The sequence below is a fragment of the Vicia villosa genome, linkage group LG1 (genome assembly GCF_029867415.1).
Source record: "Vicia villosa cultivar HV-30 ecotype Madison, WI linkage group LG1, Vvil1.0, whole genome shotgun sequence".
NCBI lineage: Eukaryota > Viridiplantae > Streptophyta > Magnoliopsida > Fabales > Fabaceae > Vicia > Vicia villosa.
In genome coordinates this window covers 16,306,215-16,378,303 of record NC_081180.1, presented here as the reverse complement: position 1 = coordinate 16,378,303, position 72,089 = coordinate 16,306,215, and the positions used below count along the sequence as shown (strand labels likewise).

The 72,089-nt window shown below is 36.7% G+C and overlaps 2 protein-coding genes and 1 pseudogene across 4 annotated transcripts; 2 read left to right on the top strand and 1 right to left on the bottom strand.

The window, feature by feature from the left end:
• Positions 1–51,627: 51,627 nt before the first annotated feature.
• On the top strand, positions 51,628–56,032 carry LOC131629697 (alpha/beta hydrolase domain-containing protein WAV2). 3 transcript variants are annotated; one of them, XM_058900480.1, is made up of 8 exons: positions 51,628–52,053; positions 52,978–53,013; positions 53,128–53,206; positions 53,339–53,393; positions 53,485–53,601; positions 54,669–54,833; positions 55,053–55,296; positions 55,683–56,032. In XM_058900480.1, the coding sequence occupies exons 1-8, from the start codon at positions 51,816–51,818 to the stop codon at positions 55,700–55,702; spliced, it is 954 nt and encodes a 317-aa protein (XP_058756463.1). In that variant the 5' UTR covers positions 51,628–51,815; the 3' UTR covers positions 55,703–56,032. The 3 variants fall into 3 exon arrangements, with proteins under 3 accessions (XP_058756463.1, XP_058756478.1, XP_058756470.1); XM_058900495.1 differs by having other exon boundaries at positions 55,661–56,032; XM_058900487.1 differs by having other exon boundaries at positions 51,629–52,053; positions 55,587–56,032.
• Positions 56,033–56,502: 470 nt separating this feature from the next.
• On the bottom strand, positions 56,503–60,274 carry LOC131629690 (protein PLASTID MOVEMENT IMPAIRED 1-RELATED 1-like). Its single transcript, XM_058900474.1, has 3 exons — positions 60,121–60,274; positions 57,915–59,977; positions 56,503–57,811 (listed from the first exon to the last, which is right to left on the bottom strand). The coding sequence occupies exons 2-3, from the start codon at positions 59,972–59,974 to the stop codon at positions 56,641–56,643; spliced, it is 3,231 nt and encodes a 1,076-aa protein (XP_058756457.1). The 5' UTR covers positions 59,975–59,977; positions 60,121–60,274; the 3' UTR covers positions 56,503–56,640.
• Positions 60,275–62,761: 2,487 nt separating this feature from the next.
• On the top strand, positions 62,762–65,522 carry LOC131653623 (uncharacterized; annotated as a pseudogene).
• Positions 65,523–72,089: the final 6,567 nt, after the last annotated feature.

Below are 72,089 nucleotides of genomic sequence, written 5' to 3'. Positions count from 1 at the left end.
ATACTAGCTAAACACCGCATAGCATGTTCGTACCATTACTCAATCTACTATCAAATACCAATTCGCAAAACCAATAAAAATGATTTTTAAATTATAATCCCCTAATATACACCATAAAATAGGGAATTAATTCATCTACCAGGTCCTCGAAATGGCGTACAAAAAGGATTAACGGTTTAGAAGTTACGGATTTTTAAAATAAATATTTTTCCAAAAAGCTTCAGTGGTAACCGGTTACCTAAATGATGTAACCGGTTACATCACTGACAGTAACTTTTATTTTTCAATTTCGCCCAGTGGTAACCGGTTACCTAAATGATGTAACCGGTTACATCATCGCGAAATGCAGTTCTTTGCCTATTTGAGACCATGTAATCGGTTACCTCCCTCATGTAACCGGTTACATTACTGATATAGCAGAAAAATCACTTTTCTGCAGCACTATTTTCATCCCAAGTGTGAACCCAATCATTTCAAAACGTCCAAAATCTCATCACAGCACGAAAATGCACATTTATACATACTTCTAACAGGTATTAACATCAGTAATCAACATCAAACATCATTCACAACAACTCAATTGCATGACACATCATAAATTGAACCTAAAGTTCTACAAACCCCAAAACCCCAAACACCGACATGTAATCCAATTCAGAATCCTAACATACGAATTCAATCGAACCATTCATAATACCCATAATAGAGGTTAATGAGAAGAACCCCCCCTTACCTCGATGTCGAATTCTTGGATGCTCTTGCTCTTCGCACTTGCTCTTCTCCCAATTTCACGTTCAATCTTCTCTTCTCCTTTTTGGTTTTCTTTTCACAATATTTTCCTCTTTTCTATTTTGTGAAAATATAACCTTATTTTAGAAAAAGGCTTTGCAACTGACACACCCCCCAATTGCTACTTGCGACACTGGCCCATTAGCCTCATTAATCCATATTTCTCAAATAATTCAATTAATTCTAATATTTAATTAAAAAAATTAATTAAATTAAATAAAGAAGTTTATGGGGTGTTACAACCCTCCCCCACTAGAAAAGTTTTCGTCCTCGAAAACATACCTTAGGCAAAGAGTTCCGGGTAGGAGTCCTTCATCTGGCTCTCCAATTCCCATGTAACATTTCCACCGGCTGGTCCTCCCCAAGCTACTCTGACCAACGATATCTCCTTGCCACGCAATTGTTTTACCTTCCGATCCTTAATCCTCATAGGCAAAGCTTCAACTGTCAGATTATCCTTTACCTGTACATCATCCACTTGGATCACATGAGACGGATCAGCAATGTATTTCCTCAACTGCGACACATGGAATACATCATGCAGATTCGCAAGCGTCGGTGGCAACGCAATGCGATACGCCACCTCTCCTACTCTTTCTGAAATCTGAAACGGGCCAATAAAACGCGGAGTCAACTTCCTTGACTTTAGAGCTCGTCCGATACCAGTCATAGGAGTAACTCTCATAAACACGTGATCCCCTTCTTGAAACTCAAGTGTTCTTCGTCTCTTGTCATGATAACTCTTCTGACGACTTTGAGAGGCCTTCATCTTCTCCTGAATCATCTTAATCTTTTTCGTCGTTTCTTGAACAATCTCTGGTCCAATTACCGCACTTTCGCCAGATTCATACTGAAATTCTGGACTCAGACACGCGATGTCTTACAGGATGTCACGACATCACTATCTGAATGTTTTTAAACAAATGAACAAAGGGTAAACAGAAAACAACACAGGAAAATTGTTAACCCAGTTCGGTGCAAACACACCTACATCTGGGGGCTACCAAGCCAGGGAGGAAGTCCACTATAAGTAATATCAATTCAAGGTAATACAACTCAATATTACGCCTCTCACTTAATATCTACCCAATGCAACTTCAATCTAAACAACTTAGACCAGAGATCCTACTCACTCCCCCTCAATCACAACAGTGATGAAAAACTAACCAATTAAAAACATAAGAAGACACTCTTCAAAAACACAACTTGATCTTGCTTAAAAGCTTTGATCAAGTACAATAGTACTCTTGCTTAAAAGCTTCGAGTACTTCTACAACTCAAAACAAAAACGCCTAGACCAAGACAATCATCATGATGATTGTTTGGCTTACAAGAAAACTACAACGAGAACCTTAAACACACAGAACTCTAACAGTTTCTTTTCACAAAAACCCTGACGGCAACAGCAGCACCTGTACGGATTAAATAGCCTTCAGACAATACAGCAACTGGGCCTTGGATCCACAAAATAGTTTTTGCCCTAATTAAAACAAATCTCCATTACACAAGGAACTCGTAATAGTAATCATCCAAGACGTCCTTGAAACAGATCAGAATCCATTATTACCAAATATAGCGCATAAGGTCTTATCAGATCATACAATCATAAGTAGTAATAGAAAATAACGAACAGCTGCGAATGTCATGACATCGGCCCTGACATCAGGTAAAGGCCTGCATAAAGAAGGACTTCTCAACAACATAAAGCATGTCAGGACACTGTTTTTGACATGATAGAACCACAATTAGTTTTACCAAAAATTACAGCCAATCAACAACATCTACAAACTCCCCCTTTGGCGAATTTTTGGCTAAAACAATAATAGATGCAAACAGATATCAGAGCATACAGCAGCCAACAACAGAAAAATAAATTCTGTAAAAAAAACAGCAGCAACTTGATTAATCACCAAAACCAACTACTTAATCAATTGTTACAGAAACCACTTGTCAGTGTCAGGGAGAACCAGAGAACACCCAAATAAAGGGAACCAAACAGAACATTGTCCAAGAAAGAGAAAGAAACCAAAAGATCATCAGAACAATCAAGACAAACAATACAACCATTACAAACAACCCAGATCCTACATCATCAAAACAACAAACATACATTACTCCCCCTTTTTAGCCACAAAAGGAGCCAAACATCAGATGAAGATTTAATCTTCAGCAGTATCATCATCATCCTCCTCACTCATCTCTTCATCACTGGAGCTACTAGACTTATATTCATCCTCACTATCAGCATCCATCTTCTCACCATCACCACCAGCAGCATGATCATCATCACTATCAGCAGACTGCTCAAGACTTTGTATAAGCTGCTCAAGCTTCATCTTCCTATTTTCCAGCTCTTTGCAGGTCTCCTTCAGCTCAGCTATAAGAGAGGCTTTGGTCACAGACTTGCTAGTTTGAGATGTCCCAGCAGATGTTGAGGCATCAGTCCTTTGAAGCAGCTTGTAGTGAAAAGTCAAAGCACTTTCCCTTTTGCAGACAGAATCTTTAGCTTTCAAGATGCTAGGGTATTGCTTCAGGATGATTCCACATATTATGGATGGAAAGGCAATAGGAAGCTTAGTGGCAGAGGTACCTGCATGTCTCATAGTCTGGTCAAAAATATAGGTCCCATAGTCAAACACAGTCTTGGTCCCTATAGCATAAATGAATCTACCTAAGCCAACAGCAATGGTAGAGGTGTGATTTGTGGGCACCCAGTTGGCAGAGCCAATTTTATGCAGCAGAGCATACTTAACAGTCAAGAGACTAGCAGACAGTTTGCTTTTGATGGGCCACTTTTTAACCTTACCCCCAGTGATGGTGTTGCAGACCTCATTATCAGTTACTTCAAGCTCAGGTTGAGCTTCAGCATTTCTACCTAGATAGTGATTGATAACAGCAGGGGAGAACTCTATGCATTTTCTTCTAACATAAACTTTATGAAAATCATCTGTTCTACCATCAGCACAGTCTTGAGATAAATTGACAATAAACTCTTTCACAAGCATTTCATAACATTTAGAGAATTGAGAAACAGTCTTAATCAAACCTGCAGTTTTGATGAGCTGCATTACCTCTTGATTCTCTAGAGCATCATTTGCTAACTCTCTTTCAAGGGCCAGCCTTCTTTGATACACAAATTTCCACTGGATTGCATTAGAGGCATAGTGCAGATATATGTTATCCAAGGGAACATCACGAACCTTTGTAGCAGATTTAGTAACATCAATCTTCTTCTTGGAGGGGATGTCAGGGACATCACTTGGGACATCAGCTTCAGAGTCACAAATGCTTCTTTCCTTCCTCTTCTTCACACCAACTTTGCTTCCAGATTTTGAGGGTCCAGTAGGAACTTTCTTCATCTTGTCTTTAGTAACAGTCTTCAGAGGAGTAACCTGTGGCTTGAGAGAATGTTGCTTACAGACTTGTTTTCCCTTACGAGCCTTGACCCTGTTGGAGATGCTGGAGATGAGGTCATCATCAGCAATATCAATAGGATCATCAAGTTCATCTAGATCCACCACATCATACACATTAGGGTTTTCATCTTTCTTAGCAGGAACAGCAGGAACCTCTTCATCTTTCTCAGGAGCAAGAGTCTCATCATCTTTGGAGTCAGATGCTTCAACATTGATAGCTTCAGATGTTTCAACATCTTTGGCAACAGGGGTCTCATTAACATATGTCTCAACATCTTTAGCAACAGGGATCTCATCATTTTTCTCAGCAGATGTCTCATCATTATCAACAGCTGTCTCAACATCTTTAGCAACAGGGGTCTCATCATCTTGCACATCTTGATCAACATCGGAAGCAGGCATTTGGGCTAGAGGAACAGAAATTCCTTCAACTTTGTGTCCTTCATTCAAGATTCTGGTGACCATATTTGCAATCGCATTATGAACATAGGAAGAGCCCTCTCTACCCTGGACAGAAAAAGTTTCTGGAACAGATCCTCCGGTTGATTTTCTTGCATGCATCTTTCTTGGTTGACTGCGAACAGAATCGGAGGCAGGAACAGAGTTCAAAGGCACAACATCCAGCACGACATCTTGATCGCTCACAACATTTGGTGCCCTAGAACCTGATGCTGTTTCAGAGATAGGAGAAGATTTCTTTGAGGAAGAATTCTGAGACATGGTGAGAGAAAGTGAGAGGCTGGGTAAAGAGTGATGAATGCAGAGACACAAGGAGATAGCGTGAGTGTGGAAGAGAGGTTTTGGAGGAATGAAAACCGTTTGGGTAACTTGCAAAAGGGGGGGTGTCATACCCCAAAATTTGCCCATGCTATTTTTCATACACAAAACCAAATCAAAAGACAAAGCTCCAAAACACAGTCTCCCACATTACCTCTATGACAAGTACCAAAGCCTATCTCAAAGTTCTGGTCATTCAAAAGCTCAGAAAGTCAACAGTCGACTGGTTGTCCTAAAAAGTCAACTGTGGTCAAAATAAAGTCAAAACTCCTGATTTTTTGTCAAGATCCTCATATTGAGGTATCATTCACCATTTGATCAAAAATTGATCATGGTTCATTAAGAAAAGATCCGAAAAGTCAAAAGTCAAAAGTTACTATTTTGGGCATGAACTGAAAAAGTCAACCAAACTTTGAAAATTCACCAGATATTCATACTTCATCAGAAAAATTCCCACCAAAGCTCATTTTGAAGGGAATTCATTCCTCTATCCAATGGCCCAAGAATCAGAGCTCATAGGTCAATGGTTTAAGAGATATGGCTTCATACATTATAGGTCCTTTTCAAAAGTCAACAAAAAGACATTTTTTTTCAAAAGGTCATAAAATGAGAATGAAAAATGATTTTGACATGGAACCAAAGACATTGGTTAGAGGACTCCCTAAGGATTCTAAAAAGTCCTAGAACACTTCCATACCCCAAAAATTGAGGGAGATAGGCCTTGCTAAAGTTGGGCTATTTTGGAGGGAAAATGTGAAGAAGTTTGAATATTTTTGCAAATGGACTCAACTCTTTTTGGCCCAAACTTCCTATACAAGTCTTCTAGAAGCTCCAATCTCTATGCCACGAATTTTTGATTATTATTTGATTTTTTAGTGAATTTTATTCATTAAAAACTAATAAAAATCAAAGATTAAAAGAAATTATGGAGAGATTTGATTTAATTTTAATTTCCAATCATATTCAATCATTAATTGGGCAATATATTTGAATCAAATTCTTGGAAACAAGATTAGTGAAATTGGATGGAGATTGAACATATTTAGAAAGATTTACAAATCAATTTTTCTTAAAATTTCAATTTTGGATTCAAGAAGATTTAGCAAGATTTTTTGTTGACCTAATTGCTCTACTATATAGTCATAATATGTCCAAGGCGTGAGGGAGGTTTTTTGGAGAAGGATTTGCAGCAAAAGAATCGAAGAAAAACTCAAGAAATTCAAGGAAATTTGAAACTCGGTTTTGGAGATTGGGGGAGATTAAAAGCATTCTGAAGATTGCAACTCGACCATTGGCCCTCCTTGAAGCGTTCCAGACCTTCACCATCGCCCATCGTGCTCAGAATCGCCATCACTACCATTCACGGTTTGCATAAAATTTTTTGATTCAATTATGCTCATATGCTTGTTATAAATCATGTTTGAGTATATATTCTTGACCGTGATGATGTTTGTGAACTTTCAATACCGTTTAATTGCTGTTTAGTTGCATGTTTGAGATTCCACCATGACTAGGGTTTAGAAGCTCTGAATTGGGGGTTCCCATGCTAGGCCGAATTGTACCGAGATAATGGTATCACCGTGTTCAGGAAACTGAAACAAGTTAATCCATGGATTTTGTTTTGATTTTTGTTGCTTGCATAGTGTTTTTTGGTTCTGCAGGGCTAAGAGAACGCTCAAAACCGTGGCCATAGAATGTGCTCTTTTCATGTTTTCGTGAGGAAGGAGACGAAGGAACCATCGCGCGGTTCTTTCAGATTTTTGAAATATATTATTGTTTATCTTAGTCTTGTTTCCATCGCTTAACAACATCAACGCGCAGCTCTAATGGTTAAAACTTGCGGACATTCAGCGTGAGGGCCTGGGTTCGAACCCTACCCTCCACGCTATTATTTTCATTATTCGTCATAGTTTGCCTTGCAGGTGATCCAATGTGCGCGCACTCATCACGACTATGGTGCGTCACGCTTTACCAATCGTCAGATCTTACCATCATCAGATCCAACGCGCATCAGGATGGTAGTCCACCATGGGAGCCCCTGTGCGCATCACACATGATCATTCAGTTATGTTCTTTTTTCAATTTTTTAATTTTCTTTTATGTATATTCTACTAAAACCTTAAACTTATATTTATTTTTTTCTATTTTTTTTACAATATTTATTCTATGTTATTTATATTACTTATAGTAATTATATTCATTATATTATTTATTTCTCACACTATTTAATTTATTTAAAATAATTAATATATTTTATTAGATCAGTTTATTTAGGTATTTTTAATAATTCATATTTTTTATTTTAATTCATAAAATCATAAAAAATATTTTTGCCTGATTAAAATTATTTTCTTTCTTTCGATTTAATTAATTAGGTTGGAAGACCAATAATTAATTAAATTGAAGTTATTTATTCTATTAATCATGGTTAATTTGTACCCTAATCAAGGTTTACGAAGATCAGTCCCTACACTGAGTATTTCTCTTGTCTGTGCCTTTGTCTTTCAGGGTTACTCTTAAAGCACCTTCCGACTACGCGCCTTCAAAATAGAAAGTTAAGTATTAATTTATTTCAAAGTCTATTTTGTTTCCTTTGATTTGAGGGTTTGCCCTTATATTTCTTGAACTATGCATACGTTCACCCTCTTCTTTTGCCTTTGCCATTTTTCAGGGTTGACCCCGAGGTTTCCTCCGACCGCCAACCCTATCAGATCAAGTACAAAGCTAAGTGCTTTTTATTTATTTATTTAAATTCTTTATCTTTTTGCTTTTTTAAGGTTAACTGTGTTTGCCTTCGAACCGATAACGCACTCATTCCTCTGTTTCTTCTTTCTTTTCCAATTTTCAGGGTTTGTCAACTGCCAAAGCTACGAGTATTGGTAACCCTAAACCCTATTTACAAATTATTACTTGTGTTAAACCTTTTGCCTTTTATTTTTATATCCCGCTGGTTTCAATTCCCCTCTCCTCCGCTGGTTACAATTTCCCTTCCCCATTATTACTGTTGTATTATTGTGTGGTTAGTAATTATAGGGAGTGCAACTTATTAATTGAATTAGCATCACGTAATTTTATAAGATAACATAACTGAACATAATCACGTGATTGGTGCACACACGCACGCTTTTGGGTAACCCTCTCTGTTGCCTTGTTGCCTGTTGCCTTGTTGCCTGTTGCCTTTGTGTTTTGCAGAATAAGCCACGTCCCTCGAATTCGAGGATACCTCAGCCATGTTGCCTCGATAAAAAGGTCACGACCCTAATGATGCTGCCTTCGATACACAAATGACCTAGACCCTCGGATGTTGCCTACGAAAAGGCTGAGGTATCTTCTGGCTGCCTACGAAAATGGCTTATTCTGATCCTTGCCTTAGACTACCTGCCCTTCTATGGCATGGGATAGTCTTATGGCAAAGGATGCTTCGATGACCCTTCAACCTCCAAACGAAAGGCTTCCCGCCCTCTTATGGCAAGGATAGACCCTTTCATTCTGAAAGGCAAAAAGAGACCTATTATCTGAGTTTAAGGTAATTGCCCCTAACTGCCTTGCAATGCTCAAACCTTTTTATTATATTCTTTCTCATAATTTTTCAAAAGGGCAACGCTTATTCACAAGCTAAAGTCCCTATCTCTTTCATCTACATTTTCTAAACAAACGAGCAAGCAAAGCAATTAAGAGCCCATGGAAAACCATGGATGCAAAGGGTGCCTTACACCTTCCCTTTGCATAAATTACCCCCCGAACTCAGATTTCTTTAAAAGGTTTTTTTTCTGTTTCTTTTAGCCTTTCCGATTTAGTTTGGATAAAATAAAAGTCGGTGGCGACTCTTGCTTACCGCGACATTTCGATCGATAAAAAGTCAGTTCACCGTATTACAGAACTGGCGACTCTGCTGGGGATTTTTCGATAAAAGAGGGGTTACCTTAAAAGTTTAGGATTCACTTAAATGTTTTCTATTGTTTGCTTTGTTTGTTTTATCTTTCAGGGGCGTTTTGGGAAAATTGAAGGACGAATCCTATTCCCGGATTCAAGAACACTTAAGATTAGGAGTGGCATAGTCATGGCGACCTCTTTCACATATGTGGGAGATGAGTCAATATGAAGTTCACGCTTGAGTTAGGACTCCATAGCATATGCACACCTTTCTCAAATGAGGGGGGTCTATGTATGTGTCTGTGGGTGCGCCGGAGCTCAAGGACCTTTAGTTACCCTTAACCCATCCTGGCCTTTAGGAACGTAGTGGGGGGACTACCCTTGACAAATGTTAAGGACTAGTCGCTACCCGATACTACAATTCAGATAGGTTCTTTCTCAAAGTATCATTGCATGGTGCGAATGCATCATGTCCGAGGGTGCTTTAGAAGGGCTGACAATTCTGGATAACTTGTAGAACCCGTTGCTGAAATCTCCTTATCCATAGTAATACCCTTGGGAAGGACACCTGATCAGACTCCATGCAAGCCTTAAGCCAAAAATTGTGTGACTTGTTTGTGTTTACTACTAACCTTCGTTTCCTCGCAGGTTTTGTTGAAAGGACTTGTTTGTCCTTACCATCTCACACTAAGTCTAACGAACTGCATTCGCATAACATCATGACATCATGACATCATAAGCATAACATGATTAACTAACCCTTTCAAGGATCTTAGGAATTTAGGGCGCACAACTTCAGGTGCCCTTATCAAAGACTGAATTCCTATCAAGGGGCAAGAGGATTTATTTTCCTCTGGCCGCATACCTTCCAATTCAGAGACACAGTACCTATCAAGGGGCAAGAGGATTTATTTTCCTCTAGCCATGTACCTTCAAATTCAGAAGTATCTCGAATTAGAGGCGATGACCCACTCGATATGGTGAGCTTGATTCTCAAAGAAAGACGTTCAAAGACAAAAGTCAGAATTCTTCAGACAAAGGCGCGACCAAATCATTTTCTAATATTGCTAACTAAATGCCTAAAGATCCTTGAAAATATTGCATTTGCGTTCATAACATCGCATAACAGGTTTCTCACAACAGGTATCTCATCCTCTCTTGTTGTTTACTTCAGCATAAATGGATTTCGAGCAATCAGTCAAACACCTCCAGGCTCGGAATACCCGATCCCAGACTTTGATTCTGAACTCACCTAAGGGGCAAGAAGAATTGAAGGCACTCCTATTCTTAGGGTACAACTACAATGCGAGATGCGCCTATTATTCGAACAATCCTGGTTATGGTATAAAGGATGGTAGACCGTTAAAGCGTGCCATTAAAGATTTAATCATGACACTCAAATCAGAAAAGACCACGACAATGAAGCCACGACAACTGAGTCACGATAATGGAATCACGACAACTGAGTCACGATAATGGAATCAAGACAACAAAGTCACGACAACTGAGTCACGATAATGGAATCCCGACAACTGAGTCACGATAATGGAATCACGACAACTGAGTCACGATAATGGAATCAAGACAACAAAGTCATGACAACTGAGTCACGATAATGGAATCCCGACAACTGAGTCACGATAATGGAATCAAGACAACTGAGTCACGACGACAAAGTCACGACAACTGAGTCACGATAATGGAATCACGACAACTGAGTCACGATAATGGAATCACGACAACGAAGTCACGACAACTGAGTCACGATAATGGAATCATGACAACTGTGTCACGATAATGAAATCACGACAACAAAGTCACGACAATTGAGTCACGATGATGGAATCACGACAACTGAGTCACAACAATCAATTCACTCCTATGATCCAGACGCTCAGGGCAATCGAGTCAACGAATTCTCCTGACTATAAACCCAATGCGAAGTGCGCATACCATTCCAACAGTCTCGGACATTACACAAACAATTGCTGGACATTAAGTAATAAGATTCAAGATCTGATCAATGAAGGAGAAATCAAATCCAACCCTCCTGAAAGCCCTGTGGTGATCACCGCTCCTATGCCTAGTAATGACAAGATTGATTGACGTCTCGACGGACGAACTTTTAATCATTAGATTTACTTTCATGCGCAAATTTTATTCTGTTTGTTTAAACATTCGAATCATGATAGACATTATCTGTTTAATAATTATCATCAGTGCATTGCATATGTTTGTCTTGAATAAATTATTTCGTTATCACTCATTTTAAATTATGTCTTTACTCTGCATGTGTTTTGTGATATTCAACTCCTGCTAAGTTGTAAGCCTTTTAAGGGAGGATGACGAAAACGATGCCGCAACCTCATACAGTATGCTTTTGAGCGGACTATGCTGACGATGTACAGGCATTGTTTCAATTCCTAAACAGTGGAGATATAAGGATGTTAATCCCTCGTTAACCCCTTTGAGCCTAAGAAGTAGAAGTTTTCTTTCTTGTACTAATTAAAACCCTTGATCATAACCTGGGGCAGGGTAGTTCTCAGTTAATTTGGCTGTGCATTCTATTTTAAGAGAATCATTCAGTACACCTTTCAACAAAGGTTTCAATCATAAACGTTCAACCATACACATCAAAGAGGTGTTGGAGATGTCAATCAAAAGACAATGATGGTTCATCAATCATTAAGCAACGCAGTCAATATCTTTCAAAAGAAAAAAAAAATGAAAAAACATAGAAAAGCCTGCTAAGTCAAAAATAAAAAAGGTGACTTAGGCAAAAATCAAGGCATCCCGCTGACTGTAAGCTCAAAATAGACAGTTCAGGCAAAAGTTAGGGATATCAAAAAGATGAAAAAAAGAGAGAAGTCAATAAATTCTTGAACAACTCAAAGTTGTGACTACCAAAAGGAAGAAGTGACTACCATCTCAAAAGTTCTCCCTGCTTGTGAACCATCATCATCAAAGGTGCAAATCCAAAAGTCTCTTGGAACCTGAATGCATAAGTCGAATCAATTGAGCTTAGGATTGAAGATCATCACGAAGAGGGGTGGGTACAATCAAATTTTGAGCCTTTATCCTTTGTTTCTTAAAACCGTGAACCAAGCCACGTTACAACCCTTGAAAGTCCTAACTGAATCATGGTTAGTTCGAAAGCATACTGTCACAACAAAGGTATCCCGACTCCTTAAGGTTTACCACAAACGCTGAGTTGATACTTCATTTTCATAAACCTCATGTTTTTACAAATATCACGCTTTTACATCTAACGTTTTAATGTTTTTTAACAAAAATCAAGACAAACGTATGCATTGCATCTCATGAATTCATTATTAAACATATTCTGCTACATAATTTCAAATGTTAGCATCAGAAAGAACTTGCACAGGGTACAACTAATGACTGAAAGTTGTCCCGATAGACAAGATTACTCCGAGAAGCAATGTCTCTTACGTATACAAGGGGCATGGCACGTTTTGCCCAATCAATCTGGGGCAATCAAGTCAAGATTCCGAGAATCTCTCAAAAATGCCAAAAACAATCAGGGGCACGCATCCCAGAAAATCCGAAGCTACTTCTCAACCAACATAGGACATTATATAGGGCCTATGATTACTAGGGGCATATCGCCCATAGTGTACATCTCACAAAGTCCTCGCGAGGCGAATCTTTCTAAAGTTCCTGCTAACTGGGACAAATCTATGCAAGTCCAGTCCGACATCTTGATCAATACTCAGCGGTGTGTCCCAATACAAATCCATGAATGGCAGCTATAGTACTGGGGGCAACTTTCAAGACACCCATGTCTCCCCCACAGAGTCGGGTTCACAAGATCATATCCCCACAGAGCAATCATTAAGAAGATATCTTCAAATGCTCTCGTCCCGACAAAGACATGGCTGCCCAACAGAGTTTACATCTTCAATACTGTCGCTTTCCTCCAACACGACTTATCAATATCTTTATCACCAATCAATCAGGGAACATCAAGTCACTGATCATCTCCAAGCAGAAATAATAAATTCCCAGCTGAGCATCTCCAAGACAAGATCAGACAGTACAATTACAAGGACATAAAGATCTACTTTCTTAATCAAAGACAACATAAATCATATTCACATATCATATACGTATTCATACATTGCATACATTACCTCATAATGAACTCATACATAACATGCAAAAGCTCTCATTTATTTTGAGGGATTCATTACATAACCCATGCATCATGACATTGCATAAAGATTAACTTTACCTTTTTCAGAATACAGGTACCGACAAATGAACGAAATCCCCAACTTTCCAAGATCTAGTTCAGCTACTACGAACGGTACTGACACGATCAACGCTCGAAGATCTAATTCATTTACCACGAACGGTAATGACACGATCACTTTCAAAGTCTAATTCAGCTACTACGAACAGTACTGACACGACAAAAGATTTAATTCGGTTACTACGAACGGTACTGACACGGTCAACTCTCAGAGATCTAATTCTATCATCACGAACGGTGTAGACACGGTCACTGACCTTCTCAGTCTAATTCAGCTACTACGAACGGTACTGACACGACAGAAGATCTAATTCAGATACTACGAACGGTACTGACACGACAGAAGATCTAATTCAGATACTACGAACGGTACTGACACGATCAAATTTCAGAGGTCTAATTCAGTCACTACGAACGGTGCTGACACGACAAGAGAATCTAATTCTATCATCACGAACGATGAAGACACGATTATCTCCTCAGATCTAATTCTATCATCACGAACGATGAAGACACGATCATCTTTCCAAGATCTAATTCAAGTATCACGAACGATACTGACACGATCAATTCCCAAGGATCTAATTCATCTACCACGAACGGTAATGACACGATCAACGCGCAAACCACATCTTCTCAAAATTCAACTACCAGATGGCATCCACAAGCCCATCTCCGACAAAAGTCCCTACTTCAAATAGGGCAAATTTCTTGGTATTCTTATGTTCAATCATCTTCCACCTTCAGATGCCGACTGGCGCGCAAACCACTCTACATCTTCAGGTTTAAGATAATTGAACAGGGGCAGCTGTCATACCCCAAAATTTGCCCATGCTATTTTTCATACACAAAACCAAATCAAAAGACAAAGCTCCAAAACACAGTCTCCCACATTACCTCTATGACAAGTACCAAAGCCTATCTCAAAGTTCTGGTCATTCAAAAGCTCAGAAAGTCAACAGTCGACTGGTGGTCCTAAAAAGTCAACTGTGGTCAAAATAAAGTCAAAACTCCTGATTTTTTGTCAAGATCCTCATATTGAGGTATCATTCACCATTTGATCAAAAATTGATCATGGTTCATTAAGAAAAGATCCGAAAAGTCAAAAGTCAAAAGTTACTATTTTGGGCATGAACTGAAAAAGTCAACCAAACTTTGAAAATTCACCAGATATTCATACTTCATCAGAAAAATTCCCACCAAAGCTCATTTTGAAGGGAATTCATTCCTCTATCCAATGGCCCAAGAATCAGAGCTCATAGGTCAATGGTTTAAGAGATATGGCTTCATACATTATAGGTCCTTTTCAAAAGTCAACAAAAAGACATTTTTTTTCAAAAGGTCATAAAATGAGAATGAAAAATGATTTTGACATGGAACCAAAGACATTGGTTAGAGGACTCCCTAAGGATTCTAAAAAGTCCTAGAACACTTCCATACCCCAAAAATTGAGGGAGATAGGCCTTGCTAAAGTTGGGCTATTTTGGAGGGAAAATGTGAAGAAGTTTGAATATTTTTGCAAATGGACTCAACTCTTTTTGGCCCAAACTTCCTATACAAGTCTTCTAGAAGCTCCAATCTCTATGCCACGAATTTTTGATTATTATTTGATTTTTTAGTGAATTTTATTCATTAAAAACTAATAAAAATCAAAGATTAAAAGAAATTATGGAGAGATTTGATTTAATTTTAATTTCCAATCATATTCAATCATTAATTGGGCAATATATTTGAATCAAATTCTTGGAAACAAGATTAGTGAAATTGGATGGAGATTGAACATATTTAGAAAGATTTACAAATCAATTTTTCTTAAAATTTCAATTTTGGATTCAAGAAGATTTAGCAAGATTTTTTGTTGACCTAATTGCTCTACTATATAGTCATAATATGTCCAAGGCGTGAGGGAGGTTTTTTGGAGAAGGATTTGCAGCAAAAGAATCGAAGAAAAACTCAAGAAATTCAAGGAAATTTGAAACTCGGTTTTGGAGATTGGGGGAGATTAAAAGCATTCTGAAGATTGCAACTCGACCATTGGCCCTCCTTGAAGCGTTCCAGACCTTCACCATCGCCCATCGTGCTCAGAATCGCCATCACTACCATTCACGGTTTGCATAAAATTTTTTGATTCAATTATGCTCATATGCTTGTTATAAATCATGTTTGAGTATATATTCTTGACCGTGATGATGTTTGTGAACTTTCAATACCGTTTAATTGCTGTTTAGTTGCATGTTTGAGATTCCACCATGACTAGGGTTTAGAAGCTCTGAATTGGGGGTTCCCATGCTAGGCCGAATTGTACCGAGATAATGGTATCACCGTGTTCAGGAAACTGAAACAAGTTAATCCATGGATTTTGTTTTGATTTTTGTTGCTTGCATAGTGTTTTTTGGTTCTGCAGGGCTAAGAGAACGCTCAAAACCGTGGCCATAGAATGTGCTCTTTTCATGTTTTCGTGAGGAAGGAGACGAAGGAACCATCGCGCGGTTCTTTCAGATTTTTGAAATATATTATTGTTTATCTTAGTCTTGTTTCCATCGCTTAACAACATCAACGCGCAGCTCTAATGGTTAAAACTTGCGGACATTCAGCGTGAGGGCCTGGGTTCGAACCCTACCCTCCACGCTATTATTTTCATTATTCGTCATAGTTTGCCTTGCAGGTGATCCAATGTGCGCGCACTCATCACGACTATGGTGCGTCACGCTTTACCAATCGTCAGATCTTACCATCATCAGATCCAACGCGCATCAGGATGGTAGTCCACCATGGGAGCCCCTGTGCGCATCACACATGATCATTCAGTTATGTTCTTTTTTCAATTTTTTAATTTTCTTTTATGTATATTCTACTAAAACCTTAAACTTATATTTATTTTTTTCTATTTTTTTACAATATTTATTCTATGTTATTTATATTACTTATAGTAATTATATTCATTATATTATTTATTTCTCACACTATTTAATTTATTTAAAATAATTAATATATTTTATTAGATCAGTTTATTTAGGTATTTTTAATAATTCATATTTTTTATTTTAATTCATAAAATCATAAAAAATATTTTTGCCTGATTAAAATTATTTTCTTTCTTTCGATTTAATTAATTAGGTTGGAAGACCAATAATTAATTAAATTGAAGTTATTTATTCTATTAATCATGGTTAATTTGTACCCTAATCAAGGTTTACGAAGATCAGTCCCTACACTGAGTATTTCTCTTGTCTGTGCCTTTGTCTTTCAGGGTTACTCTTAAAGCACCTTCCGACTACGCGCCTTCAAAATAGAAAGTTAAGTATTAATTTATTTCAAAGTCTATTTTGTTTCCTTTGATTTGAGGGTTTGCCCTTATATTTCTTGAACTATGCATACGTTCACCCTCTTCTTTTGCCTTTGCCATTTTTCAGGGTTGACCCCGAGGTTTCCTGCGACCGCCAACCCTATCAGATCAAGTACAAAGCTAAGTGCTTTTTATTTATTTATTTAAATTCTTTATCTTTTTGCTTTTTTAAGGTTAACTGTGTTTGCCTTCGAACCGATAACGCACTCATTCCTCTGTTTCTTCTTTCTTTTCCAATTTTCAGGGTTTGTCAACTGCCAAAGCTACGAGTATTGGTAACCCTAAACCCTATTTACAAATTATTACTTGTGTTAAACCTTTTGCCTTTTATTTTTATATCCCGCTGGTTTCAATTCCCCTCTCCTCCGCTGGTTACAATTTCCCTTCCCCATTATTACTGTTGTATTATTGTGTGGTTAGTAATTATAGGGAGTGCAACTTATTAATTGAATTAGCATCACGTAATTTTATAAGATAACATAACTGAACATAATCACGTGATTGGTGCACACACGCACGCTTTTGGGTAACCCTCTCTGTTGCCTTGTTGCCTGTTGCCTTGTTGCCTGTTGCCTTTGTGTTTTGCAGAATAAGCCACGTCCCTCGAATTCGAGGATACCTCAGCCATGTTGCCTCGATAAAAAGGTCACGACCCTAATGATGCTGCCTTCGATACACAAATGACCTAGACCCTCGGATGTTGCCTACGAAAAGGCTGAGGTATCTTCTGGCTGCCTACGAAAATGGCTTATTCTGATCCTTGCCTTAGACTACCTGCCCTTCTATGGCATGGGATAGTCTTATGGCAAAGGATGCTTCGATGACCCTTCAACCTCCAAACGAAAGGCTTCCTGCCCTCTTATGGCAAGGATAGACCCTTTCATTCTGAAAGGCAAAAAGAGACCTATTATCTGAGTTTAAGGTAATTGCCCCTAACTGCCTTGCAATGCTCAAACCTTTTTATTATATTCTTTCTCATAATTTTTCAAAAGGGCAACGCTTATTCACAAGCTAAAGTCCCTATCTCTTTCATCTACATTTTCTAAACAAACGAGCAAGCAAAGCAATTAAGAGCCCATGGAAAACCATGGATGCAAAGGGTGCCTTACACCTTCCCTTTGCATAAATTACCCCCCGAACTCAGATTTCTTTAAAAGGTTTTTTTTCTGTTTCTTTTAGCCTTTCCGATTTAGTTTGGATAAAATAAAAGTCGGTGGCGACTCTTGCTTACCGCGACATTTCGATCGATAAAAAGTCAGTTCACCGTATTACAGGGGGAAAATGCACTTTAATGTGTAATGATATCCAAGATTTGGAGAGAGAAATAATGCTGGCCCCACCCCCAATTAATTGCTATAATCCTTCACAAAGACAAATGCCTAATTTGTTTCTTAGATTTTCAAATTGATTTGTCTCTAAGGCTTTTGTAAAAATGTCAGTAGGTTGAAGGTCTGTAGCAACATGTTCCAAGCCAATTATTTTGTCCTCAACAAGATCTCTAGTGTAGAGGTGTCTAATATCAATATGGTTGGTCCTGCTGTGCTGAATGGGATCATTTGAAATGTTGATGACACTTAAGTTGTTACAATATGATGTCATGACATCTTGTGTGACATTGTATTCTGTTAACATTTGTTTCATCCAAACAAGTTGAGAACAGCTACTTCCCAAGAAGGAACATCCTCCTGAAGTACTTTTTCTGTCATCAGCACTGCCTGCCCAGTCTCTTAACCAAGTTTTTGGTGCCATAGCTTTGTTTCTTCTTCTTTAGAACAAACAGTAGAGTAGCTGGATTCATGAGACACCCACAAGTAGCAGTTATCTTTGGATCTGACACCCCTCATTACTACTTCCTTTTCTTTATTAGTAACCACACACTCAGCTTTAGTGAAGTTGACTTGGTATCCTTGGTCACATAGTTGACTGATGCTTATGAGGTTAGCTGTCAGGCCCTTGACCAACAAAACACCTTCTAAATTTGGCACTCCTGAACAGTCTAATTTTCCAACTCCTTTGATTTCTCCTTTAGCTCCATCACCAAAGGTTACATAACTAGTAGAATGACTTTTGATATCAACAAGCAGATTCTTGAGTCCAGTCATGTGTCTGGAACATCCACTATCAAAATACCAGTCTTCTTTGGCTGAAACTCTAAGAGATGTATGGGCTATTAAGGCCATATTTTTAGGTTTCCATTGTTGCTTCTGGATGGGCATGATCTGCTTAGGTTTGTAAGAAGGAACTTGATTTGGATATCCATATAGTCTGAAGCAAAAAGGCTTAATGTGTCCAAATCTTCCACAGTAATGACATCTCCATCTTTGAAACTTTCTCTTCATTTCACCTTTCTCGTGATGTTGAGTCACATGTTTTGACATCGGCTTCAACATCTCAGCTTCAGGTTTAGTTCTGCTACTATCTTGGACATATTTCTTTGCACCAACAAATCCTATACCAGACATATCTCTTGAACTTTTTCCAACCTGCAGGATTTCCTCCAACATATCCGTGCCACTGTTCAACATTTTTACTGATTTTGACATCTGATCAAGTTTGGATTGTAACAGGATAGTTTCACCATTCAGCACAGATATAGTTTCATTAAGCTCTTTGTTATCAGCCTCCAGCTGAGCTATGTATTTCTTCTGCTTTTCACCTTGTTGACACACTTCAGCACATTTGATACACAGCTTTCTGTAGGAAACTGCCAGTTCTTCAAAGGTTAGCTCGTCTTTCCTAGAATCTTCATCAGAATTGCAAACTCCAGTAAGAGCTGTGACATGTTTGGCTGATTCTTCTTCAAAATCACTCTCAGAATCTTCATCAGACCAGGAGACTGACAATCCTTTCTTTTGTTTCTTGAGATAAGTAGGGCATTCAGCTCTAATATGTCCATACCCTTCACATCCATGACATTGAATCCCTTTGTTGTGGTTGTACTTTTCTTCTGGTTTAACTCCTCTGCCAGAGTCATAAGATCTACTGATGTCAGATGAGATGTTTTTGACATTAGGTCTTGGCTTCTGATCCATTCTTCTTATAATTTTGTTGAATTGTTTGCCAAGCATAGCTATAGATTCAGATAGATTCTCTTCTCTACTTTCCTCTACTTCCTCTTGAGAGTTGGACACAAAGGCTATGCTCTTGTTCTTCTTTTCAGAATTTTCACTGATTCCCATCTCAAAGGTTTGAAGAGATCCAATTAACTCTTCTACCTTCATTTTGCTGATGTCCTGTGCCTCTTCTATAGCTGTAACTTTCATATCAAATCTCTTAGGTAGGGATCTAAGGATTTTCCTCACCAACTTTTCATCAGACATTTTTTCTCCCAAAGCTCCTGAGGTATTAGCAATATCGAGTAAATTCATATGAAAATCCTTAATGCTTTCATCATCCCTCATCCTTAGATTTTCAAATTTTGTAGTTAGCAGTTGAAGTCTTGACATCTTCACTTTGGAGGTGCCCTCATGAGTAGTCTTTAGGATATCCCAGACATCTTTGGCTAGTTCACACTGGTGAACCAGTCTGAATATATTTTTGTCAATTCCATTGAATAAAGCATTTAGAGCTTTAGAGTTGCCAAGCGCCAATGCCTCTTCATCTTTGTCCCACTCTTCCTCTGGTTTAAGAGTTTTGTTGCCATCTTTATCAGTAATAACAGGATGTTCCCATCCTTTGTTCACAGCTCTCCATGCTTTGCTGTTCACAGATTTCAGAAAAGCCACCATGAGAGGTTCCCAATAATCATAATTAGAGCCATCCAGAATGGGTGGTCTCATTATAAATCCACCACCTTCTTTGTCCATCGAACCAGAAAATACCTTCCCTAGATCTCACCCAGTGAAAACAGGCAGGGTGCCTGCTCTGATGCCAATTGAAATTCTGGACTCAGACACGCGATGTCTTACAGGATGTCACGACATCACTATCTGAATGTTTTTAAACAAATGAACAAAGGGTAAACAGAAAACAACATAGGAAAATTGTTAACCCAGTTCGGTGCAAACACACCTACATCTGGGGGCTACCAAGCCAGGGAGGAAGTCCACTATAAGTAATATCAATTCAAGGTAATACAACTCAATATTACGCCTCTCACTTAATATCTACCCAATGCAACTTCAATCTAAACAACTTAGACCAGAGATCCTACTCACTCCCCCTCAATCACAGCAGTGATGAAAAACTAACCAATTAAAAACATAAGAAGACACTCTTCAAAAACACAACTTGATCTTGCTTAAAAGCTTTGATCAAGTACAATAGTACTCTTGCTTAAAAGCTTCGAGTACTTCTACAACTCAAAACAAAAACGCCTAGACCAAGACAATCATCATGATGATTGTTTGGCTTACAAGAAAACTACAACGAGAACCTTAAACACACAGAACTCTAACAGTTTCTTTTCACAAAAACCCTGACGGCAACAGCAGCACCTGTACGGATTAAATAGCCTTCAGACAATACAGCAACTGGGCCTTGGATCCACAAAATAGTTTTTGCCCTAATTAAAACAAATCTCCATTACACAAGGAACTCATAATAGTAATCATCCAAGACGTCCTTGAAACAGATCAGAATCCATTATTACCAAATATAGCGCATAAGGTCTTATCAGATCATACAATCATAAGTAGTAATAGAAAATAACGAACAGCTGCGAATGTCATGACATCGGCCCTGACATCAGGTAAAGGCCTGCATAAAGAAGGACTTCTCAACAACATAAAGCATGTCAGGACACTGTTTTTGACATGATAGAACCACAATTAGTTTTACCAAAAATTACAGCCAATCAACAACATCTACACATACCAACATAAAGGCGTCCTACACCTCCAACCATACAAAGCTTCAAATGGAGCCATACCAATACTCGAGTGAAAACTATTATTATAGGTAAATTCGATCAAGGGTAGATAACTATCCCAAGTACCGCCTTTTTCCAACACACAAGCACGCAACAAATCTTCTAGCGATTGAATAGTTCTTTCTGTCTGTCCATCCGTCTGCGGATGATAAGCAGAACTCAATCTCAGCTTAGTACCCAAAGCCTTCTGCAAACCTTCCCAAAATTTGGATGTAAACCTTGGATCTCTATCTGACACGATACTCGAAGGAATACCATGTAAACTCACTATCTTCTCAATGTACAATTGAGCCAGCTTCTCCATCGGGTAATCCATTCTCATTGGTATAAAATGAGCAGACTTTGTCAACCTATCTACAATAACCCAAATGGCTTCATAGTTCTTCGCTGTCTTCGGCAAACCAGAAACAAAATCCATAGATATACTATCCCACTTCCATTCTGGAATAAATAACGGTTGCATAGCTCCATATGGTTTCTGATGCTCAATCTTCGACTTCTGACAAGTCAAGCAAGCATAGACAAATTTAGCTATTTCCTTTTTCATTCCAGGCCACCAAAATAGCTTCTTTAAATCATGATACATCTTGGTAGCACCAGGATGTATACTCAATCCACTACGATGTCCTTCTTCGAGAATACTCTTCCTCAATTCGGAAACATTAGGAACACAAACACGATTACCAAACCTCATAATACCATTCTCGTCGATCTGAATTCACCTCCCTTGCCTTGGTTAATCAGAGTCAACTTATCCACCAACTCTACATCAGCTTTTTGACCCTCTCGAATCTCTTCCAGAATACCACTAGTCAGCTTCAGCATACCCAACTTAACACTGACAGGAGTGCCTTTGCATACTAAACTCAAATCTCTAAATTGTTCAATTAAATCCAATTCTCTCGCCATAAGCATAGACATATGCAAGGACTTCCTACTCAAAGCATCGACAACTACGTTTGCTTTACCTGAATGGTAATTCAGCCCAAAATCATAATCCTTGAGGAACTCTAACCACCCCCTTTGCCTCATATTCAGCTCTTTTTGATCAAAGAGATACTTCAGGCTCTTGTGATCACTAAACACTTCAAACCTCGAACCATACAGATAATGTCTCCACAATTTCAGCACAAATACCACTGCTGCCAACTCTAAGTCATGAGTCGGATAGTTTCTCTCATGCACTTTGATTTGTCTCGACGCATAAGCGACTACCTGTTGATTTTGCATCAGTACACCTCCTAATCCCAACAATGAAGCATCACAATACATAACAAAAGATTCCGCCGGATTCGGCAAAATCAAGATCGGCGCACTAGTCAACCTCCTCTTCAACTCTTGGAATCCTTCTTCACATTTCGAATCCCAGATAAATGCTTGACCCTTCCTAGTCAACTTAGTTAATGGCAACGCTAACATTGAAAAACCTTCGATGAACTTTCTATAGTAACCCGCAAGACCAAGGAAACTACGCATTTCGGAAACTGACCTCGGAGCTTCCCATTGAGACACTGCTTCCACTTTCGTTGGGTCAACGGCAATACCATCTTTAGAAATTACATGCCCAATAAAGCTTACTTCACTTAGCCAGAACTCACACTCTGACAGTTTTGCATAAAGTTTCTTTTCTTTCAATAGTTTTAATACCACCCTTAGATGCTCTGCATGTTCTTCTTCACTCTTAGAATATATTAGAATATCATCGATAAATACCACCACGAACTGATCCAGGTAAGGATGGAAGATCCTATTCATATACTCCATGAAAACCCCCGGCGCATTAGTCACTCCAAATGGCATCACTGTATACTCGTAATGACCATACCTTGTTCTAAATGCCGTTTTCTGAATATCGTCCGTCTTCACCCGAATCTGATGATATCCCGACCTCAAGTCAATTTTGCTGAACACACTCGCACCAACCAGTTGATCCATCAAATCATCAATCCTCGGTAATGGATACCGATTCTTGATATTAACTTTATTCAGCTCTTTTTGATCAATTGATCAAAGAGATACTTCAGGCTCTTGTGATTACTAAACACTTCTGTGGTGGTCGTTTTCTTTACCTCCCCGTTTCACTTGGGAGGACGGCACGCTAAACCCTTCACGCGAAATTTGGAAGGAGAATGCGCCCGTGGTGGGATGAATTTTATTTCAGTTCTTCCTACGATATCACACGAACTTTCTTATTTGTCCTACGAGTAGGAAAGGGGAAAAAAGATCTCAACTAAACCCTAAGAGTTTGCTAAGTGTGGGGATTTCACCTAGACTAGAAATTCTGGAGTCCGGGAGGTCGGTTATACATAGGGAAGTGTTTAAACACCCTACATATCTGTAGTACTCTACAGGAACCTTCTATGTGTCATTGTGTTTGTGTTTATTGCTAATGATTGGGAAAGTTTCTCCTTTGTGTTAGGAGAAGGAATTGAATTGATTAAAAAAAAAAAAAAGACAGACAGACAGACTGACTGACTATTTTTGGTATTTTATTAGCTCGCTGAGATTCCTTGTGAACCTCATGCCTACATATCCCTAGTGGAAGTCAGAGCTTAATGTAGTTCGGGGAACTAACTAGGGAAATTAATTGTTTTTTTTTTGGTGCCTTGCTTAAAGCTCAAGGTTGAAGCTTGGAATTAAATCTCTGTTTACAGTAAAGAGACATGAAATCATCTCTACAGAGAGGTATTTGTACTATTCTACCACAAACATTTAAAGGAGTGACAGAATAACTGAATTCATTTCATTCAAGAGGGGGGCCTTACTTGTGTATGTGCAAGTATACCAGTCAAATGCCTCTTAAATGAAAGAAAGATGCTCATCCAAATTAGGGAAAGTTACCACATGTCTGGGTTTTACTGCCAGCTCATGCCTTTCAAAATCCTAAATGGGAGACTTGATTAAAATTGAAATGAAATGTTTGTTTGTTTGAATGTGGTAGAGTAGTAAAAATATCTCTCTATAGAGATAAGCTATGTCTATCTACTGTATAAAAGATTTGACTTTAGCTGGCTTGTATGAGGCCCAAGCTTGAGGCTTTTTGATTGATTTATTAATATATTGAAATGATAACTCTACTGGGGATTAATTACAGGGTATTTTTGTGTTCTGTACAAAGCCCAGAATTGAGGCTGACTCTACTTAGGGAGACTCTATTTATGTGCCTTGTACAAAGCCCAAGGTTGTGGCTAACTGTTGAGGATAATTGAATGAATGACTCTATTTTATGTGCCTTGTACAAAGCCCAAGGTTGTGGCTGACTCTAGCTAGGGAAAACATTATTTTCTGCCTTGTACAAAGCCCAAGGTTGTGGCGGACTCTTAAATAAACTGAATATGGATGACTCTATGGGGAAAAGATCCTAGGTGCTAGGAATCTTTGACACATGAAAATATGGTTTATCTGCCTTGTACAAAGCCCAAGGTTGTGGCTACTGAGTGATGAAGAACTCACTGGGGAGACTCTATTATCTGCCTTGTACAATGCCCAAGGTTGAGGCTGACTCTTTGACAGGGGAGTTTTATTGTTTGGGTGCCTTGTATGAAGCCCAAGGTTGAGGCTAACTGTTTTTGTTGGTTTTGACTCTACTGAGGAGATTTTATTTATTGAAAGACTGTTTTTCTTTGGAAGCTAACCCTTTCCAGGGATTTTGACTCAGCTGGTGAATTTGTCTATTAAAAGACTGGTTTTATCATGTTTTTTGGAGGCTGACCCTTTCCAGGGGTTTTGACTCTTTTGGGGAAATTATCTCCTAAGAGAAATGAATCTTTGGTTTTTGACTTTTTATTAATTGACTTTGGAGGCTAACCCTTTCCAGGGGTTTTATTAAAAATGAAAGAATGTGTGGAAGCTAACCCTTTCCAGGGATTTTATTGAAATGAAAGAATGATTTTAATTGACTTTGGAGGCTAACCATTTCCAGGGATTTTTATTGAAATGAAGGAATGTGTGGAAGCTAACCCTTTCCAGGGATTTTATTGAAATGAAAGAATGTGTGGAAGCTAACCCTTTCCAGGGATTTTTATTGATCATGAATGGCAGAAAGATTATCTAGTGGAGACTTCTTGTTTAAAGCCCAAGATGAAGGCTGACACATGTTGAGGAGAAGTAAACATAGATCCTAGACTCTGCTAAGGAAGATTGATGAAGATAAGGGTGACAGAGACTGTCCATGTCTCTCATTCTAAAAAATGTACTCAATGTAGAATTGAGACAAACTTAGCTTGTTTAAAGTCTGGTTTAAATTGGAAGAAACTCACCAGGGTAGGCTAAAAGGTGACTAAAGACCTGTTCCTATGTTTATAAGAAACCTGATGGGTCCTTGTATACAAGCTCAAGAGGAAGCTGGAAATGCTTTTAAGAAGCCTGTGGGTCCTTGTACAAAGCCCAAGAGGAGGCTAATCGAGGGTCCTTGTTATAGCACAAGAGAAAGCTATGTGGTTTTGAACTTATTTTGGCTCTAAGCAAATGGGTAAGAGGTTTCACCGGGAATAATTCCTCTTTGGGTGGATGTGTCCTATTATTTGGATTCTAAGGTTTTTACCAAGATGTTTCACCGGGAATAATTCATCTTGGGGGTTTGAACTACAGATCTCTAATTAGGAAAGAGCCTTCATCGGGAAGACATTCTCAATCCTAGGCCATATTCCTATAATATATATATATAGTTTAACTGTCCTAAGGTTTATACTCAAACGTAGTTCTAAACTAATATATATGCACAATTTATATTTGACAGTAATTTAAATAAAGACTGTAAATTGAAAGCTTGTAAAGCCTAACCTGGATGGAGTGGAGGCCTTTGAAGAAGTATGTACAGAGCCTCAACAATATTTTTGTTGTTTTGTTGATAACAGTTGAATATATATGATAAACAGTTAAGGGTTTTTGAAAACAGAAGAAGTGAAGATGGACAAAGGTCACATAGGTATCTGAAGAGTTTCACCGGGAATAATGTCCTTCAAATACCAGAAGAATTTTTTGAAAACAGAAAGAAGATTTTGAAAATACAGTTTTGAAAACAAGCTAAGAAGAGAAGGTTTTTGGGACTTACACTCTATTAGAAGCCCAGTACTTTACAGTACTGGTGTAAAAGCAATTTGAAAAATGATTTGGAATGATACAAGGTTTTGTTGTTTGAAAACCTTAATCATTTTATTTATTCGGAGATTGAAAACAGTTTTGAAAATTGACAAAAGTCAACTTAATTAGGGTAAAAATAAAGACTTTTTAAACAATTAAGACCTAAACAATTAGGGTTTTATCATAAAATTATTTACAACGTGATTAGGTTAAAATAAAGTGATAATATATTTAAAGTATTTAAGAAAACACTTAAAAACATACTATTTTAAACCTAATTAAAATTCAAGAAATAAATAATATTTTTATGATTTTTTTGACTATTCACAAAATAGATATATTAAATAATAGGTGTATGAAAAATGAAGTGAAAATGATTTAATTTGATAGGTGAATTAATTGTGTGAAGTTGTGAAGAAATTTAGTGTGAAAAGTGATAAAAAAAATGGTTTTGTCACCTAGAGGGGTTGAACTCACGCCCTCCAAGTCATTGGCCAAAACACCCACCATCTGGGCTACGCGCGCAGTTTGTTTAAGATGCACATCCAACTTATTATATTTTCAAACAAGTGGCAAAACATTGAAAAATAAATGAAGCAAAAAGTCTGGGGCGAGGGGGATTCGAACCCCAGACCTTGGGCATGAGGAGACTAAGAGCGCATGTGTGGCCACTGGGGCAAGTTATTCAGTCGTTTATAAAACGCCTATCACTCAAAATAAAATAAACTTTGCCCTGAGATTTCAAAAATGGCGCGCTTCACCATCTTCGTCTTCAACCTCAAGTTCTCCATTTTTGAATTTCTGAACTCACTCGTTTCTCAACTATTTGCAACGATGTAAACATGAAACTTGCTCTAAATTCACTCACGATTTTGAATATGTAACTAACATGGATTAATATTAACTACATCTAACTAATTTACCAGAAATCGTGAAGAACCCTAAAATTTCAAAATCAAATTAAATGACTATACTGAAAGATAAATGAATGATGATAGAGGGTTTTCAATCCTCTGATGATGCTGAACAAGATAGAATCGAGCTATTTCACAAAGAGTGCTTAAATTAGAGAGGTGAGGTTCAGAAACTTACCTCTGAAAATGGAGGTCGTGAGGATGATAGAGAGCACCTGGGCTTGAATGAATGATCTCAATAGCTTCCCTGAGACTCAATGATGCTAACTGGATGCTTATTGGAGCTTGAATCCTCCTGAATTGCTCTATGGACCTCCCTCGATTTCAGCTTCAAGTGAACATGGAGGTTGTTGAATTTGGAGTTACAGATGAGCTGCAGCCATCTGGTTAGCTTCACTATGACCTGAGGAATGTGTCTGGATGATTGGCTTGGCTCGGAACCTCCTGAATTACTCCATGGACCTCCAACTGCAAATGCTCCAAAGTGAGAGCAACAATGGTGTTCCTCCACTTACAGAAGTGATCCAGGTGCTTGGATCACCTCAAATGAACTCCCTTGAGATGTTAGAATGCTCACTTTCCAAAGATAAGCTCTGGTTTGAAGAAATCGATTCTTCTTGCCAAAGAACTTTGAAAAACAATGAACATGAGAAGAGAAAGAGAAAGCAAGGAATATGGTTGCTTTGGTGTGTTTTTGAATGAGGAATGCCTCTGTATTTATAGGCAAATGGATGCAGATCAATTGGCTGTGGTGAGCTTGCTTAGTGTAGTGAGTTTGGTTTCTTAGCCATGAAGAAATTCAAAGAATCTCCAAAATGCAATGATGCATTTTCGGGCTAGCTTCCCCTATCCATTGATTCTATCTGATCTTAGGGGACATTTCAGATGCAAAGTGAGCTCTAATTGGTTGATGAGAAGATTCCTTGGGTGATTCATCAATTTGCCATAAATTCACAAATGTAATCATTACATAATCACATGTTCTTGTTTTTAGAATCTTCTTCAATTCTTATGGCATGGTAAAAATGAATGCATGGCATGGTTTCAGATGTGTTATGGGTCGTGTAGCATCCATAAGAGAGGTTATTTGCACAAAATTTGCAAAGTCCAAAAGTGTTCATGACCTATAATTTTACTTCATGAGGCCAACTTTGAACAAGCATAACTCTTAGCTCAAATTGAATTTGGAGAAGGTTGAACACAATTTGGAAAGCCCTAAACATCTACTTTAAATCATTAGTTTATGTCTTCTTCAGAATCATTTGGGAAATTTGTGAAAAATGAGCCCAAAGTTGGATGAAAACTAGGTTAAAACACTTAGAAAAATTTCTAAGTGTTTATGACCTAAACTTCAAAATTTCCAAAACTTCATAAATGATTGATCTTTTGAAAAAAGTTCCTTTGTAAGATGTTGTTTTATTTTGCAAGATCTACAACTTTCATGTTGGAAGTTTTTTGAGTTGTGTAGGTGAAATTTTGAGTTCTCACCATGCCTTCAAAAACCCTAATTCCCGACTTTTTGCTCCTTGATGAATTTCTTTGAATTTCTTTGGTCAAATGACTTTAATATCCATATATTGATGATATTGATCTTTGAAAGTCATTTTTTGACCAAAAACCTTAAAAGTCAAAGGTGATCCCATACAATTGACTTTTGCCTGACAAAGTGAATTTTTGGACTTTTGTGTAGAAACAAGATCTTTTCCTCAAATGAATGATGTAAATGGATTATATTGAGGTAGTAGAGATTCTTGAATCATGTCTTGAGTTTTGGATCCATGCCCTGATTAAAAGTCAACTATCTTGGTGAATTAGGTCAAAAACCCTAATTGTCGACCAGAGGACAATGATGAGTGTAGACTTTGAATTGAGGTGTAATGTCCAGTGGATCTTGTCATAAGAGTTATTTGAAGATGATTGATGTCTTTGAATGGTCCTTTAGGGCTTTTTAGGGTTTCCCAAAGGTGATCCCTGATTTTAGTCCTTGATAGGCTCCAAACCCTAGTCTGTTGATCTGAGTAATCCTGTACTTAGATGACTGGGTGTCTTAATCAATCATAGGTGTAATAATGAGGCTTTTGAGTCTTATGATTGTATTAGAGACTAATCCCTCTATTGATTGATCCTTTGCCTGAGTTTTCTTGTCTTTGAACACCCTTGATTGAATGTTAGGCTGTTCTGGATACTTGCTTTGACTTGATGAAAAATCCTGAAGATATGTCATCTCAGGGGGGTCAAAAATTAGGGTATGACAACTTCAAACCTCGAACCATACAGATAATGTCTCCACAATTTCAACACAAATACCACTGCTGCCAACTCTAAGTCATGAGTCGGATAGTTTCTCTCATGCACTTTGAGTTGTCTCGACGCATAAGCGACTACCTGTTGATTTTGCATCAGTACACCTCCTAATCCCAACAATGAAGCATCACAATACATAACAAAAGATTCCGCCGGATTCGGCAAAATCAAGATCGGCGCACTAGTCAACCTCCTCTTCAACTCTTGGAATCCTTCTTCACATTTCGAATCCCAGATAAATGCTTGACCCTTCCTAGTCAACTTAGTTAATGGCAACGCTAACTTTGAAAAACCTTCGATGAACTTTCTATAGTAACCCGCAAGACCAAGGAAACTACGAATTTCGGAAACTGACCTCGGAGCTTCCCATTAAGACACTGCTTCCACTTTCATTGGGTCAACGGCAATACCATCTTTAAAAATTACATGCCCAAGAAAGCTTACTTCACTTAGCCAGAACTCACACTCTGACAGTTTTTCATAAAGTTTCTTTTCTTTCAATAGTTTTAATACCACCCTTAGATGCTCTGCATGTTCTTCTTCACTCTTAGAATATATTAGAATATCATCGATAAATACCACCACGAACTGATCCAGGTAAGGATGGAAGATCCTATTCATATACTCCATGAAAACCCTCGGCGCATTAGTCACTCCAAATGGCATCACTGTATACTCGTAATGACCATACCTTGTTCTAAATGTCGTTTTCTGAATATCGTCCGTCTTCACCCGAATCTGATGATATCCCGACCTCAAGTCAATTTTGCTGAACACACTCGCACCAACCAGTTGATCCATCAAATCATCAATCCTCGGTAATGGATACCGATTCTTGATATTAACTTTATTCAGCTATCTATAATCCACACACAATCTCATAGAGCCTTCTTTCTTCTTTACCAACAACACCGGCGCACCCCACGGCGACACACTAGGACAAATGAATTCTTTTTCCAGCAATTCTTCTAGCTGATTCTTCAACTCTGCTAATTCAGATGCCGACATACGATACGGCGCCATCGACACAGGACTAGTTCCAGGAACTAACTCAATAGCAAACTCTACCTCCCTCTCTGGCGGTAACTCTCTTACATCTTTTGGGAAAACTTCTGGAAATTCACATACTACCGGTAAGTCACTACTTACCGCCTTCTCCTTCACTTCCATGGATGCAATCAACATAAACAAGGCAGCCCCGTCCTTCATTGCTTCATCCACTTGTCTAGCAGTCATTGCTAAATTCTCGACACTGACATCTTCCGGAAAAATAACTGTCTTAGTGAAACAGTTGATGTGAACCCGATTGAATTGCAACCAATTCATGCCCAGGATAATATCAAGTTGTTCCAAAGGAAGGCACACTAAGTCCATTCCGAACTCTCTACCAAAAATATCAATTGGACAGTTCAAACAGGCAAACGAAGTAGTCACTGAACCCGACGCAGGAGTGTCAATGATCATACTTCCATTAATATCAGATATTTCCAAGTTCAGACGTTTAGCACAATCCAACGAAATAAACGAGTGAGTTGCTCCAGTATCTATTATTGCAATTAAAGGAGTGCCATGGATGAAACACGTACCTTTAATCAATCGATCCTCTGGAGTAGTCTCTGAACCTGATAAAGCGAAAACTTTACCCCCAGCTTGATTCTTCTTTGGCTTAGGACATTAAGGACTAATATGGCCCTCTTCACCACAGTTATAACAAGTCATAGTCCTTCCCTTGCAGTCAACAACAATGTGGCCTGCTTTACCACACCTGTAGCACTTCTTCTCTTCACTCTTGCACTCGTGAACATGATGTCCCGGTTCCCCACACTTAAAGCACTTAACAGGAGCACTAGAGTCTCCCCCACTAGGCTTCTTCCAACTTCCAGCTTTATAATTACCTCTACCATATGGTTTACCACGGTCCATAGGCTTCTTCCATTTCTTGTCAACTAACTCGCGGGAGTGAGATGACTTCAGCTTGAGGTTATCCTCTTCATAGATTCTACTACAATCTACCAAATCAGTAAACCGACGAATCCTTTGATACCTGATTCCCTGCTTAATTTCATCACGGAGACCATTCTCGAACTTGACACATTTCGAAAATTCGCTCGCTTCATCATTGTTATAGTGGACATAGTACTTGGCCAACTCAACAAACTTTGAAGCATATTCCGGTACCGTCATGTTACCTTGTGTCAGCTCCAAAAACTCAACTTCTTTCTTGCCTCGAATATCCTCAGGAAAGTACCTCCTCAGGAATTCTCGCCTGAATACAGCCCAAGTAATCGCTACACCTGCAGATTCAAGCTCATCCCTACTAGCCATCCACCAATCATCAGCCTCTTCAAATAGCATGTGAGACCCATACCTCACTTTCAGGTTTTCAGCACAATCGATCACTCTGAAGATCCTTTCAATTTCCTTCATCCACCTCTGAGCGCCTTCGGGATCGTGCGTGCCTTTGAACAACGGAGGATTGTTCCTCTGAAAACTGTTCAGCTGCCTGTCAGCACCAATACCAGCTCCATTGGCATTCCCTCCCAACACACCAGCAATCATGCCCAGAGCCTCAGCGATCGCGTCGCCATTTCTTCCTCCTCTTCCGGCCATTGTTCTGCTAAATATCAAACAATATTCATTAGAACAAGAAGTATCGACAGTGTCAACCTTACACTAATCGTATACGAAGGATTACCCGACACTAAGACTCTGACTCAAACAACCGACTATGCTCTGATACCACTATTGTAACACCCTTTTAAACCCCGCAGAAATTAACACCAAAATCAGAGTAAAACATGAAAAAGGGTATTACAACTCCAATAAAATAAATAAATATTCATGTCATGCCATATAAGGAAGGATAAACCAAAAATTATTCAGGTAGCATGTTAACACAGCGGAATATTCTTAACAACTGAATAATCAAACGTTCGAAGTCGGAGACTCATAATTCAACCATAAATCATAAACAAAACAGAAGTTTATCAGCCAATCCTAAAATAACGTTCCCGGTGTTACACGAACAGAGCATGACACCGACCCAACTGACTCTAACGATCTACTTGACGAGCTAATCCTCACCAAGTACACAAGCTACTCCTCAATCTGAAAAATAACAACAGTAAGGGTGAGTTTCATTCGCATTAACAAATGTTATAGGAATATAAACAATACAACTTCATCCATACATTATTCACCCAAATCAATTATATTCAGATAGCATGGCAACATTTATCAAATACAGTTATTCATACCAAAATACACACAAATTGTAACATTGGACAACTTCCATTCATGTTACAATTATACACAACAACCTAATGCAATGCGACTAAATGCATGTGGTACCAAACATGGGATAACCTATCTCACCGATCCACCACCATAAAGATTCGGCTACTTCTCTCACTAATTCCACACAATGGGAATTAGCTACCGCTGTCCCACCACCATAAGGGATACAACCCATAACATGATTATGAAATGCATGCATCAACCACGACATGCTCATCATCAACATCCACCAACAATTCATAATCATTATTTCACAACATACAAACATAATAATATCACAACCATTAGATATTCACCACAACATAATACATTTAATCACAACAATATATTATCATCTCAGTAATCATACTAGCTAAACACCGCATAGCATGTTCGTACCATTACTCAATCTACTATCAAATACCAATTCGCAAAACCAATAAAAATGATTTTTAAATTATAATCCCCTAATATACACCATAAAATAGGGAATTAATTCATCTACCAGGTCCTCGAACCGGCGTACAAAAAGGATTAACGGTTTAGAAGTTACGGATTTTTAAAATAAATATTTTTCCAAAAAGCTTCAGTGGTAACCGGTTACCTAAATGATGTAACCGGTTACATCACTGACAGTAACTTTTATTTTTCAATTTCGCCCAGTGGTAACCGGTTACCTAAATGATGTAACCGGTTACATCATCGCAAAATGCAGTTCTTCGCCTATTTGAGACCATGTAATCGGTTACCTCCCACATGTAACCGGTTACATTACTGATATAGCAGAAAAATCACTTTTCTGCAGCACTATTTTCATCCCAAGTGCGAACCCAATCATTCCAAAACGTCCAAAATCTCATCACAGCACGAAAATGCACATTTATACATACTTCTAACAGGTATTAACATCAGTAATCAAACATCATTCACAACAACTCAATTGCATCACACATCATAAATTGAACCTAAAGTTCTACAAACCCCAAAACCCCAAACACCGACAAGTAATCCAATTTAGAATCCTAACATACGAATTCAATCGAACCATTCATAATACCCATAATAGAGGTTAATGAGAAGAACCCCCCCTTACCTCGATGTCGAATTCTTGGATGATCTTGCTCTTCGCACTTGCTCTTCTCCCAATTTCACGTTCAATCTTCTCTTCTCCTTTTTGGTTCTCTTTTCACAATATTTTCCTCTTTTCTATTTTGTGAAAATATAACCTTATTTTAGAAAAAGGCTTTGCAACTGACACACCCCCAATTGCTACTTGCGACACTGACCCATTAGCCTCATTAATCCATATTTCTCAAATAATTCAATTAATTCTAATATTTAATTAAAAAAATTAATTAAATTAAATAAAGAAATTTATGGGGTGTTACACATCCAAAGGGACAATTAAAGGTAATGTGAAAAGCTTTTGAAATTTGAATTCAACAAGAGGAGGAAAATACTCATTCAAAATTCATTTGGAAAGAGGACCTTGTTCATTGGTATTTCAAGTCTAACACAAAAGATATACATTACTATTCATCCAAAATCCAACACCATTCAAGGTCCAAATATATTACACAACATTCATTAAGAAAAACAAGACAATTTCAGAATTTGAGAAGGAGTTCCATTTAGAAATCATTACAATTCCAATCCTGTTACATCAATAAAATTACACAAGAAAATCCACACTTGACCTATGCTTCTAGTATAAATTCTACAAATCTTGTCCTCTTGTTGACACAATGGATCATTTCACACAGGAACTTAGCCTTACAACAGGGGCTTCATTATCAGACCTGCTGCCATAATTCCTGCACTATGAAGACAAGAAAAAGTTCAGAAAAGAAACAATACAATCACACCATACGGCATTGCATCAGTCACAGTTCAGCACCAAAAACAGAATGTAACCATTTTTTAACTTTTCATAACAACACAACCCACTGCAACATATTTATACACAAGCTACTTCCAATATGCAAATCAAAGACAAAGAATAACAGCACATCAGAATCAATTTATTTGAAATCAGCATACACACATACATCATTCAGCAGTAACTAACTTTGAACCGTCCCTTAACTATTTCCCAACTGTCACTAACCTCTCCTAACTGTTATAACAAACCTTATTCCAAACCAACTTTTAACAGAAAACAAACCCTCAACTAACCCAAACAGAAATAACAGAATCAGACCCATTCATAACAAACTCTCTAACAGAGTTATTAACAGAATTCAGCTAACCTATTTTAACCAAACTACTAACTTAAAAAAAACAGTTTGTAACCAACTTCTCAACAGAAAAACCTAACAAACTTTCAATCCTTTAACCAATCTCTAACCACCTATAACAAACTTATAACTAACTGACCAACAGAATAACTACCTAACAAATTCAAAACAGAAGCATAACAGAAAAATCAGAGAGGGAACTCACCTCTATAAATCAGAATTTGGCTTCAGTTCTTGAGCTCTCCCTCTTCAACATTCTTCACTCTTCTCTCAGCCACTCTTCACTTTCACTCTCCCTTCACTTCCATAACCTCCATAATTCACCTTCATCTTCATCATTCATCACTCCTCACCACCACCATTTCTCTTCTGAATCTTCTTCCTCAATCACCACTCAGCCATTCTTCACTTCTTCACCTCTCCCCATTTTTCTTCATCTTCTCTGAACCTCCACAATTCCCTTGAATTCTTCAACCACCCGTCACTCTGTTTTCCATCTCTTCACTCTCAATTTCTCTACTCCCATTCAATTACCACCACTCTGCTCTACACTCATCTTCTCCATCATCTTCACAACCTTCACACACTCTTCAAGTCTCTCTCTCTCTCTCTCTCTCTCTCTCTCGATTCATCCCTCATCCACCATCAACATCAATCTTCAATCATCACCAAGAATCTCCTTCAACTCTCTGCAACCTCGCTTCAATCTTCATCATAACCTTCATCTTCACCTCACAAACGCGAAAAAGGAAAAGCTCAGAATTGTTTCAAAGCAAAAAAAAGAAGAAGAAGAATAAAAGTGTAATGTGCAAGATGTTCGTACCTACAGAATCAGAAGCGGATCGTTTGGATTTCCTCATTGTGATTCGCGTTTGAAAGAGACCGAGAGAGAGCGAATGACGCTGAGTTCTTGAGTCAGTGAGGCGAGATGATGTTGTTTTGTTGATTCACGGTGGCAGAGAGTGTAACACCCCTTTTCTAACCCCAACTATATCATTCATTCACACAGAGTAATCATGCATAAAGGAAAAGGGAGCCACGTGTTATTTTCATCACAATGAAAACCTAAAGCAAAACATCCAACATTCTTAATATGCAAAGATCATATTTGTAACACAATGTAAATCTCATGCTTTCATACATTATGCATAAACGCTTGCGGAAAACAATAGAATTGCTATTAAAATTTCAATGAATATATCCCATACTATATTCATCTACCAATATCGAATTAACATTTAAATCCACAATCTTGGCCACATAGCCTCAAACAAACATATCCGAGATCCCAAACAAATACATCCGAATATCCAACAAAACATAGGGAATAGCAATATCCAAACATAAGCATAAGTCTAAATAAAATCCCCCCAAGTGTTACATGATCAGAGCATATGACTCGTGTTGAAAGTATTTGTGGGTAAATATTTTCGGTAATATATCGTATCCACAGGGATTGGTTAATATCACTGCCGTTCTATAGTTGTTTATTTTGAGTTAAGAAATTTGGTTTGGTTTGTTTTATACTAATAATAATATCAAAAGCAAATAATAAAATAAAAGCAAGTAAAGGACTTTGTGTTAACAATTAAAGAAAGATGTTGAGTCTTTAGGGTTCATCAACCTAATCCTATACAATTATCAATTAATTCTCAATAGAACAATCCTTTGAATCATTATCTTCACTTATCCTCAAATAAGATTCCATGTCTGCAAATCAAATTAGATAACTTTTACCGGTATGAGATTCGATCTCTCCAAATCACAATAACGATAATAGTAATTAAGAACGATAATTATGAAAACCCAATTACAATTCCATCTCTGCAAATTGCAATTGAATCAATATAGTAACCTAGGGCAAAAGTTAAATCCTTTCTTTCGATCAAAGATTCAACAATGATGTAAATTAAAAGCAAGGTTTCTTATTGATAATAAATTCAAACAATTGTTCACAGGAATTAATCAATGGTAATGTATATTCATAGGTTAACTACTACCTTAGACTCAACAAGAGGGATTTAGCTCTCCATAGACATGAAGAACATACAAGAATCAATGGAGGAATTCATCTTCATCAATAGAATGTCTTCAATTGGTAAAGAATCCACCTTCAATTGTTGTTCTCAGCTTCAGAATCAGATAGCTCTCCTAATTTTGCTCCCACAAAGTATCCCTTACCACTTGGAAAACTAGGGCTTTAAAACAGAACTTTTGGGCTTTTAACGCCGAGGCCGCGGCGCGGCAACGGGCTGGCGCGGCGCGCCCCTCAAACAGAAGTATTTTCGCGGCGCGCCTAGGAACTCTCGCGGCGCGCCCTTTGTACTTTCCATCTTTTTCTTCAGCCTTTGAGACTTCCAGCTTTCTTTCCTCCTCATGTTCTTCTTAAGTTCTTATTCAGCTCAAAACCTGCAACAATAACACCCACAAGTGATTCGATTTGCTTTACGCACGAACTAAACTTATTCAGTTCAATTCTTAATAAAAACCTATGGATTCATCACATTTTTGCATTGGTTTAGAGAAGAAATCACTTATATTAACACATGAATTTACCATTAATTTACTCCTAACAAACTCTCCCCAACTTAGAGTTTTGTTTGTCCCTAAACAAAATTACTTACCTCCAGCAAAGTTTACCGACAATCAAGCAACAAGTTTTTCAAAAAAGTTTTTCTCAAGTGGTTCAATCCAGTAACTAAGTCAAATACTCCTCTTCTACCTGCAAACTCAGAATATACACATGAAACAAACGTTGAAAGCAAATTACCTCCAGAAGTTCAAAACACTACACAATTGTAATTGAATCAGCACTAATCACTCTCATCAAAAAGTATGATGAATAAAAGAGGGGTTAAACACTCATCCAAACAATTAAATCAACAAGGATCCATATCATACGTTCACCAAATTGCTCGCATCAAGTCTTGTGGAATCTGAGAATCAGAAGGTCTTTCTATGGTTGTAATGTGGTTTAGATTCAAAGAAAAGAAGATAATCAAGGGTTGTTCCTAATATAGGGAAGCATCCAATTCATAACTTATTTCTTTTTCTCTAAAACTCTACTTCCTTTACCTGTCCATCTTTTTTCATTCGTAGCTTGGTTTTTCTTCTTCACTTTTTTTCAGCAACCGTTATATTCTAACGTTGTTACTTCTCTTTTTTCTCAAGCTACGACTTCTTTTATCTTTCACCGATTACCATAAGTACTTACTCTTCTTTTGAATGTGAATCTCCCCAACTTGGAGATCAACCTGTATTCAGATTATATGAATGCTCCCCTACTTTCTAAAAAGGTCAAAGAGAAAACACATCACCAAATTTTATGGTTGATGGTCCAAAACAAAACTTTTTATTGAGATCAAACTCACCAGGTATTTCCTTGGTGCATATTATGATACTTACCTTGACCTCAGGCTCAAAGAATGGTTAGCAAAGGATCACACTCTCACAGAAGCAAATAAGTTTTTTCATTGGAATAGGCTAAAAGAACTCTCAGATTCAAACAAGTGCCTCAATCACTTTCACAGATTTCCACAAACGATGCAACAAACGGTTTAGCATGATACAAACACGTCAAAATAATTGATGGTCTCCTGCATATAGTAAACAATGGAAAGCTTTCCTCACAATGGTTAAGGCTAAGCCGATCCAACAAACAATGTACCATAAAGAACTTCTGACAGTATTTACTAACACCTTAAGTTTCATTGCACACATTAAGAGTTTGAGTTCAAAAATTCATACCTGCTTTGTTACTTATTGAAAAAGAAAGTGAAAGTGAAAAATTTTTGAACATTCACTTCCTACCACTTTTCATACATGTTGCTTCCTTGTTGATACTTCGCTTGAGATTCTCGCTTTGTTATGGGACTACTTACTCTAACTGGGAGTACATAACAGACATAAAAACATAAAATTGAAAAAAAAAATGCAAAGAGTAAATCCACCCCCAAACTTAAACTAAACATTGACCTCAATGTTTCGTAACAAGCCCGAGAGGAATGACTCACAGAGGGTATTGCAATATCACTTGCCTCTTCCTAGCTTTCACCAGAAAGTTCCCTTATTCTTTCCTGAAATAAAAAGAAACAAAACAAAATAAAATATTAGAAGCGTGGTTTGCCTTCCACGAAGCACTTCGTTTAACATCGCATGGCTCGACGGTTCATGGTTGAATCATCAACCATTGTCTCGTTTTCTTGGCACTTTTCTCACCAATGTGAAGCCCCAAAAGTATTTCATGTTTGCTTGTTTGGTTTCTTCATCCTTAATTCTTACCACTTCAACTCGCGATCTCTCTTCCTTCATTTGTTTTTTTCTCTCCTTAAGAGAGATAACCTCCTTATCCGTTAATTTCTTCTTCTTTGTGAACCTCTCCTTGATGAATTTGACACATTTTGGCTTTAACTCTAAACCTTCTAAAAATGGGCTGGTGATTTGCAAACGGCTCAACATTTCCATTGGTCGAAAGCAATGACTCTCCTTACCTTCTTTATTAGGAACTTGTGGGGGAAGTAATTCCAATGAGAGTCTCTGCTCACTTGCATTACTACTCTTCTTCAACTCTAAGTCCACCATATTCTCTTTTGAAAAAGTTTCAACTTTTGAAGTTTCTAACTCATTCACAACTTCATTGATTATATCCTCCTTTTTTGTTCCTTTGACTAACACATCATCTACTTTTTTAGGAGGTATTGGATAAGGTAGCTTCATTGAGGGCTCATACTCAACTTCTATATTTTTCTTGATGTTTATATGCTCTATATTATCCTTTTCAACAACATCTTCCTTGTCATCAACTTCCTCATCAATCACTTTTACGCTCCTTATAGAAGTAGCATTGCAGGTTTTTACACAAGTCATAGGATTTTGAAAAGTTGAAGCCTGACTTACATTTTGCTCGGTGAAGAATGTGGTAAATTGAACATCTTGCGTTTCCCGGTTTTGTTGAATGGATAAAGAGAATTGCATGAATTGGTTCATGGTTTCTTCTAACTCGGAGGGTCCACTTTGATAACCTTGATTATAGTATGAAAGCCCTTGTTGTTGATTTGTCATTGACATTTGTATGAACTGATTCATGGTCTCTTCCAACTTAGATTGTCCTCCTTGTTGTTGTGGCGACGATTGAGTGTAAGGTTGAAAGGCTTGTTGTTGATATTCATGATCAGCTATATGATACTCCATCGTATCTTCCGGTGTGTACCATCCGATATCATGAAACTCATTAACTTGAGGTGTGAACTGTGACACACTTTGAAGGAGATACTCCATTTGTTGAATTAAGATCTCGTTTTGAGCATGAATCGCAGCATTTATATTTGGGTCAAACATTCTGACATACAAAAATCTACAAAACTAGCAACCAAGTGAAATAACAAGATAGAAATAATAATAATAAATTAAAAAAAATCAAAATTAAAAGACTATTGCAATAAAAAAATATCTAAAATAAAGTAACTAACTAAAAATCTAAAATAAGGGAACTAAACTAAAAATCTAAAATTAAGGAACTAAACTACAAATCTAAAATAAAGGAACTAAACTAAAAATCTAAAATTAAGGAACTAAACAAAAAATCTAAAATTAAGTAAATAACTAAAAATAATATAACTAAAAATAAGGAAATAACTCAAAATAAAAAACTATTGCAATGCGTGCAATATTGACACCAATCCCCGGCAATGGCGCCAATTTGTTGAAAGTATTTGTGGGTAAATATTTTCGGTAATATATCGTATCCACAGGGATTGGTTAATATCACTGCCGTTCTATAGTTGTTTATTTTGAGTTAAGAAATTTGGTTTGGTTTGTTTTATACTAATAATAATATCAAAAGCAAATAATAAAATAAAAGCAAGTAAAGGACTTTGTGTTAACAATTAAAGAAAGATGTTGAGTCTTTAGGGTTCATCAACCTAATCCTATACAATTATCAATTAATTCTCAATAGAACAATCCTTTGAATCATTATCTTCACTTATCCTCAAATAAGATTCCATGTCTGCAAATCAAATTAGATAACTTTTACCGGTATGAGATTCGATCTCTCCAAATCACAATAACGATAATAGTAATTAAGAACGATAATTATGAAAACCCAATTACAATTCCATCTCTGCAAATTGCAATTGAATCAATATAGTAACCTAGGGCAAAAGTTAAATCCTTTCTTTCGATCAAAGATTCAACAATGATGTAAATTAAAAGCAAGGTTTCTTATTGATAATAAATTCAAACAATTGTTCACAGGAATTAATCAATGGTAATGTATATTCATAGGTTAACTACTACCTTAGACTCAACAAGAGGGATTTAGCTCTCCATAGACATGAAGAACATACAAGAATCAATGGAGGAATTCATCTTCATCAATAGAATGTCTTCAATTGGTAAAGAATCCACCTTCAATTGTTGTTCTCAGCTTCAGAATCAGATAGCTCTCCTAATTTTGCTCCCACAAAGTATCCCTTACCACTTGGAAAACTAGGGCTTTAAAACAGAACTTTTGGGCTTTTAACGCCGAGGCCGCGGCGCGGCAACGGGCTGGCGCGGCGCGCCCCTCAAACAGAAGTATTTTCGCGGCGCGCCTAGGAACTCTCGCGGCGCGCCCTTTGTACTTTCCATCTTTTTCTTCAGCCTTTGAGACTTCCAGCTTTCTTTCCTCCTCATGTTCTTCTTAAGTTCTTATTCAGCTCAAAACCTGCAACAATAACACCCACAAGTGATTCGATTTGCTTTACGCACGAACTAAACTTATTCAGTTCAATTCTTAATAAAAACCTATGGATTCATCACATTTTTGCATTGGTTTAGAGAAGAAATCACTTATATTAACACATGAATTTACCATTAATTTACTCCTAACAACTCGCTACCTAATCCAATAACAAACTCAGGAGCTCCTCGGCTAAATCCTCGGACAAGCTACTACTCGTCGGAACCTGCACGTTATCAACGAAGGATAACATTCAAACAGAAGGGTGAGAATTCAAATTCTAAATAGAAAATATAATAATGGGAAATGCAACATAATTAAGCATACATTTCAAGAGTTCATCACTCTTCACAAAACATGTATTTATCTCCAATATAAAGTTAACATGTTCAATACAATTAATCATCACAATTAATTCACAACCTCATATATTGTCAATTTACATGTATACGCATATATCACTCATACATATATATTTCACATTTCACATCAAATATGTATCAATCACGTATATCTCGTTCTCATCACATTCTCTAATTCATATCAAATGATTCATCATTCCACATATATGCATATCAATCAACTTCACATCCACACATTCATACCACATAATCACACATAACAACATTTCACACCGACACGTGCGACTCAAGTGTGACTCTATGCGATATGCATGTGGATCCCTCCGTTATCATTTCTGGTCATGCCGATTGTCAATCTCTCTAGACTAGATAACCACCTCAAAGCCCCATACTCGTTAAGCTTTCAAACCCCGTACTCGTTAGGTTTGGGACAAGTAAATAACCTTCGCGAGATTACCCAACATTGCCACTTTCAAAGACTCATGCTTGTGTACATGTGCAACAAAACAAGACTCATGCATTTAAGACGATCTCTCTATCTCTTAAACTACACAATCACATCTTTCCAACCTTGCACAACATTACACAACATGCAATTCAATCCAATCTCAACACAATTATCATTTAACATTCCACTACATAATACATTCATTTACACCTCACACATGTTATTTCATCAATTAATAACACATATTGAACATATAGAAGTAATAGGTATGCAAGTCAAGTCATTAAACAAACAAGAAAATATTTTTGAATATAGTTCGCGCCGCCAACCCTTGGTCGCGCCGCGAAGTAACAGACAGAAAAAAGGTATCTCAAAAATGCATTCAGTTCGCGCCGCATCCACATGTGCGCGCCGCGAAGTACAAGGCAGAACCAAACCATTTCAGAATTCATTCAGTTCGCGCCGCCACCTCTCGTTCGCGTCGCGAACACAGCGCAGAAGTGAAATCTCTGTGTAAACTCAGCACAGTTCCCTCTTTTCATTTTCACCACTCAATTCACAGTTCAGTTCATTATTTGCACACGAATTTCACATACATAACATACACATAACCCATATGTATCCTTAGATTCATCAAAGTTTCATTAATTATGCAAATCCATGAATTTCACTCAAATCCCAAAGTTAGGTTTTTACATTCATTTCATCCAACATGTTATAAATCAAAACCCACCCATAGAATCAAGTAAAGAATCATGAATTACATGTTATTTCTACCCATTCCAAGCATAAGCAACATCAAACAACACAAATCTCATGGATTATGAAAATACCCAAAGTGAAATCCCATGTTTTAGCATATACAACATTACCCAATCATAGATTCTACAAGAACTTGTATTCAAACCCTTACCTCTTGAATTTCTCCTTCTAACTTCAAGAATCTACAATCCTTTCCTCTTCTCTCTTCTACTTTTTTGCCTCTTTTTCTCTTCTCTACTTTTCTTTCTATCTTTCTATCTAATTTAGGTTAACTCATAGAATTCTCTTCTAACTCTCATTATCTCATTGGGCTTAACCCACCTAATACTTTTTCTCACTCAACTAAGCCCATTTAACTAATTTCAAATAAAATTCTACCATTTATTAATTAGCTAAATAACATATTGTCACCCCAATTAAATAATTATCGCGCAATCAATAATTAAATAAAACACATAAACAATTATCAAATAATCCTAATTAATTAAATCTAATAAAAATAGGATGTTGCAGAGAGAGTTGATCGGAATCGAATGAGCGGATTATCGCCGCCGTTGAGTTCGCCGACGTTGAGTTTGCCGCCATTTGAACGTTTGAGAGTAAAGAGGAGGAAACAGAGAGAATTGGGAACGTCACAGAGTAGCGTAACCGTAATCCCTTTCCAATTTCTTCTTTGTTTTATTTTTATTTTCATTTATTTTTCATTTATTATTGTGTGTGGATTGAAAATGATAATAATTGGATCTAACATAGCTTTGGGCCACGAATTCATTCAATCACCCATGGCCCATGTTCTTTTTTCAATAACAAAATCTGTGTATAAACCTCTGGGCCGAATTGCTATTTTCACCCCCTGGCCCATGCGTTTCTTACCAATAAAATCCGAAATAAAAAACGCCCTTTGGGCTTGGCCCTGCGCCCAATTGCTAGTTACACCCATAATTTAGAATTATACACCCTTAGAATAGAACAAACATAAGTGGATCCTGTCGGGTACCACAGACGTAAGGGGTGCTAGTACCTTCCCCTTGCGTAATCGACTTCTTACCCGATCTTTGGTTGCAAGACCTTCCCTTGTCCTTTCTTTATTCTAGGTTTCCTGATATTCCTTTCCCTCAATGGGATAAATATATTGGTGGCGACTCTGTCTATTTTCGCGAGCGTGCGACAATAGGGAGTCTTTTGTAGAGATTCTGTTCTGAATGAAAAGCTGAAAGTAACTCATCCTTGCGACCAAGAACCTTTACCCGTGTCCAACTATTCCGGAGCCTATTATATTTCCCTTTTGATCATCTCTGAAACCCACAACGCCTTCAGGCCTAAGTTCTAGGATTTGGAACATATGCCTTCTTCTCATCATGTATTGCAAGCAGCCAGAGTCTAAGTACCATGACTGGTGTTTCAACTATGCTACTAAAAATATCTGAAGCATAGATTATCTATTTCTTGAGTACCCGCAACTTTTTGGGCCTCTCTTGTTAGTTTTCCCATAGTTCTTAACAACTTTGGGTTTTACAGCAGAATAATCATATTTATAGGAATTAAATTGAGAAGGTTTAGCAAAAGGTTTTGACTTAAGTTTAGAAATAGATTTCTTCTTTTATTTCCCTTTATCTTTAGGCACAAACCCAACAGAGACAAAATGATAATGAAGAGTATTAGGTTTGTCTTCCATATCAGAATTAGATTCGTCATAGGAGTTGTAGCCAACACATTCGTCCTATTTCTGCTCACACCATAGATCATAGAAGCCATCATGCTTCTCCCTATACTGCTAGCTAGGAACTTCTGAAAAGATTTATCATATTTCTTAATGATATCATCAGTACTATCAGAAGCTTTTAGAAGAGCTCTCGTGCCTTTGAGGGAAGAGTTCTCATCTTTAAGAAAAAATTCTTCATTAATAATGAAGAGATATTCCTTAAGCTTATTGTTTTTAGAATATGTGGATTCATGGGACTTTTTAAGTTCCTTGAATTCAATCTTGAGTAACTCATGTCTTTCCAGAATTTCAAGTAAAGAAATGGTTAATTCAAAATGAGTAAGGTCAGAAAATACCTCTTTAGAGACTGCCTCTTTTGTGTCTGAATCTGAATCTACTTCATCTTTTGGAGGGGACTTTGCGTTAGAGGTTCTAACATGAGCCATCACCATCATGTTAGCATGTTCTTCTTCTAAGTCATCTTTTGAGGAATCAGAATCATCTCAGGTTGCCATCAGCCATTTCTTCTTGATCTCGAGAGCTTTCTTCTTGGGCTTATCCTTCTAAAGTTCAGGACAATCGTTCTTGTAGTTTCCTGGCTCGTTGCACTCATAACAAATGACTTCTCTGCCACTAGACTTCCTTTAACCAGAAGTAGACTCGAAGCAACTGTCACTCCTTCTAGTACTTCTGAATCTTTTGCCTTGATTTCTCTTCTAGAGACGGTTAAACCTTTTGGACAACAGAGATAACTCATCTTCCACTTCATCAGAATCTTCTTCCAAATCTTCAATCTTTTCATCTGGAAGAGCTTTGGACTTCTCAGAACTTCAGACAGATTTGAGTGCAACAGACCTTCCTCTCTTCTGAGGTTCATCCTGTTCTAGCTCAATCTCGGGACTTCTTAAAGAACTCACCAGTTCTTCTATAGAAGTGTTGTTCATATTCGTTGCAAGCTTAAGTGCAGCTACCATAGGCCTCTATTTGGATGGAAAACTTCTGATAATCTTCTTCACGTGATCTGACATAGAATATCCTTTGTTCATAACTCTTAGTTCTCCAACTGAGGTTTGAAACCTTGAGAACATAGTCTCAACTGTTTCATCATCCTCCATATTGAAGGATTCATACTTCTGAATCAAGGCCAGAGTCTTGGTCTCCTTGACTTTATCATTTCCTTCATGAGTCATTCTGAGAGAGTCAAATATAGACTTAGATGATTTCCATTTATGATATTCTCATACTCAATATAAGAAATAGCATTTAGCAATATGGTTCTTGCCTTATGATGATTCTTGTTTGGTGCATGGTTTTATGGTTGGAATTAATTTTACTAAAACATGATTCTTATCTGATGTTGAGCAAGATGTTGTAACATCTTGACCAACTGTCATGACAGGTTATGCTGTCATGAGTTTTAAAAAATGTTCTGCCAAATATTGTGACATGTTATACTAGAATATATCATGGCAGTGCAGAGTGATTTTTTAATCCTTGAAGATTTAATTGAAAAATATGTGATTTCGGAAGATTTTCAGACACTCATACAAGTGCAACCAATCAAGGAGTGGTTAGGACAAATGCATATTTGATTTGGTTTCATAAAAAGGATCTTTGAGACTTTTTTAGGAAACTTATGTTTGATTTGATTTGGTCCTATTTTTTGTGAAGATCTTGTAGCTGATTGAAAAGGAGAAGATTGGATTTGCTTAAGAGTTCAAGCCCATACTGCAAGAGTGTATAAATAAGGACTTGCTAAACCTAGTATAACATGCATTCACAAGAAGAAACAGTGAGTGCAAATAAGGGTTTAGGTTTTGAGAGGAGTTCAAGTTCTTCGTGTGTTTTGTTTGTATGTCACCCATGTATCTTCTGATACATTGAGGTAGACTTATTATTCTCACTCTTGAAGCTTTTAAGCAAAAGAGTCGAGTATCTTCTAATACATTGAGGTAGACTTATTGTTTATTTGAAAGTGTAATATTTCTATTTTGGTTCTTCTGGTCATTGGGACTGGGACTGGATTTGGTACAGTTGTTGGGATTGTAATTGTCTTTAATCATTAAGGTGATTGTGGAAAGTGAGAGGGGGTTCTCATATCTAGGAGGTTCATAGGTAGAAATTGCATATAAGCAGTGATTAGGTGATAAGCTGTAAATTAGGACTGTTTAGGCTTTGAACTAATATTATTATAGTGAATTTCCTTCTTGACTTGGTAGCCCCTAGAGTAGGTGACGTTGCACCGAGCTGGGTTAACAATTATCTATGTTGTTTATCATTCTGCAATTTATTACAGCCTTGATATATTTGTTCTATTAGTCAGCAGATGTCATAACATCTGTCTTGACATTGTGTAAGTGTTAGGATATTAGCCTTGACATTTGTATTGGGAGTGCCAAAATTTCAATTCTTATAACCCTTCTTTTGTTGATCGGTCATAACTTTCCTTTCAAGTTGTTTTCCATTAGCATTTGTGGGATGTTCATAGCCACCAACTACCATATCACAAAGATCAACAACATGACCTAGAAAGAAACTTTCTAGTCTATCTTTATAATATTAAAACTTTTCACCATCAAAGGTGGGAGGTTTAAAATTGTAGTTATCTTTTGAAACTGAAGCAAGTGCTGGTGGAGTAGAATCAACCATAGTGTTTATAAAACTCTTCTGGATCTTTTTCTGACACAGTTAAGTATTTGATAATAATCAATACCATAAAAGGAGCTCTGATGCCAATTAAAGGTGCGAGAAACACGAGAAATGGGGATTCGAATTAGGTTGCACCAAATATAATCTTTTCGCAACACAAACACAAAGCTAACAAGTGAATGAAAATAAATGAACACAATTATTTTTATCCTGGTTCACTGTTAACTAGTTACTCCAGTCCACCCCACAAGGTTATTTGCCTTATCCAAAAGGACTTAATCCACTATAATCAACCGATTACATACAACCACAATAAGTTTGATCAACCCTGTTGACAAGCCTAACAAGTCCGCTGATCCATATTGCTAAGCCATAGACGACCACACTAAGTCTGATAAACCTTATTGACAACCCCAACAAGTTCAACTGATCCTTAATGTCAAGCTGCAGACAACCGTAATAAGCCTAAACAGCCGTTTTGACAACCCCAACAAGTTCAGCCGATCCTTATTTCCAAAAACCACTATGACCGCAACCAAAGTTTTCTTGAGAATCCTGACTAAACCTAGTCTCTCAAGGAGCCGATCAATAACCGTTGATTACAAAGGTGTATATGCAGATATGCTTCTAATAAGCAGATTACACAATGTTTAAGTACCGCAAAACAAAAGTGTTGATAGCAAGATATGAACAAAAGCTCTTTGCTAAAAATACAAAACTATACAAAGAATATCTCAACAGAGTTTGTGCAGCGTTTTGGTGTAGTTTTGTAGAACTGATTCGTTGATTTCAAATTCTTCCAAGTCTTCCTTTTATTGTTGAAGAATAGATCTATTGGAGGGTAGAATAAGAAACACATGTCCAACTATTTTGTCCCCAGCGGTCACGGTGGGAATGGCAAACAACAAGTACAAATAGGATTGTCCTTACGCCATCCTATAAGAGTAGAGGTCACATTGTACTTTATACTTTTATACTCACCATCTCACGCAAGCCAGTCTTGATCTTTATCTTTTATATCTTCAGAGACTTCTGATTGTATGTTGATTGAAGCATATTGTAGAAGGATCAGAACTTGAGTCTTCTTACTCTAAGTCTTTGGAGTCTTCAGAACCTGTTCAGCAGAACCTTGTCTTCAAAGTCTTTAGCGCTTGGTCTTTAGAAGTAATGTCTTCAAATCTTTAGAACTCGTTCAGCAGAACCTTGTCTTCAATATCTTCAAAACTTGGGACAAGAGAAGTTAAGCTTTAGAAGGCCTCTAAAGCTTCCTTGAAAAGTCACGATCAGAAGTTTTTGTATTAACGTTCCTTAGAATCGTTGCATAAGAAGTATTTCAGAATCTTGACTTACTTTGTAGCACATCAAAGGTATTCTCCTAGAGTGTTGAGTTCAGAATCTGATGACATCACACGCCTTGTTATCAGAGTCAGACCTGTTTAGCAAAAGCTACACACTAGAAATAAACCGTAAGGGTACATAGTTATTCTCTAAGATACCATGTAAATTTATCATCAAAACTCAAGGCCAGATATAGAGCCAATCTTATTCTTACACCGTTTGTTTGGTAGTCGTGCTAAGCGCGCCTTATTGGGGGCTTAGCGCGATCTATTTTTCCAGCCTTATATATATATATATATATATATATATATATATATATATATATATATATATATATATATATATATATATATACCATTGTGAATTAGATTTTTAGGTTAGACACCCCCATTTTGAGAGCTAAAAACACCAAGAACAACAAAGAAACTTAGAATTAAGGATTTGGAGCTAATTTCGCATCCTTTGTCGATAAATCAATTCTGATGCTTTTTTATCTCTTCTACTTTCTTGTGAAGCAAGGTACCATGATATGTAGCTAAACCCCTTGTGTTTGGATTAGATGTAATTGATCGAAATCGTATGTATTTATTTGATCCTTGGTATGAGAATTAGTTATGAATCAATATAGATGATTATCTTTGTTGTCATGTTATATTTATGGTTTGAATTATTATTGAGAAATATCTTTCAAGTATTGACATAAGATTATCATCTATCAAAAATCAAAGTCTAGACAAATATTTGGAGTTTGATATTCACTTGTATCAAGTCTTAATGTTATTGTATTAATTAATAGGTTGAGAGATCATAGATTAAACAATATGCTAAAACCCGCAACGCCGGTTAGACATAAGCAGATTTTTTAGTGATACATGATTATAGCGATTAATAACGAAATTTTCATGCTAGATTAGTCGAATATATATAAAATAGGTTAATGAAATCTAATCCTGACATGTTTCTTTATCCGTTAATTTCTTAATCATTTACTGTATATACATGTTTACTAATCGTTACTTTTCACAATCAAAACCCTTATAAACCTTTCCTTAAAGTCATATTAATTGTGGAACGATAGTGATATCACACCAATCCCTGTGGAGACGATACAACATATTTACCCACCGAAAATTACTTTCATCGAACCACGACGACCAATTTCCACGCTGCTAGACCGGGGTGCCTTCTCCTTAGTGTATTATGTGGGCCTCTATTACTTCAATGGCCCAAGCGATAAGGAAATGGTATAACACGGTCGTCATGCTCAACCACGAACAATTTTGTGACCGATGTCCGCTTCACTTTGTCGGGGTGATGTAACTTCAGTTGTGATGTGAGTTTCATCACGACCTGTTGGATCCGACCTGAAGAGGTCTCAATTCTTTGGCTGGAGATCCTTTGGTACATATAGAAGGAGTTTCCGTACCAGATCTGTTCCCTATATTAACTATGAACTCGTCATATCTTCGACGCTGCCATAATGACTACTTCATTAGCAGCGAGAAGTATCGACGACGTTAGATCATAGGATAGATCGGGAACCTTTGACATACTCTTCAAGGAATTTGCTTTAACCTCTGGTGTAGATCTGGATCTAGAATCCTTTCTTTTGTTGCTTAACGGAGTTCTTGATGGAATCAAAAACTTGAGAATCCAACGAATCATTTTTAAAATGCTGATTAATTAAATCCAATATGACAAATCTCAGTGTTCGCTTTTGAACGTTCTTGGTTCGGTGATCCGAGGAGCTTACGAATTGATAAATTGGAGATTGGATCTGAAATCGTGAAAATCTTAAGAATTAGAAGTCGATTCCCACAAACGGCGCCACAGTTCCAGAACCAGAAATTAATTTGATTGAAGAACCAATGATCTTGAAATGGTGGTGTTGACCTTCATCATGGCGGCGTGGGGTGGACCCGCATAGTTAACACTCTAACACATAAGTCGGTTTAAGATTCAATATGAGTATTGTGAAAAGTAGAGATCAGAAAATGTATCCTACTATTTGCGTTTGAACTAATTTTATACTTTGGGTTAAATGAAATGAATATGAGATGAATTGAACCTTAATTATTTAGGCCTATGGCCGACCCAAAACACTTCCTATTTTTAAAAGTCCTCAACTCCTTTCCTCTTCAAACTTCCAAACAAAACCTCAAAGTTCTTCTCCACCACTTAAGATGGATAAACAATTTCCAAAACAATTCATGATAAAAATAAGTTATGAGTTGAAAATGTAACTAGTCCCAATTGGAGAAATTTCAAAAATTAATAAAATCTCTTTATTTTTTTCAAAAAGGTTCATATTGATTTTTATTTAACTTAATCGCAAAAATTACTTTCCCATTTTATAAACTTGAAGAAATGACCATGTTGTGAAATTGAAAAATAAAAAACAATTATTCACATAGTAACTCTAATAATACAATGTGTAAAACAACTTAAACAAGGACGTGTGAGTTTTATTACTAGTATTATAGTAACTTTAACATAAACTGCCGTTTAGCTCTGTGAAGGAAGCAACCCACCCAGTCCCACTTGACTTTTAGAATTTCAGCGAATACCAATGCTGCCACGATTTAATCAATTTCAATTCTAAACCCCAAAATCTAACTACCACTTCTCACTTTTCCGCTTAACCCAAACGCGCTTATTTTCACCATCAACAAAATGGTTTCGTACATCAACATCTTGTTCTACGGCGTCGGAGGGTTAGTCGTCGCCGGCATGGCATTGCTCGTCGCGTTTCAGGAGAAGCTCGTTTACGTTCCGGTCTTGCCGGGACTCACCAAATCCTACTCTATCAATCCCTCTCGTCTACGGCTCACTTACGAAGATGTATGGCTCTCTTCTTCCGATGGCGTTCGGCTTCACGCTTGGTTCATCAAGCTTTTCCCTGACTCCAGAGGTTCCGAAATGTTTTTCGATTTTTTTCTCTCAATTTCGATCTGGTTTTAGGTTTTGGTTATTTGGTTTTTCATTTCTATGAATTGTTATTTGAACTGGAATAAAAATTGCTTTGATTTAGTATAGATCGAAAGGGAATAGGTTATGATTTGGTGCTGATTGAATGATTTCAACACTATAATGGTTGAATTGTGGTTTACCATTCAAATTGGTAGAGTAATTTAGTATTTTAGTCCTTGAGATTGTAATTGTGGTTCAATTTAGTCTCACAAATTTGTAGAATAGTAATTTAGTCCTTCAAATTGAGTAATGTCGATCGGCTTAGTCCTTTCTCCAAATTTAGAAGCACAATTGTAAAGGTTTTATGTTTGTCTTTTGGCGGAGGTTTGCAAAAGATATATCAAGAAAGATGGACTTATTTGCTATTTAGTAAATTTGAGTGTTGGGGTAGAAGTAGCACCTATAGTAGAAAAAATGGTGGAGAATAGACTTCGTGGTTTGGGCATGTAGAGAGAAGACATGTACATTCTGTGGTAAGGAGAATAGATCAGATGTAGAGGGGTCAAATAGTTAGAGATAAAAGAAGACCTAGGAAAACTTTAAGAGAAGTTATTAAGAAAGATCTTGAGATTAACAATTTAGATAAAAGCATGGTCCTGGATAAAATAGTATGGCGGAAGTTGATCCATGTAGTCGTTCCCACTTAGTGGGATAAAGCTTGGTTGTTGTTGTTATAGTAAATTTGAGTGGCTAAATTGCTTGACTGCTACAATTTTGAGGACTGAAATGATGATTAACTCATTAGTAGTTGTGATGCTTATTTGCTATGAAAATTGAAAACACATGTGCTCTTTGAAGTGTGTGATGTAATTCATGTATGTATGTTGTTCTAATGTAGTTCTTCTTTCTTATTTTCCATTGGCAGGACCTACCATTTTGTTTTTTCAAGAAAATGCTGGAAGTATCCTGGTTGTTGTAGATTTTATGGCTTAGGTTGTGATTATTGTTTCACAGTATCTATATTTACATGATCAGGTTCAATATGGTTTTGAAGGCCTTGACCACTGACTTTTAGATATTGCTCACCGCCTTGAAATGGTTCGCATTATGTTGGACAAGTTACAATGCAATGTTTTCATGCTTTCTTACCGAGGGTATGTATCTGCCTCTATACCTTACTCTTTTTAACTTTTGTGTACAGCTGTGTTATCAAATTCATGCTTTTGAATGAAATTTACACGCTACTTTATGATGAAGTTGGCACTAAGACTCATTTGATTTTACAGATATGGAGCAAGTGAAGGCTATCCTTCTCAGCAGGGAATTATCAAGGATGCTCAGGTATGCTGTTTGATTGATTTCCTTGTGTACTTATTGGTCTTCAGACTTCTTTATTGCAATTTCTTCAATTATATTACCTCCTTGTGCCCAGGCTGCATTGGACCATCTTTCCCAGAGGTCTGATATCGATACATCTAGAATAGTTGTATTTGGACGATCACTTGGGGGTGCAGTTGGAGCTGTTCTAACAAGAAATAACCCTGACAAGGTAACTCCGGTGTACTTTTTATTTCAGTTTTTATGCTCGCCCAGGAGAAAATTGATATTTTTTTAAAAAATAATTTAAGTTGTCTTCTTGGGTAGATAACATACCTTTAGAATGTCAATACTATATGAATTAATGCAGAAAGCATTATATAGGTTGCTGGGTTCACAAGTGACTACATATGTCAAGGTTGTATAATGTAACTCTAAATTTCTAGTTTTCTAAGGTTTCTCTTGTTGTAGATAGATAACTCAATTAAAGATTATAAACATGTGAGAAAATAGTTCTGGACTTGTTTAATCAATCAACGTTGTTTAGATTATTGAGTGTGCCAGTTTTATTCTCCTCTCTCCAGTACACATGCCTATGAAAAATATGTTCCGATTAAGATTGTAGATTTGTTAGTATAACTTTTTGCTTTTAAAGTAAATCACTTCTAGCAATCAATTTCTCGAATAAGAGTATGGATTAGTTATGTATAAGAAGCTTTTGTTCGTTGCTCTTATATGTTGTAAAATTATAAAGAAATTCCTTACTTGACCTTTTTTTTTTCTTTGTTATGTTATATTTATATCAGAAAGCATTTTACTTACTAGCATTATTCTGCTCAGCTTGCATAACGCATGAATAAGATTGTTTGCACAGGTTAATAAGGGGCCAATTTTTATGCTGGTTTTGGAGAAGTATCAACATGGTTTCTCTATAAAGTTATTTTTTTTTTTTATGTAAAATCAAAGAGCTACGAAAATGGACTCTAAAATTTTGTTTTCAAAATAATTCCATATTATTTTCCTGGCTGGGGTCTGGAAAATTCTCCTTAATTGCTTTGATGTGTATTTGATGACGTGACACTTCAAGCAGAGGCTTTTACCTGCAGCATGTTCAGAGCTTTCTTATTTTGACAAATTAGAAATTGAAACTAATTTAAGGTGAATAATCAAAATGAAGACTGATTTGATGAATCTTCTTGTCATAAATTTAGCTAGACATCCCCATATTGTTATTCTTGGCAACTGTTTGCTTGCGAACTTTTTAATCTAAAATTTTTGGTTGACCTTTCTGCATTTTAGGTTGCTGGACTGATACTTGAAAACACTTTTACGTCTATATTGGATATGGCCGGAGTTTTGTTACCTTTTTTGAAGTGGGTTATTGGAGGTAGCGGCTCAAAAGGTCCAAAGCTACTCAATTTTGTTGTACGTTCTCCATGGAGTACTATTGATGTTGTTGGCGAGGTGAGGGATGATGGATACTATTGCCAACTTTTCCCCTTTATTTTTCTGCTCTGATTGGGATTATGTTACTTGGGAATAATCAACACATAGATAGTTGACCTTTAATTTTAATCTTTTAATTTATTTTGTCTCTAGAAAGAAAGTTTGCATTGTTTTATTATTTCTTTTATAATTCTGACTGGATTCATGGGTTTGAGCATTATATTGGTTTAATTGCAGATCAAGCAGCCTATCCTTTTTCTTTCTGGATTGCAAGATGAGATGGTCCCCTCATCACATATGCAAATGCTATATGCTAAGGCAGCTACTCGTAATAACCAGTGTCTTTTTGTGGAGTTTCCCAACGGCATGCATATGGATACTTGGCTGACTGGTGGTGATCAGTACTGGAGAACAGTTCAACAGTTTCTTGAAAAACATGCTCCAGAGAAAAATGAAGACAGAACATCCCAAAATGGAAACGGTAATATTTTTTTTCATGCTGTGTTTCCAAACTGAAATGGATGAAAGTGGAGTAGCTTCTGCTTAATTAATTGCACAACTTTTATTTATTTTGTTGTGGTTTTCTCTCTTTTTTGTCTGTTACTTTTTTTATGGGAGCTCCCTTTGTGGTTTGTCTATTGTATCATTCACGCAAACTTCATCCTGCCATTGTTTCACTAGTTTATCCTCCTCTTTTTAGCATTAACTGCTAGTAATTTGCTTTTATGCTTTTGCTCAAATTCTTAATTGATGTTTTAATACTGCTGCCAGATGCTGGGGCTAGGTGATTGGCTGACATTAGATTATTGCAATGATACTAATTGGCTAACTAAGGATTCAAACAGTTTCTGCCCTTTGAAGTTGCAGCCCGTAAGAGCCCTCTATGAAAAGATATTTCCTGCTGGGACATGCCGCGTTACTTCAGGCTATTTTATTGGACAATTTTGGTTGGGTTGTGGTTTTCAGAACTTGGAAGATGCCCAGACAATTTGCAGTTCCTTTTTCTATACTGTACACCATCTACATTTTGGATGCCTAATCAAATTCGACAAGTGTCATGTAGATTAATAATTTATTAAAGCCATATATACACATGTATGCACTGTTATTTATGCTACTATTAAAGAATGGGTTCTTGTATTTCTTACTAATCCAGGCTGAGACAGTAATGTTATTCCCGTTCGTTGATTTCTAATTTCTATATGTTAATTTTTCAATTCTGTATATATAGAAAGTTTGAATGCTAGACTTGAACTGCTATGTGTATGTTTGGTGGGGCGTTGGTTTTGATGCATATTTGGTTTTGGAGAAGCTAGTATGTGTAGCTTTTGTGTGAAAAGTCTCAAATAATTACCAAAATGCCATTCCGGGTGCTTTTGCCAATAAAAACGTTGTAACAAGCATATACTATGTCATTTGACATATTTGAGTTAAGATCATTTTAACTCGTGTAGTAGGTTTGAACGAGTTTATATTTGCTGGAATGTATTGGCTATTTTAAGTAATAAAATCCTCGTCGAAGAAGGTATCAAGTCTCATGAAACAAGTCCGAAACATTTGTTTTAACTCGTGTAGTAGGTTTGAACGAGTTTATATTTGCTGGAATGTATTGGCCATTTTAAGTAATAAAATCCTTGTCGAAGAAGGCATCAAGTCTCATAAACCAAGTCTGAAACATGTGCCAACGTAGGAAAATGAGCCCATCCAGTTTATGTATTTCTAGATAAAATACATGACATTGGTTTAAAAAAAAAAAGAACAAGCAACTTCAAACACTGACTCTCATAAAGACAGGCCTTTACAAAAATATATTTACATTCACTAGTCAACCTATTCTTATAGATTCATTTGGTATAATGATATTGGGATTTCTTATATGTGGATTTAGTACTCCCAGTTCCTTCCATTTTGTGCCAGTACCATATATACGAGATGATATGCTCCACAATGTATCTCCAGGTTGCACTTTTGTGGTGGTGACCTGAGCACCAAATTTTGAAGCAGCCTTAGACTTTATCAATGGATCCTTATTGCTTTTGCTTTTGCTCATTCCATTAGCAATCAACCAACGGGAACCAGACTGTTGCTGATTTGATGTACCCCAAAGCTTCTTTTTATGGGACTCAATCCTAAGACCTGCAACATGGACTTCTGTAATCCTGAATTGAGCAATGCCACTTTCTTTAGTACTTCTCTCCTCTTTGTTTTCTTTCATGTCTACCTTTGCTTTTATTTCACACTCATCGTCCTCATCACTATTGTTCCCTACCTCGGACACTGTCAAGTAAATCTTTTGCTTAGGTGGGACTAACACTCTCTCGACTTCTATAAGAGAAAGCATTGGTGTTCCAACTGGTTCATAATTTCTTAGAGGATCACGAAGTTGCACCACTAGTGCTACTGTGAAATTGTTTCCCAGCAAGCCACATTTCCTGCTATGAACTTTGGCCTGTTTCTTCCTTCCCTTTGAACTATCACGAACTACATCGAAAGAGTTGGCACGATGGGCAGCAAGAAGTTTACGAGTATGCTCACTGATATCATCTATATCATCAATCTCACCCGAATCCAGTCTCATCCATTCATCAAGAGTTAATGATAATCCCATTATCCCATCCACTTCATCAATACTGTATTTAATATCCAACAGCTGCAAAGCAGCAGCTCCATCCAGGCCAAGAGAACCACCGATGTTAACCCCCTTGTGTTGGAGACCAGGAGGACCTTTAAAGGATTGTTGTGCAATGATGTTTGATGGCGTATCGTCTTCCAACATCCCATGTTGTATTTTTAAACCCTCCATTGAAAGTGCTTCAATTTTATCCATAGCCAAAGGAGCAAGATCTTCCAATGAAAAAAAACCCGAACCTTCCTGGTGGTCAATTGAACTTGAAATAAACATCTCAGACTTTAGTCTAGATGGTGATCCTTTCATGTCCCTTTGCACGCAGGTAGAACCTTTCTGTGTCACCGAATCTGGTTGCAAATTCCATTGCCTACATAGAGCCGTGAAAATTTGATCAGTCGATGAAACATTTTAACGGAATGATTTTCCATATTCTAAAACAAGTTTGCTAATAAAATAGAATAGACAAAAACCTGTTTTTTCCCTCTAAGCTTGGCATGGCTTCCCATGATATTTGTTGCATTGTCTTCCCTGTGATGTCTTCCAGAGGCATATACTTATTTGCCTGCATAGAAAGCTTTTCAATTCCAACAGATGCCATATACTGTAAAGTTTCCATTATCCCTGAACCCATTTCTGCAGGCATAACAACAGGGTTGGAAACCTGCATGATTAAGTTTCCACCACTTTTAGAATTCATAAAAAGTGAAGGATTCATAGACCTTAGAAATCCCCCATCTTTTGTCCGGAGGAAAGGACCAAACCCTTCTGCCAGAGGAGGTAATCTAGGAGGTTCTTCAGGTAGATGTACTGGACTTTCAAAACCAGCAAAGCCTTTTGATGGAGAATGCTGAAAAGCTTCCTCATTGAAACCCCATTCACGCATTAAGGCTTCGGTTTCCAAGTCTTCAAGTATGCGGCCCATTGATTTTCTCTTCACATTGTCAAATTCAAGCACTTCCTGCCGATCATGCAACAAGGATGGTGGCTCAAAACCTGTGGAGAATTCCCCCCGCTCAGATTCAAAAGAAGTACCATAGCTGCCATAATCTCCTTCTTCGTCTTCATCATCATAACTGTCTTCATCATCATAACCTATGTCCACATCAAATAAAGAGAAGCCCTCAGATTCAACTTCCTTCTCAAACTCTTTTAAAAGACGCTCTCTTGGAGATTCGGGCTCACTTTCAGTACTGAAGCCTGTCGGACTATTGTCTATGCCCAGCATACTCAAAAATTCAGTAGCAACTTGTTCGGTGGCATCATCCAAGCTGAGTGGCTGACTGAATTCACTTTCAGACGTGACTTCGATAACTTTAGGAGATTCCATTGCCGCTGTCTCCAACTCCGAGACACTATTTAAAGCTGATTCTATTTCTTGCATGAGAAGTTCTTTCGTGCATAACTCTACCTTTTTGTTAGAAAATTCATGTACCACAGAACATTCCTTAGAACTATCAACAACGGATTCCTCCACTTGAACATGTTCATTTGATGAAAGTTCAACACCCCGATCAACAACAGAAAATCCATCATATTCACATTCATAAGATTTCTCTTTTAAAGACTCAACTGTCTTCAAGTTTTCTTGAATCACATCAAATTTGACTGGCTCGAGATTCTCTTTTAGTACAACAAGTTCGTCTTTCTTGTGTAAGGGACTACATGCGTCTTCATTGTCGAATTTCTTAGGTAATGTATTTGTTGAACTGGCCATTGCTGATTTTGGTGATTTCAATACCTCGTGAAGATCCTTCACCTCACCTTTAACCCGAGCCGGATACTGACACTGATTCACATCCGTTTCGCTCAAAGCCAAACAATTTTGCCTCGAAGTCAACACATTAGGAGCCAAACTATTATCATCACCAACCACCATATACCCAAAACTCACATTCATCACAGCACCTTTCGCCTTACCCGACAATCTATAACTCGTACTCCATTTCCCCGAGCTTTTCTCCTCTTCAAGATCCTCCAACGATAGCGGAAGCAGCCTCGTGATATCCAACCGCTGACTCCCCAAATCAATCTCCGGAGCACCAAGCACAGAAACATAAAGCAAAAAATGCTTAGCTTCATACTTAGCAGAATGATTAAATCCACTTTTACTCCCAACAATTGAACAAGTACAGTTCAAAATATCCTGAAACTTAGCAACACCTTGAATCACTTTCGCAGGAGGAGTAACCGAATGTTCATCGCGCCGTTTCCAATGAACACACAGAGTCAAATCATTGAAACTTAAAGGTAATCCTTCAATCACATGAACTTGAAGAGAAAAACAACAATTGAATTTCTTATTCCTGCTAAAGGAAATTGCTCTCAATGGCTTCCAACTCCATCTAGATGATTTCTTATCCTTTTTCGAATTGTTATCTTGTTTATCAAGTTTCGAATTGGGATCATTCTCTATCGATTTTGATGATGATGATAATGATGTTGAATTTCTAGAAAGGCCTTTTGTTATAGTTTCAACATCTTTTAACAAATTGTTATGATCTTCTTCATCGCCTTCAACGATCGGCAACATTATCTATTTTTTCGTGAAATCGAATCAGATCAAACAAAACCGAACACGAAATCGAAAATCAATAGAAAATAAATATAGAAATGATTCATGATTATGAAAAGGAAAATGCGAGAAAAAAATTGAGGAAGAAGACGATGGATTATTACCGTAAGGCGTTGGAAAACATGAGAAGAAGATTCGAAATTCAAACTCTGTAACGGAATTGATATGCAACGTGAAATTCAGAGGAAAAAATGGAAACCGTTAATTTTCATTATATAATAATTGTTTGATAAAAAAATACTGTCTCTTATTTGAAATTCTTACTAACGGCAGCATTTTTTTTTTTCTTTTCGCTTTTATTATGACTTTTATGCTCCTTTTTTAATTATTATTTAATTGTTTTTTAACTAATTATTTTTTATTCTATTTATTATTAAATTTGTAAAATGTTATATGTTTCTTGGTGTTTATCAATTAGGATTTAATGGATATGTCCTGACGGTTGTAAAATAGTTTTACATGATCCTCTAATAGAAAATCAACAATCGATTATGTCATTAAAAATTATTAAAAATAAAAGTATGATATAATTGAATACATGATTGTAATTAGTTGACCGAATAAAACTATTTTATGTCAGTGTATTATTCATTTTCTCTATCAATTATTATTATTATTATGAATTTAATTGTTATGCACTTTCAGTGTAAAAATTGCAACCATTTAAATATATTACTTTTAAAAAAATTAACATAAAAGACAAATATTTTTAATAAATTAATAATGTGATTATTTAATGGTGTAAAAAAAATTTATACTATCAATATATTTTAATTAAATTCTGTTATTATTATCGAAAAATATTATTTAAGACTCAAGTTGTAATTCAACGAAAATTTCATATTCTTTTTGTTGGCTCTTAGCATTAATTAAGAATTTCAGATTTTGCACTTGATTGGCCCTTGTAATGCTTTGAAGACTTATTTTTTGAAAAAGAAAAAAATAATAATTAATGAAGAATAATTGATCATTAGGTAGGTACAAGGAATACGAACAAACAGCGGGGAAATAGAAATCAAAGGTTTTCTTGAACTGGCCCACACTTTAACAAATTCTCATCACTGTCTGTCTCATCTGTCTCTGCTAGGGGTGTTCATAGGTTGGGTAAACCCAATAAACCCAGTAAAACCCACCCAAACCGATCCAAAAAAGTGGGTTGGGTCGGGTTATTGGGTGAATACGGTTTTCAAAAATGAAAACCCATTCAAAATAATTGGGTTATGGGTAAAACCACACCCAACCCACAAAACCCATGGGTTATTGAGTGACTATATTTTTTCTCTTTTTTTGTAATTTGACAAGTGATGACTTTGATGTTTTTAATTTTGCTTGCTTCAATTTCAACTTTTTGAACATCTTTTATTTAGTAAATAATGATTTTAACTTATTTAGGATGTCACATTTTGATTATTTTGATGCTAGTTCTAATAAATTGCAAGTATTTTATGCAATTCTAGGTTTTACTAATGTAACTTTGGTTTTTACAAATATATGTTTATGATAAATTTCATTATACATTTTGACATTTGATGTTTAAAAAAACAACAGTAATATGTTAAGTTATTTATTAAGAAAAAATGTAACATATCATTAATAATTATATAAAGAAAAATAATATTGGGTAACCCATTACCCAACCCAATCCAACCCATAAATTTGTGGTTTTACCCAAACCAACCCAATGATATTGTGGGTGGTTATTTTTCGTCACCCAAACCAGTGTACCATGTACGGGTTGGGTTATGGTTTTGGCTAAATTCAACCCAAACCGACCCATGAACACCCCTAGTCTCTGCCACTACAAAATGAATTAACTAGTGCTACCTTCAATCCTAAATTGCAACCATTTATTTTGATTTATATGCTATAGATTAAGAACCAATGCACTGTTATACGTTTTTTGAAAAATACATTATTCATCATTTATATCCTCTCATTTCCACTTTTATATCTACAATCATATCATATGTCAATTGACAAAAGTCAATATTAATATGTTTAACGTGAACACCGAAATTCAAACCCGTCTTTAAGATTGTATTTTTAAATTTTTAATAGTTACAACTAATTCGATAAAAAAATCACATTATACTATTTGTAGCATAATTCAAGTTTAGACGATAAGTGTGAGTAAGTGGGAAAATAGTCTCACATTAGGTATGAATGTAATGACTTTAAGGTTATAGGACGACAAGTGGTGTGTCTCTCACTAAGACCATCTCCAACGCATGTAAGTTTCAGTTCCGTCTGCCAGCTGTCCAATTTTTTCCAAGCATGCAGTCCGCCACACATGCAGGAGTTGAAGTGCAATGCAACGGTCCTTTGTATTAAAATATTATAAAAAATGTAGCCGTTGTACAACGACTCTTCTTCTTCTTCTTCTTCTTTTTTTTTAATTTTGTTTGGTTATAAATAGAAGTCAATATTTTTCAAATTGTATCTCATAAATTTATTTCTCTCACACAATTTTATCATCCTACTAGTCTTCAATTGATCATATATTTTACCAAATTTTTCATTTTATTTGTTCAAATTATTATTGTTAAGGTCAAATGGACCCTAATCAATATAATTTTCAACAATCTATGTTCCATCTCATACAAAATCAGCAAAAGTCTCAATTTCCCCCACCACCAACAAACTCTACCGTATTTTTTTCGCCACCAAACAACCCAAATATGTATTTTAGACCACATATAAATACTCATGGGATGAATTTTTCTCATCATGAACCCGAAACACCAAATGAGTTTATGTCCGAACGTCAAGTTCCACAATTTTCAACTCAAGTTGGTATTGAAAATATTACAATTGATAAAGAACAAAGGCGTCCAGTTAAAAAAAAAACCTCGAGAGGTATTCACAAGGGAAGAAGATACACTTCTTATGCAATCATGGCTCAATGTTTCAAAGGATCCAATTGTGGGAGTTGATCAAAAAGTCGATAGCTTTTGGTTAAGAATCACCGATAATTATAACCAATATCGTGTGCAGTCACGAGAAAAGCTACAAGGCCAATTAAAATCTCGATGGCATCGAATAAATGGCCTTGTTCAAAAATTTGTTGGGTGTTACAAACAAGCTGTTCATGGAAAAAAAGTGGGGCATCAGAGAAAGATATCTTAGTCAATGCACATGCTTTTTTTGAACAAGATGAAGGTGCACCATTCAATCTTGAGTATGCATGGAGGCTTTTAAAAGATGAACCTAAATGGATGGGAGCATGCACCGAAAATTCTTCAAAGAGAACAAAGAATTCTACTTGTGGTGCATACACGACATCACCAAACTCGAGACACCTTCAAGTTATGAGTTTAACTCATCATCTCCAATGGAGCGTCCAATGGGACAAAAGGCGGAAAAACGAAAAGGTAAGGCAAAGGAAAATACAAATGCAACTGAACCTCCTTCTAGTGTTATTTCTGATACAATGAATAAAAGAATGAATTTAATGGAAAATCTAGCACGACTTAAGGAGGAAGAAAACAAATTAGTCAAGGAAAAGATGGAGTCTGAAGCACGACTTAAGGAGGAAGAAAACAAATTAATCAAGGAAAAGATGGAGTTTGAAGCAACGCAATTCATAATGTCAGACACTTCTAAGATGAATGATACCCAGCGTGAATTTCATGAAAAACATTGTAATAACCTAAAAGAAAAATATGGATGGTAATAATATGCGGTGTTCTAGTATTTATTATATTTAAATATTATGTAGTACTTGTTATGTATCAACAACTATTATTGTAATAAGATGCAACATTCTAGTATTTATTATATTTCAAATATTATTCAAAATAGTCGTTATTCAAATTAAATATTATTCAAACTAGCCGTTATTCAAATTAAATATTACTCAAACTAGCCGTTATTCAAACTAGCCGTTATTCAAATTAAATATTATTCAAAGTAGCCGTTATTCAAACTAGCCGTTATTCAAATTAAATATTATTCAAACTAGCCGTTATTCAAAATAGCCATTATTCAAACTAACCGTTATTCAAATTAAATATTATTCAAACTAGCCGTTATTCAAACTAGCCGTTATTCAAATTAAATATTATTCAAACTAGCCTTATATATATACCTTCATTCTTTTCTCACTTTTCTATCACCCCCTCTCATTCTTCTATCATTTTACTATCATCCTTCTCTCATTCTTTTATCATTTTTCTATCACCATTCCCTCACTTCAATGGATTCAAACAATTCAAACAGCCTCAACAAACTTTTTTGGAAGGTGATTGAAGAAGAACTTATGAACAACACAGGTGAAGAACTATTGTTGTCAATGCTCGAGAAGGAACGCCAATCTGGAAGTTCATCAAGGAAAAAAAGAAGATCAGTGATAAATCAGAATCGCGAAGAAGGGCATATACGATTAGTCAACGACTACTTCTCAGAAAATCCAGTATACACAGATGCCCAATTTCGTAGAAGGTTTAAAATGCATAGGCATTTATTTCTTCGAATTGTAGAAACCCTTGGAAATTATGATGAATATTTTCAAATGAGGGTCGATGCAACTGGTAAAATGGGTCTTTCACCATTGTAGAAGTGCACTTCTGTTATTCGTATGTTAGCATATGGATCATCTGCTGACATTGTAGACGAATATGTTCGAATTGGTGAAAGCACTGGAATTGAGTGCTTAGAGAGATTCGTAATGGGCGTGAATGAGGTATTTGGGGCCGAGTATTTGCGAAGGCCTAATAACAATGATGTTGAACATCTTTTACAAATGGGGGAGTCGCGTGGATTTCCAGGCATGCTAGGTTCCATTGATTGTATGCATTGGGAATGGAAGAATTATCCTGTTACATGGAAAGGACAGTTTTGTCGAGGTGATCATGGTAAACCCACGATCATGCTTGAAGCAGTGGCATCGCAAGACCTGTGGATTTGGCATGCATTTTTTGGTATTGCAGGTTCAAACAATGACATTAATGTGTTAAACCAATCCAATGTGTTTAATGATATTTTGGAAGGACGTGCTGCTAGTGTGCAATATACAATCAATGGATCTCCATATAATATGGGGTATTAATTAGAGGATGGTATATATCCTGAGTGGGATACATTTGTCAAAACCATTTCGATGCCGCAAGGAGAAAAGAGAAAACTATTTGCACAACACCAAGAATCAGCTAGAAATGATGTGGAACGGGCATTTGGAGTGCTTCAATCTCGTTTTGCAATAATACGTGGTCCAGCGCGTGCTTGGCACATGGAAACCCTCAAGCATACCATATATGCTTGCATCATATTGCACAACATGATTGTCAAAGACGAACGACATACATATGAAAGTGATTTTGATTACTCTTACGATAATGTAGGTAACAACAACTCAACGACTGAAACTTTTAACGGTCCTCATCCGAATCTTGCAACAAGACTACAAAGAAGAGCAAATCTTTGTGAAAAACAAGTTCATCGCCAACTTCAAGGCGATCTAGTCGAGCATATTTGGGAACGTTTTGGACATGAGGACGATGGAAATTAAATTTGAGTAATTCTGTTATGTAATTTATTTTTATTGTTTTTAATTATATTTTTATTGTTTTTAATTATATGTCATGCACTTGAGATTAATTTTAATTATAATTTTAAATTTTATGTTTAATTTTATTTATTTTATATTAATTAAAATTTATATTATTATTTTAAATCAAATAAAATTTAGCATGAATAAAGTATTAATATACAAAGTAAAATTGTGGGACCCAATATGAGTTCTTTAAAATTACACCATTGGAGTAAAAATTGGAGTGAGTTGCTTCAAGATGATGTGGACTAATGGGTCCCACAAAGAACCAAATAATGGGTTGCACCATTGGAGATGCTCTAAGGTGTCTAGTCCTACACTATGTATCAATATTCCCTAGTGAAAATTCTCCCAACAAAGGTTTTAGGTGGACAAGTGTTGTATCTCTCATAAAGAAATGGTATCATAACAACGGTACAAGCCGTCTAGTGAAAAATTCCTCTAACAAATGGTATCATAACAGCGGTACAAGTGTGAGGGGGAGTATTGTGAACTCACATTTGAGGGGGAGTGTTGAGCATTTATAAGTGGGTGTAGGCTTTTGTTTTGAAATCTAAAGACCACGTACTTGGTGTTTTTAAACAGTTTCATGCAAAGTTGAAAAAGAAAAAGGAAGAAAGTTAAAATGTGTCAGAGTTGATAATCTTGTTGAATATATAGGTCCATTTGAAGATGATTTCAAAAGGCTTGAAATCAAAACTTGAGAAGATTGTTTCAAAGACGCCCCTAACAAATGGTATCATGAGCCTTTGGTTTCGAGAAAGAGAATGACTCACTTGTATCAGAAAGCCCAGAAAGTGGTGTCTCGTTGCTAGGTGTCAACGACAATACAAGTGTGAGAGAGAACATTATAGACTAACACTTGAGGGGGTGTGTTAAGAATAATAATAAGTGAGTGCCTAGTCCTACACTATGTTTCAATGCTCCCTAGTGAAACACTTCCCCTACACACATTTATAAATATTGTACAATCACATCTAGATGATTGTAAGGAACAATACATATGCTTTTTTCAAATGACATTATTAACATTTGCAATTAAATGATGAACACTAAAAATTCATCTTGTCACCTTTGTTGATCTGCCAAGGACTAATGTCTTTAGCCTAACTGATTCTCATCTTAATAACGTACAAGATGGAGGAATCAATATGAAAGTCAATGGTCCCATGAGCCATAAGCAAGATGGCCCATTGATTATTAGAACTCATCAAATCCCAAGCGAGTTTAAGAGATATAGTTTCATTAATATTTTCTTGTAAGTAAGTGTACATTTTCTTCCCAGTCGTGATAACCATCTTTCTTTGATTGTAGTTCTCATCTCAGATGAATTTATTTTATTTGATTAACTTTTAATTAATTCAAAAATAGTATTTTTTTAATACCTTTAAAAACACTTTTCTTCAAAATGTTTTCAAGTGGTTTTTTCATCAATTGATTTATATATATTTGTGAATCAATTAGGGTTAGGGTAAGCTTACCTAAAGATGTTTGCATGAATTCTTAGTTGATTCACCTAGGGTTTTGTTTAAACTTTGAGAATAAAAATAATTAGGTTAATGTACATGCATAAAACCCTAATTCATGATCCTTTGATCTTTTGAGCTTAAAAGCAATATCATGTTGCTATTAACTTGTTGCTATGATCTCTCCTTGTTATACACTTGTACATATACTTGTTGATTTACATCTTTGTACATTTATACTTTGGTTATGTTATTATCTTTGTATATATACATTGTCTACTAACCCCACATGCATTAGATATTTATCCATCCATCATACATCATAATTATACATACATGATATGATCTCAAAGTATATCAATCTTTTTATTCATAACACTTTTTATACTTGAGTTTATACATTGATATCTTTGTTTATACTCACCCTTTTGTATCTATGATACACATAACATGTCTCACACACCACTTGAGATGCTTATCCATGTATGCTTGCTTGAGATGTTTAATTCCTCATTGATAACAATATAAGAGAGAGTATGATAATGAGTAGATAGCAATTTCAGCACATATAATTATATTTTCTCGGCGGAAAACATCAAATCATACATGGTGTAATGCAATTGAACTGACGCCGACTCGTATGCATGTGGTAACAACAGGACATAAGCCCCCACCATTCGCCAATACAGACCATCGTTACACCAATACCTGTCATCGTTATGCCAATACAGGCCATCGTTACGCCAATACAGGCCATCGTTAAAGATATAAGTCCCGACTATAAATGCATGTGACATTGACATGTAACAACATTTCATCTCATCATTATCACAGAGATATAGGCCATCATCATCGTACAACACATCATACAAACAATTGTATCAATCATACAACATTATCATCATCTCATACAAATCGAATACGTTTAACAAGCACAAGGTATATCAAATAATTGTCCACTGGTTTCCAATTTATTTTTATAAGATAGGAATTAGTTTTATCTTTCCAACGGTCCAAATGACGCGTCAAACGGACACCCGAGCAAAAGATATGGCTTTTTAAAGTTTTAGAAAACAACTCATTTTTTACTCAGTGGAACCCGGTTCCCATAACTCGAAACTCGGTTCCCACTGTTCAAAAATAATTTTATGCGCCTCTATTACATTGGGAAGCCGGTTCCCCTAACTGGGAACCCCGATTCCCTTGTTCAAAAATAATTTTCTGCGACTCTATTATATTGGGAACCTCTGTTCCCCTATTCAAAAATAATTTTTCTGCAACTCTGTGATATTGGGAACTCGGTTGCCCTGTACCCAGATTCAAAATTCTATTATTTTTCCTGCTACAAAATTTCCCCTTCAAACCCGAAAAATTCCAATTTTCATAACAAACCAATAGCATCTATTTGATAAATTGTACACATGTTATAACAACCAATTCAACACAATTCATATCATCAATTTCACACAACAAACATCACAATTTCATCAATTGGGTAAAACTCCATAAAACCAAATAATAAGAACTCAATACCTACAACTATGGGAACCTAATTACTACCATTCCCCATCATTATACAACCCATTATATGGTTAGAACTCCACCCTTACCTTAACAATTTTCTTCAAAATTTTCTCTACCAATGGAGGTTCTCCCTTTGCCCTAACTCAGCTTCCCTAATATTGAAAGGAATGATAAAAAGCTGTTATATTTTATTCCTCAGCTCTAGGCTGGTATATATAATGGTAATACAATAATGATATTAATTCTTTCCTTAATGGAGAATAAAGGGAAATAATACAAATAGAAATAATATATTCCAACACCCCCCCCCCTCAAGTTGGTGCATAGATAGATATCTATCATGCCCAACTTGTCAATCAAATGCTCAAAGGTTGGTCTTGCCAAACTTTTGGTAAGGATATCTGCAGTTTGCTGATTTGAAGTCACAAAAGGGAGACATATGATTCCAGCATCTAACTTCTCTTTTATGAAGTGTCGATCAATCTCAATATGTTTGGTTCTGTCTTGTTGAACTGGGTTATGAGCTATGCTAATGGCAGCTTTACTATCAGAGTACAATTTTAATGGAAGCTCAATTTTCATCTTAATTCTTCTAGGACTCTAAGAATCCATAACCCTTCACAAATACCTTGAGACATAGCTCTAAACTCAGCTTCTGCACTACTTCTTGCTACAACTCCTTGTTTCTTGCTTCTCCATGTCACAAGATTACCCCAAACATAAGTACAATATCCAGAGGTTGATCTTCTATCTGTGACTGAGCCTGCCCAATCAGCATCCGTGAAGATAGACACATTTCTTTCACTAGTTTTCTTAAAATGTAAGCCTTTACCAGGCTTTCCCTTCAAATATCTCAGTATCCTGTAGACTGCCTCAAGATGTTCCTCGTAAGGAGAATGCATAAATTGACTTACTACACTAACTGAGAAAGCAATATCAGGTCGGGTGTGTGACAAATAAATCAGTTTTCCACCCAATCTCTGATATCTTCCAGTGTCAACAGGAACACTACCGTCTCCCCAAAGTTTAGCATTAGGATCCATAGGGGTATCAGCAGGACGACATCCACCCATTCCTGTTTCTTTCAATAAGTCTAGAATGTATTTCTGCTGTGAAACCACAATACCATTCTTTGACCGAGCAACCTCCATACCAATAAAATATCGCATGGATCCTAAGTCCTTGATTTCAAAGTCTACTGCTAATTTCTCTTTTCTCTTGCCATTTCAACTGTATCGTCTCCAATAAGGACAATATCATCAACATATACAATCAGGGCAGCCAATTTCCCATCATGGGAGAACTTTGTGAATAAGGTGTGATCAGCCTGTCCTTGAATGTACCCTTGTTTCTTCATGGACTGAGTGAATTTTTCAAACCAAGCTCTAGGAGACTGTTTTAATCCATACAAAGACTTATTTAATTTGCATACATTTGATCCAAATTTGTCTTCAAAGCCAGGAGGAATGTCCATGTATACTTCTTCTTCTAGATTGCCATTAAGAAAGGCATTCTTAACATCTAACTGATATAGGGGCCAATCCAGGTTAGCAGCAAGAGATAAAAGAATTCTTACAGTGTTCAGTTTTGCAACAGGAGCAAATGTCTCTGAGTAGTCTATACCATAGGTCTGAGTAAATCCTTTAGCCACCAAGCGAGCCTTGTGTGGTGTCATTTTTTTTATCTCCCCGTTTCACTTGGGAGGACGGCACGCTAGACCCTTCACGCGAAATTTGGAAGGAAAATGCGCCCGTGGTGGGATGAATTTTGTTTCAGTTCTTCCTACGATATCACACGAACTTTCTTATTTGTCCTACGAGTAGGAAAGGGGAAAAAAGATCTCAACTAAACCCTAGGAGTTTGCTAAGTGTGGGGATTTCACCTAGACTAGAAATTCTGGAGTTCGGGGGGTCGGTTATACATAAGGAAGAGTTTAAGCACCCTACATATCCGTAGTACTCTACGGGAACCTTCTCTGTGTCATTGTGATTGTGTTTGTTGCTAATGATTGGGAAAGTTTCTCCTTTGTGTTAGGAGAAGGAATTGAATTGATTTAAAAAGACAGACAGACAGACAGACAGACAAACTGACTATTTTTGGTATTTTATTAGCTCGCTGAGGTTCCTTGTGAACCTCATGCCTACATATCCCTAATGGAAGTCAGAGCTTAATGTAGTTCGGGGAACTAACTAGGGAAATTAATTATTTTTGGTGCCTTGCTTGAAGCTCAAGGTTGAAGCTTTGAATTAAATATCTGTTTACAGTAAAGAGACATGAAGTCATCTTTATAGAGAAGTATTTCTACTATTCCACCACAAACATTAAAAGAGTGACAGAATAACGGAATTCATTTCATTAAGAGAGTGACCTTACTTGTGTGTTTGCAAGTATGCTAGTATCTCTTAAATGAAAGAAAGATGCTCGTCCCAATTAGGGAAAGTTAATCACATGTCTGGTTACACTGCCAGCTCATGCCTTTCAAAATCCTAAATGGGAGACTTGATTTGAAATTGAAATATGAAATGTAATGTTTGTTTGTTTGAATGTGGTGAGATAGAAGAAAGATCTCTCTATAGAGATAAGCTATGTCTATCTACTGTATAAAAGATTTGATTTTTTAGCTGGCTTGCATGAGGCCCAAGCTTGAGGCTTTTTGATTGATTTTATTGACTCTGGGAGATAACCTTACTGGGGAGAATTTAAACTAAGGATTTTTTGTATTCTGTACTGTCATACCCCAAATTCGTCCTACCCTTTAACTTCTAACTGGCTTAGGTTTGCATTCATGTACATACATCACTTAGGTCATAACTCACATTCATACATTCATATCATTGGTGATATTCAAAGGCTAGCAAGAAGGAGCTCTATTGCAAAGAAGTTTGATCAGAGAACAAGAAGACTGAGGTGTAACCATGTGGTTCCATGTTTAAGGAAGCCCTCCTGGATTAGGGTTTCTCTCGATCTCAATTCAAGGCATTGGTTGAAGGATATTGGTGGGCAAATCATCTGGTCTCCCAAATCACGATTTCTTTGACCAAAGTCAACCAGTTGACTTTTCGGTTGACATTTAATCAGGAACGGTTTCTATGTGTGAAAAGCTTCTCATGCCGACTGTGTGGATGAGTTTGTTTGACGGGATTTGACTGGAAGAGATTTAATCGGGAATTTCATCAACAGTCGAAAAAAATCAGAACAGTTGACTTTTGGGTCAAAATCAGGAAAATTATTCAAATATTGACTTTTGGTGAAAAATCGGTCAAAGAAGGTCAAAGAAATGAAAAATCAAAAAATAATCAAAACTGCCAAATTTGGAAATTTAGTTGAAATAGGAACTTGCCAAAAGAGGAAAGTTCTACACTTAAAGAATTTTTGAGTGAATTTCCAATTGGCTGGGCAGCTGACTTCAGGTCCAATTATCATGTTGAAAATGGCAGGATTTTAAGACAAGCTCAACATCAAAAGTGTTCAAATCATAGCCCTTTACAACTTTCTAGTTGGGAGTTTTTCCATTTGAGGCTTGGATCAAGAGATA

Bases quoted from the DNA above. Each gene is read 5' to 3' on its own strand.
- LOC131629697 (XM_058900480.1), top strand. From the start codon at position 51,816: ATGGTTTCGTACATCAACATCTTGTTCTACGGCGTCGGAGGGTTAGTC. The intron at 53,207-53,338 runs GTATGTATCTGC...TTGATTTTACAG, and splicing joins TTCATGCTTTCTTACCGAGG to ATATGGAGCAAGTGAAGGCT. The intron at 55,297-55,682 runs GTAATATTTTTT...TTGAAGTTGCAG, and splicing joins AACATCCCAAAATGGAAACG to CCCGTAAGAGCCCTCTATGA.
- LOC131629690 (XM_058900474.1), bottom strand. From the start codon at position 59,974: ATGTTGCCGATCGTTGAAGGCGATGAAGAAGATCATAACAATTTGTTA. The intron at 57,812-57,914 runs GTTTTTGTCTAT...GGCTCTATGTAG, and splicing joins AGCTTAGAGGGAAAAAACAG to GCAATGGAATTTGCAACCAG.